The sequence below is a fragment of the Cryptomeria japonica genome, chromosome 2 (assembly GCF_030272615.1).
Source record: "Cryptomeria japonica chromosome 2, Sugi_1.0, whole genome shotgun sequence".
Lineage (NCBI taxonomy): Eukaryota > Viridiplantae > Streptophyta > Pinopsida > Cupressales > Cupressaceae > Cryptomeria > Cryptomeria japonica.
The window spans coordinates 643,709,711-643,781,799 of record NC_081406.1 but is presented as its reverse complement, the minus strand read 5'-3'; the positions used below and the strand labels follow the sequence as shown (position 1 = coordinate 643,781,799).

The following is a 72,089-nucleotide window of genomic DNA, read 5'->3' as shown; positions in this document are numbered from 1 at the left end:
ATCCCGTCTATTATGGCTCCAAAACGACAGTATGGATTGACACGTCTATGTTGCGTGTTAAATATAATGGTTGTTTAAGCAAAGATATTTTATGTAAGTTCAAGCTTAGTTTTTAACAATAAATTATTTTTGTTGTATAGGGGAGAGGACTTAGTAGTTGTGCATTCTAATTTTGCATTTCTTAAAATTCTACGTGTAAATTTCAAATCACTTCCAATTTTTTACAGCAACTTATTTGGCAAGTCCCTTGCTTATAACTAAGGTTTCAAAGCCACATCGTCAAATATGAAGCCACATTAGCATGCTTTTTGTCAAGGTGTCCAAAACAATCCAAAAAAAAGGTAAGACCAATAGTCGTGCAAAAGGGGCCTCAATACTTATGCATTTGATGTGGCATCACATGATTGATTACTTTCTACAACTAATGATATATTTCATTCAATTATTGGTACAACTAGTCCCTGTTCTACGTGAACCCAAAAACAAGAGTCCCGAGTCAAGAATGCAAACTTTGTGCTTGGCTTCTTATTTCTTCCAATGCGAGTTTGTTCTTTTTCATTCATCCATTTTTCTAGGACTATGTGACGGTGTGGTCTAATCCCCTGTGACAGATAGCTGTCCTTACCCTTCTGTTTTCCATAGCAGTATGCAATATCCAGAGGCTCCACAAGTCTTGTGTATGCGGTGCCAGCATTGATCCATTTATTTTGGATTTGGGTGTCAATGGGCAACTCATGCTTCTCCACCATCTCAACAATCGAATCCAGAGATATCCTGACATTCTTCTGGTCGTTTTGGTGTTTGAAATAATCATAATAACCGATGCCTTTTACCTTACAAAGCCCTTTATACCTTTCCAACTCTGCCATGGCACTTTGTTTCATGCTCAATGTGACATTTAGTTCTTCAATGTTCATCTCAAAAGTGCCTTTCTTCTCTTCCGCCCTTCTGAGGGCATGAAATGCATCATCATTCTGCTTAAAAATCAAGTCATTAATGTAAGTGTCCAATAAAAGAAGATAAACTTGAGCAAAAGAAGTGCTGAAAACCAAGCAGCTACAAAATCTAGTCAAATTAAAGACAAATGATGAAAACTAACAAAATACATTTTAATAGAGGTCAGCAATATAGTGGGTCTTAATTACGAGCTGTTTAAACCCTACATATTAAATAATATATATTAATTTTAGAGAATGTCATTAATTCAGAACGTTCAACACTTTTTAAGTCTAAAAGTTAAAGCTTAGTGTGTGTGATTTAAGTCATTTGATCGATCTATTTATAGCATATTCTTTTATTGACAAGCAGATCCTAATCAAAGCCGAATTACCAAATAAATTCTACCTTCAAATAAAGGGTAAAATGAAAAATCTCAAACAAGCATTCAATCTACCTACATAAACCATCATGAGGCTCCAAATTCTAGTAAGACAAACACAAGGGTGAAGCGTTATTTCGCGTTACAATGGCGAAACGGGTTTTGTTGTTGTGAATGACCATTTTCTAAGCCATCCAAGCCATTAAAAATCCTTTGTAGGAAGTCTCACAAAAATGTCAAAGCTTTTTTCCTACCTACTTCGAGGAGTTATGATTATTAATGAAAAACAGGTGGACTTAAGTCTAACATTAATTTATTCATCTTGGTCTGTTGTTATTCTCAATATTTTCTTTTCTTGTTTTTATTTGATAATGGATCATGTAGTATGATGGGAAACGTTAACGAGAAAAATCTACACACAATTGAATCTAGAAATTTACTTATGATCTTCATAGACTGTGGAAACTACATAAATTTAGGGGAAGAGCACCAGTAACCGTCATAGCTAACTTCACGCACCCACAGATTCTAAACGGTAGATCGAATTTTCATTTATTTTTTTTTGTCTTCGTATGCGACTTAACTACTTAAAGCTATCAATTTGGCTTCTGCGTAGTAACGATGCACGTTGTGGAATCAATTATACGCACAAAGGTCAAAAAGTACACATTTCAAAGTGTTGCCTGATACCTAACTAAAGATGTTCTAGTAACCGTCCACTCAAAATGCCAGTACTTGTGGACAAATGTCCCAATAGTTTTGCACAAATGTTCCAATAGTGGTTAACAAATGGGCCAATTATGAACAAAAAATGACAAAAAATGACAAAAAATGATAGACTATTGATACAAAACAAATTTATCAATGGTGTTTTCACTATGACAGCTATTGGGGGGTCACTATGACAATAAGATGGCGGCTATTGGAACTATGACGACCATTTGTATTCTTCCCCTAATTAAGAGAAATAAAAAAATTAATTAATTATATTTTTATAAAAAAAAAAATCACTATAAACAATTATAATATATTAGTTATTAATTTATAATATGGATTGTTTTATGTGAGATGACATTTTATAATAAATTTAAATATTTTATTTTTAGTCATTCTCAATTCTAGTAACATAAATCAAGATTCAACAAAACAACAATAACTTTGTGTTTATGAGGTTTAAATGGTAAAGATTGTTTTGTAATCTCATTTTTCTATGTGATTTCTTATGTGTTGTTTATGTTTAAATTTAAGCAATTAGAGTGTTCCATGCAACTTTTTAATTATGGCAAAAAGATAAATTGAAGCTGCTCTTTAGGAATAAAAAATAAGTTGTGGAAAATAGTGATATTGTCAAAAATTTGATGTGGTTCCACAAATTTCTTTCCCTCTTTTTTAACATTTGGTTCTTTTTTTTTTTCAAATTTTTAAAATAAAGAATGTAGGCACTAAAAATTGTCCTAGGTCTTTGATGACACTTTTCACTAACCTTTTTCGTCTAAACTGATTAAATAATTTTTATTATTTAATTAGTACTAATTTTTTTCTTTAATTTCCTATAATTAAATAATTCTTAATTATTTAATTATTGTTCTTCTAAACCATTAATTAAATAATCTTCATTAATTAATTAATATTCATCATTATCTCTTTCTAATCAATTAATCTTTGATCTTAATCGACTGATCCTAACTATTCCTCTTCCATTTTAGAATTCGAACCATGCCAACCTTCATTTTCTTATGAGGCTAGACAAACATATCAACTTTCATATTCCAATCAAATCATTTCTCCTCCAATTCAGTCGATATTAGAGTCATAGCAGCCTTCATGTTCTTATGAGACTCAACCTTCACAAGTAATCTATTCTTCCTACAAGTCAACTTACACATGGCTCAAAATTGTCCAATCTCCACGTTCCAATCATCCCAACCTCCAACACAAAATTTGCAACTCACACATCCTTTCCACAAACCTCAACAAGCTAGTATGTAAGACCAATTCAACCAAGTCCAAAATCCAATACCATTCAATCAAAACCAAATTTCAAACATGTCAGATCAATTCAACCAAGTCCCAAATCAAATACCATTCAACCAAAACCCAATTCAAAATCAAAACGTAACACCAAACCACTTTCAAACAAATCCAAAATCAAAACCCAAACATGTCAAAACTTCACAATGATTCGAATGCCTCTTCTAAGAAAGATATCTCTTTTATATGTATCTCTTAAAGATAATTCTAAGTGATTCTTCCAAGAAAGATAAAAAATGTGCACCTATGTCTAACAATGGCTCACCATCCCCTCATAAACAAATTGATTCTCTAGTGGCCTTTATTCCTACACCTTTTGAAGCTTCGCAAGAACCTTCCATATCATCATCATCAAACGATACACCCAAGGATGAAATTCCCCAAGGGCTATCCGTAATTGATTTCCATGCTAATCCAATTCATGATTAACATCAATGCCATGCTTCAAAATGCTAGACCCAATGACACCATGTGCTTCATTTCCTATCAAACCTATTACAAAGGATCTCATTCAAAATCCATCTCCCTCATATCAAAACATTGATTCCTTCTCAGAATCCCCCATGCATATCCAAATTCTAACCCCATGTCAAGAGAATAATTTAGAGCACAAAGAAATGAGTCCTAAAAACATATCAAGATCAAGATCTACCAAGAACAAACAAGCCATCCATCTGTTGACCAGGATCCCATCTTCCCAGACACTCATGACGATCCCCTCTTGTCCATTCAATCCAAGAACACAACACCTTTTCAAGTCTGGTTGGCATTTCACTCCCTAAGAAAGATCAAAATATCCCCTCTATTCTTTCCAATGATCCCATTCAAATCCAAGAGCAGAAAATATTTAAAGAGGAATATAATGATCTTCCTCCTTGTCAAGATCAAAGTATCCTTTTAGATTCATGTCCATCACAAGACCCTATCATCCCTTTAAATCCTCCAAAATATTCTACCATTTCTTCATCTCCATGTCCTAATCCTCCATATACACTCCAAGGTCTCATTTCTTTTGATGATCCCATTATTCCTCTCATTCCATCTCATAAAGAGCCCAGGTCATTGATCTTGATCCCCCTCATGATCCTGATCCCCCTCATGATTCTAACATATCTATGCAAGATGTTCACGAATCTCCTACATGTACAATGGGTTCCTCCACTTTGGTCCAGTCTAATCCACTTCATGATCCCATCATTTCTTTCATATCATATCCACCTCATAATAGACCTGCATATTCCTCCCAAAGCAAAGAGTATCGTATAGGTCAAAATATTTACAAAGGCAAAGGGGTAGACCTTCACAAGAAAGAACCCCTTCATATCAAAGAAAATTTAATGGTGATGGCCTTAGTGAGATTTCTCAAGATGTTGGTATCCTTACCAAACCTAAATCCAAACATATGCCTAACCCTTCATCCCTTCCCATCCATTTTAGGTCCTTATATCTCTTCATCCCTTATGCAGGGTCAGCAAAGGAATACATCTTTGAGCACCTTCCATTCATACAAAATGCCTCCATTTTTTTCCTATCCATCCACACATTCTTTTCCTTTTCCAAGCAATTTTTATGGCAAGTATAAAAGTGATAGATCCAACAATCCACATGTATTCAAGGATCAACATGTCCAGTTTAATTGACATGTCAAAACAAAGAAAAATATGATCTGAAAAGAAAAATAAATACCCAAAAGGCCACATTGGCCCATTTCTCAAAAAGAAAAGTCAAACCCTATATGGGTTCCTAAATCCCTTGTGCAAGCAATTCATTCTAAGGAACTACAAAATAATGAAAAATAAAAAATCACGTTGATCCCTTGAAGCAACTCCTTGAAGCATAACAGTCTAAAGAAGAATCTAGATTGGCATCCAAAATTATATTCCTCCATCCAAACCTTCCAAGTCTATTCCTCCATCACCTCCTTTATCTATTTTGGGTCCTTATGTCCCAAAATACCTAGCTATTCCTCCATCCAAATCTCAAAATCTGAAATCCATTTTTCCTCCATCAATCCACCACCCTTCAAGGTGTGTGCCAATGCTGATCTTGTTAGCATTTTCCTCCGCTCATGAACAATTCTTCCAATATTCCATCCATTAACCAATGCTTATTTTCCATCCTTCCGTCCCTCTGATCCAATCTTTTGCATAAATCATTACCTTAGCCCCATCTCATTTCCATGTCATTATCATGCCAACGTCGTTAAGCATACTTTCAATAGTCATGGTCCATTTTTCAAGGCTTATATCCACACAACAAGATTCTTGAGTCCTTCTTCCATCCCCTATCATGTGTCCATTTTCTGCTAAAAATTCAAAAATGTAAAAAAATGTTTAAAAAAAAAAGAAAAAAAGAAGAGTAAAGAAAAAAAATTCGTCCTCTAGTGAAAACCTGGAAAACAGGTGCCTTGGGCAAGTACCATGATGAAAATATGTCAAACACCTGTCATGAATAGTTCTTCATCTTCTTGCATTTCACAATTGGGGGAAGGTTTTGTCCATTTTATCCCATCCTATCGTACCCCTGTCATACCCTCTATTATCCTATCTATACCCATATCCCCTTTCCCACCTTTGATCTTGACAAGGCTGAGGATCTTCATGAATGTCATGCATCCTGTTCGCAGCTTTCAATCTATCACAGTTTTTGGTCTTTATCTATTGGCTTATTACAACCTTTCATCCATATTCCTTTGCTGATTGCAACCTTCTATCACCATCCCTTAGCCTATCACAACCTTCAGCCCATATCCCTTATCTATTTTTTATTTTGTTTATCCTATCCATATCCTACCACCATCCATACACTGTTTTTTCATCCCTTGATCTTTGATTTGACATAAGGATGTAAAATGTAAAACATGGTTTTCAAAAACTCTTGACATGTCCCTCATGCCATTCCACTACTTTACATTGTCATATCCAGTCCCTTATCCCATCGCACGATAGCCTTTAAAATTGAATCTGCCTTGACTCCATACCAAATGGCCTCTGTCTTCCCTCTATCCACCAACATTTCAACAAGCTAATTTATACATTCATCATATTCCTTGCCTTGATAGACACTAGGGGCAAAAATCACTAAAAATCAAATAATGTCCTGAAAAAATCAGTAAAAAGCAAATAAAGTCTTGAAAAAATTAATAAAAATCAAATAAGTCTTGAAAAAACCAAAAATATTCATAAAATGTCTTGAAATAATCCAAATACACTCGAAAAACATCCAAAAATAATCCAAAAAATTCGAAAAATGTCTTGAAAAAAGCACAAAAAATAAAAAAGTTCAAAAAAACCTAAAAATTGGAAAATATTAAAATTAAAAAATAATAGTTTTCATTTCATTAATAAATTGTCCCTTTTGTACATAGAAAAACATTTGAGTGGACATCAAACAAAAATTACAAAAAGCACTGCACTTAATGAATCACATATCAACATATGAACTTTTCAATCAACCAAGCATTCAAACTTGATTAAAATTTTCATATCAATTAAACAACATTAACATTATTGGTCCTTTGTCAATTATCACGGGTCTTATATAGGGTGTGGTATACTCGCAACCAGGCCGTGTCTTGTCGTAGATGGGGAAATGCATTCCTTGAAATCAGGTAGCATGATCATCTTATCATCAAACAAACATTATCACTTTTTACAACAACATCAGAATGGTTGTTTAACTTGTTTGAATTTGTAAGTCTTATCTTTCATTGATTTATCTTTTTATTTGACCATGTTCCTATGCTACTCAAGGATGTCATTGAGTGATTTAGATAGATTTGGATGGCTCATGGTCATTTTTTGCTTTGCCTTCTGTTTGTGGGATGTTTCTAAAATTATGGGGCAAGTATGTTTTGGGTGTTTGTGTTGGCATGTTCACATTGTGGTTGTTGCACTTACCTCGACTTTTGACACACCAAATGTCTTATCATGGTCAAACCATTCCTTGTTTGCGACATGTTTGTTTTACGCAAAGGGATTGCATTATTGCCCTGGCCTTCAATGCCATGATGCGCCACATCCATTTTGCCATATCAAATAAAGGCTCTCACTTACATTTTTGCATTTGTGAAAGCAAGATTTCATCACACTAATCATTCTTCACTTCTCACTTGCATTTCTTCTGGCTAACATAAAAAAAATTCTATCCCATTCTATCTATTCATCAAGTCAATCAAGTTCATGCTATCTATTCTATCTGCTCAATCGAGAATTTATTCATTTGATATCAGTCAACCCTTTGCTACAATCAATTAACATTCTTCACTTCTTACTAACCCTTTTTCTCTTTTCTCATATTTCCTCTTTCACCTAACATTCTTCTCTTCTTTCGAGAGATGATTAATTTCTTTCATACAAAGAAAATATTAAATATTCATGAGATCACCAACTTTACAAATAAACTAGACTAGCACGTGCACACACACACACACACACACACACACATGAGCGTGTGTGTGTACAACATGTAAGACATTGAATGAATTAGATTTAAGGTCAGGGTTAGGGTTAGAGATAAAATTGGGGTTAGCAGTAGGTTAGCGTTTGATAAGTTAACCCTAACGGAATGTTAATTGAACTCTAACACTAATCTAAACCCTAACCTATCTTTAATACAAATCCTAACCCTAATACTAATTCTAACATGTAAGACATTAAATGAATTAGGGTTAGGGTTAGGGTTAGGGTTAGGGTTAGGGTTAAAGATAAGGTTAAATATAAAGTTAGGGTTAAGGGTAGGGTTATAGATAGATTAGGGTTAAGGTTGGTCTTAAAGTTAGGGTTTGGGTTATAGATAGGGTTAAGATTAGGACAAGATTAGGGTTTGAGATAGAATTAGAGTTAGCAATAAGATTAGGGTTAGTGTTAGAGATGGAATTAGAGTTAGAGATACAATTATGGTTAGAAACCTTATAAACAAATATAATATATTATTAAATAGTTCATAATATAGATTATCTTATGTGAGATAAAATTTTATGATGAATATAAATATTTTATTTTAGCTTCTCATTTCTAATAACATAAATCAAGACTCAACAAAACAAGAAGAACCTTGTATTATAAGATCTAAATGGTCGATTGCTTTAAATGTTTAAATTTAGACAGCTAGATTATTCCATACAAATTTTTAATTTTTAATTTTTAATGTAGCTTTACTCTTTGTACAGAGCAACTTTTTGTACAGGAAGGAAGGTGTCTTCCAGCATCAGGGGCACGTAGATTTTTGTTTCAGTGAAAATGGGTATATGTCTTTCAAATTGAAAAAGCGCTTATAGAAAATGGTTTGGAGAGGAAGATCTTTTGGAGCATGAAGGAAACGTAAATTACAAGCAAAGAGGAATGACCCTGAGAATGTCACGTTAATTCCGATGTACTTGCCACATAAGATCGCATATTTTTGTGCATCTACCTCTTTTTAGTCTATGTTTGGATGTGCAATGTGCACACTGCAAATGTTCCTTTGATCATTAAGGGGATTAAATAGGGATTTTTCATATCATATGAAACAAAGGTTTCCCAATTAGCGGTTTGAAAACATTTTGAGAGATGTATAGTCATTACCAGATTAATTGGCCTCTTTTTCTTTTCATCATTATTCTCGAGAGACCAATATTGATATGGAGGATGATGTCATATCTATGGAGGAAGGACTCTCCTCTAAATCGAATGTCATGCAAATCAGATAAACCTTCTCCACTCATTCTAAAGTATGTTGTGTGTTAAGTATGGACACGTCTATTCGGTCGAAGCTATTTTGGCTCTAAAATAGATCTTTCGTACAACGTGTTAGCGATAGGTTAGTCAATCGCAGCCGTTAATTGCAAAATCGACGGTGTAAAACGTGCGACTAACACGCGTGTCAGTCAATTCGTACTGCCGTTTTGGATCCAGAATAGACGCATCCCATCTATTCTGGCTCCAAAACGGCAATACAGATTGACGCGTCTATGTTGTGTGTTAATTATAATGGTTGTTTAAGTAAAGGTATTTTATGTAAGTTCAAGCTTAGTTTTTGACAATAAATTATTTTTGATGTATAGGGGAGAGGACTTAGTAGTTGTGCATTCTAATTTTGCATTTCTTAAAATTATACGTGTAAATTTCAAATCACTCCCAATTTTTTACAACAACTTATTTGGCAAGTCCCCTGCTTATAACTAAGGGTTCAAGACCACATCGTCAAATATGAAGCCATATTAGCATGCTTTTTGCCAAGGTGTCCAAAACAATCCAAAAAAAGGTAAGACCAATAGTCATGCAAAAGAGGCCTCAATACTTATGCATTTGATGTGGCATCACATGATCGGTTGCTTTCTACAACTAATGGTGCATTTCATTCAGTTATTGGTAGTCATCATCAACAATAACAACTTAAAAGTCACAACTTTGGTGCAATGTTGTCAAAAAAAATGGACATTAAATCAACAAGTATGAGTATCAAATCAACAAATATGGGTATTAAATCAACAACTTCTATCACAACAATTGAAACACGTTCAACTACTGGATCCTTTCCCCTAATGAACCAACAATTTTATTGCATTATGAGGAAGTGTGAAACATCTTCATTTGGGTCCATCATAGACCTACAACTAGGTAAGTCTTTTGAATGGTCCTATAACAATGACAATAGTGAAAAAAATCTTAACAAAGATTGTTTACGGTATATTTCAAAGTATAGAGTTAATCCTTATATCTCCTTCATGTTGTTTTTCCAACCAAAACAACCTTCTAGACCTACTCAAGGATAAGAATCTATTAAGATCTCTAGTGGTTTTCTAGATTAAGGAGGAATTTTGTGGTGGTATAGACACAGTTATAAGGGAACAAAGGTTTTTTTATAAGTAGTCTCTTTTAATGACAAGCAAAGACATTTAGGGTTAAATGTCTATGTAGTATCTTTGATATATTTTCAACTTCTTCTTAAAGAAGTGACGAGGATGCAAAATAGTCTAATATATGGAAGTGAAGATTATACCCCTAGGATTAATTTGAAGCATTTTAAGGCTGTTTTTTCTATTTTTATTTTTTTATTTTATAGAAAACCTATGTAGAACAAGCCCACATAACTTTTTAAGGAGCCTTTTAGAATGTTTGGGGTACTTCTAAGAAAAGAAGGTAACAACAATTTGCTAACAAGTTAGGAATAAAGGTCAACTAAGTAGTGAAATTAAACTAAAAGATTTTGATGGTTTCAAGTTATTTAATGTTGAGAGGCATTTTATCATGACAGTGAGGGGTGGTGTGTAATGGCATGAGCATGTTAATGCGTGTTAACAAAATATTGTCTTATCTTAAATTTGACAATGATTTACATGTCAAATATTAATATTAATTATAGAAATAATATGTTCAAAATAAACACCACATAAAATACAAGATATGTCTTCATCAAAATTATAAGTTTTAGATAGATGTATAGATAAAAAATTAAAAAACATACTTAAAAAAAATAATCTACCTTGTCAACTAAAAACAAAAAAGGGGGTGGGGGGGTAGGCATGTTAGCCCTCCCCCCAACCGAATTGTAGGGGAGCAGTAGATTAATGACGTTCCCCCACTCCTTAATCCTCTCCTAGTCTTCATAGCCACCTGTCCAGTTGGGGGCTGCGCGGGCCAACAGGTCAGATCAATTACAATGTATATAGATCATCTTTTAAAAATATATTAATAAATATTAATAATAATTAATTTAGTTGATTTTTTTTTTCTTCGGACATGTAGTGTTGTGGTTAAAACAGTTCGTTGGTGAAGCGGCCACCAAGGTTCAAGTCCCTGTTGGACCATTGAGCTCGCAAGGCCTTGTGCCTTCGTTGGGTCATTGAACTTGTGGATTTCAACAAGTGAAATGTGGGGATGAGGTCCCCCATTTGTGGCCTCATCGATTCATAGCTCCCGGTTAATGTATTTTATATATCTTTAATTTTTAATGAATTTTGTAAATAGCGATAAGAAGTTTAAAATTTGTATTAGAGAAAAATAAACAATGTAGATTCATCAAAATTAAAATGTTTTTGATAATAAAAGCAACGAAAAACGAGGGGGTTGGCCCATAGGTACAATTAAGAGAACAGTGGCAGGACCATTGTTCACATAAAATCAACAAAGTAGCAGCCTTTTGCCTCTATCAAAAACAAAAACCATACTACGAGAGTTTATCAGCGATAAAAAACTACCAGTCAGAGTATAATTCATATGCCACGCAGGGCTATAGTTCTTCTATGTAGTAAATAGAATTTAAAGTAAAATAAAATAATATTAAGGTGAATTAAATAGCTCTAATTTCAATTTCTTGACATTTCTTTAGATAGATGTATTTAAGATATCTATATTAGTTATATATGTTTTACTTAATTTTTTGTTATAATAGGTTGTCATTGTTGTGGGCTAGTCATATAGTTTTTACTTATAATAAGTAGTAGTTGTTAGTTGGACAATTTTTCTTTGGTTTCAAATATAAACTTATATAAGTCTTTGCTATCAATAACTTAACTCATTTCGTAATATTTTAGCTTTTATACAAAGGGTGAGGACCCAACCCCTTAGTTTATATATTTTTTAAAAGTCTTAAAATATATTTATAATTATATTTTTATGTTTAAAATGGTATACATATTTATGTTTATTTATATAATCTTAAAGTTCATATTTTTAGTTCAATAAAATAGCCCTACATAAATATATAAATTAAATGCAAACAAGAAAATAATAAATAAATGAAACTTGACAAAGAGAATTAGGATACTTAGCTTCATTTAACATTAGAAGATATTCTATCATAATTTGTGCTCAATCATTCAATTATGTTATTTAGTATTAGTAATAAGATACTTAGCTTCATTTAACATTAGAAGATATTCTATCATAATTTGTGCTCAATCATTCAATTATGTCATTTAACATTAGGATACTTAGCTTCATTTAACATTAGAAGATATTCTATCATAATTTGTGCTCAATCATTCAATTATGTTATTTAGTATTAGTAATAAGATTTGTAGGATTCTGCAATAGATTGATAAATGATTTGAACCGTGTATGTCTTTTAATGTTGGAGCATCTCGAGGTGTAAGAGAAATCTTGCATTACTCAAAACTTATTTTAATTTTATTTGTATTTGTTTAGACAAACCTTGTAAAATGTCCTAAAATGAGAAAATTTAAAGATTAAAAAATTGTGCACTTTTGCATGTATGGACCTAAAATTTTGAGAGATGTAGAATTGAAAACTGCTAATTGTATGGATTTTTTAAAGTAAAGATACAACACATAATTGAAGATATTAATGATTTAAGATTCATGTAGTTCTATATGATTTCTTCAAATTGGATTTTGAGGCTTCACGTGATGTTTTAGGACCTAAAAAGTTGGAAAAAAATCATTTGGCTTTGTAGAGCTCATTGAACACTTTATTTTAACAAAACATAGGCTCAATGAAGACATCAAGTAAAAATTTGTGACCTTTGAATTTTTTACTACTTTTTTTTAGGGGAATAATTAAAAAAAACAAAACTCATAGAGGTGCCAAAACCCATTTTAGGTCATGTTTTTGGCATCTGCTAAGGTAGGGAAAGAGGAGAGGAGATTGGTAGGTCATCAAAAAAGAAAAAAGGGCAGAAATCACTTCAATTTTGGAAGCTACATAGAAGTAGAAGACTCTACAAACAAGGGTAATGAAGTTGTAATGTGTTGCATGTCTTGTTGTATGTTGGATGTCATATTTCTATTATGTAATCAATGATATTTTCAATAAAGAAATCAATATTTGTATGTGTGAAATTTGTATTAGTTTCTTCATCGTGTTGTTTTAGCTAATCCCTATAGATGGTATTAAAGAAGGTTGTGTCTATGTGTGCAGATAGATCGTGTGATGCCCCTCCCTTGGTCAGACTCGATTTAATCTATTTTGACTCTGGATGACCTTTGTTGTAGATATATGCTTTAAGGATCGATGATGTTTTTCATGATGATTTTCACGTTGTGATCTATGATGTGATTATTTGATGTTGTTTATGCTTTGACAATTAGATGATTAATGAGATGAATTATATATGTGATGTTAGGATTTAGTCATTATATTTATCAATGTTTAATTGCTCTAATATACATTGTGTTTTATCCTTGATGTTCCTGGGTGAAAGGGAAAAGCGTTGCACTTCTCTTTATGGGCAAGCTATGTCACTTCCATTCCCTTTTCACGATATGTTATTTTATAGATTATATGTATATGTTCGACAATTTGCTTAAATAAAGAAATTAAGAAATCTTACTGCACATATATTATTCCATGGCTATGTACATTGAATCATGTACCTTGTAAAGGATAATGTTATCTTATTTATAGAAGTTTCATTTGATCTTGTATGTATGGTTATGTTATTTTGAGTACCGTCGTTGTTGCGCCCTAAGGACTCTTGTTAGATAGTATATGCCCATTTTATCTTTATCTTGTATCATCATGATACTCATTGCATTTGTATGGTTTAATTACTACCCAGAAGCCAGATCAATAGCTATAAGTAGTTAAGTCGCATACGAAGACAACTAAAAAAAATAATAATCAAAATCCGATGTACCGTTTAGGATCTTTGGGTGGGCGAAGTTAGCTATGACGGCTACTGGTGCTCCTCCCCTATAGAGATCTCATCTATATATAAGATTTCTTGAAATCGACATTACTTTTGTTCGTCGTTAAAAATCTTGAGTAGGTTAATTTTTTTTTGAAAAAAATGGATTATACCTAGGTTATATAAAGCAATCCAAATTTGAGATATACCTAGATTATATAAAGAGGGACCCCATCTATGCATAGGATTTCTTGGAATCAAGATTACTTTTGTGCGTCATTTGAGAAAATCTTGAATAGGCTTTTTTTTTTTGAAAAAATAAGTTGTACCTAGATTATATAAATAGGGACCCCATCTGTACATAGGAACCTTGAATATTAATTTATTGGTTGTGTCAGAAATATTTACATGTAACTATTTTTTAAATTTATTTAGTTAATTTATTATAGAAAATTAAAATTTGTTTCGTTTAAAATGTTATTTTTTTATAATAAACTAATGTTTTCTATATTTTAAAAATAATTGTTTCATTTCTTTATTTTAAAAGATTAAGTTTGTCTAATTTTTAAGAGTTAATATAAGGTGATGTTTTTATAGTTAACTAAATTAAATCTCGATGATATCTTATAATATAACGTAAACGTATAGAGTGTTGGGTGTGTAATTCAAAACTCTTCTAATCATTGCCCTACAAACTAAAACTGGTTCAAATAATGAGTCTGATCGTGTGGTTTTAGTTTTTATTCTATGTTTGGTTGTGCAATGTGGGAATGTCCTTTTGATCATTGAAGGAGACTAAATAGTGATCTTTTATTCCATATAAAATAAAAGTTTCTTCCCATTAGCAGCTTGAAAACATTTTGAGAGAAGCATGGCCATTTTCAAGGCAAGATTCAAAGATTGCACAAGTTGCCAAAGGACTCATTGTCTTCCGATAGGTATAGGGAAATAATGAATTAAATGAACAAGATCTCTTAATCATCAAACTATCCTTGAACCATTGTGTCAAGCGAACAATATCATGGCAAACATATCACACATCACTTGATGTCTCAAAATATTGTCATAGTGGAGATATGATTATCAAAGCTCATAATAGATTGAAACTTGCACATTTGCATCTTCACATGCAGTTGAATATCATTCACATCCAATTCACAACAATCCACCACACAATTCTCACATATGCACTTTTATTTATACAAGTTTATACATTGAAACCCTCACCTAGGTCAACCACATAAATAATATACATGAATTACATAAAGTTGACCACCTAGACCAAAAACACACAATGCAATCCACTTTGGGAGATAAAGGGGACCCAAATAAATCTCAACACATCTTCCTAAGTTAGTTCCAATAAACCATACATGCTAACACTTCCTCCAAAGTTGACATTAAACATAACTGAACCAAGGGAAACTTCAAGCAAGGTTAGCAGGTTAGTTTGAATCCAAATAAGCATAAAAAGCCGAATAAAAGAAATAACTAACTAACTTATACCTTGCAAGAGAGAAGTCTCTCTTGTTCCTCCGATTTGGATCCTAGTTGAAGCCAAGCATGCACCTCTACTTAATTTGTTTGGATTGGTCCAATGGTGGGATGTGGATGGCTCTCCAAATTGCACAACAAGGGATTAGCTTGGATGGGTGATGAGTGCTCAAAGATGGATTGTGGATGCAAATAGGACTATGATGTGGATACTCTTGATGAACTCAAACTAGTAGCATGAATTTAATTGGATTGTGGATGATCAAGTGAAGGGATGGAGACCCCAATTTATAGATTTGGATAGAGGAAAATGGACGGTCAAGATTGAAGAGGAATGGAGAGCTAGGATTTGAGGAGAGGAGATCACATGGATCAATGGAAAATGACATGACAAGAGGGGTGGAGACCAAGAGATTTTCCATAAAGGCAATTCTTGTCTCCACCCTCCTCAAGGTACATGGGGAAGAGTTCCCAATGCACCTAGGAGGAATAAAAGGAATTAAAAATTCCTAGGGGGATGCACATGGAATTAAAAATTCCTTGTCAAGGCGAGAAGTATGAGAGAATGTGGGATATTGAAAATCTCACATTCACCCAAAAGGGGAGCATTTAAGGTGGAAGGTGAGAGGGGGACAAAGAGGATTTAGCCATAAATGGCTATAGTTGACATTTTGTGCCTAATCCTGCGGATTAGGCATTAGCAAGGGATTAGGGGGACTATCTACAAGAATTAGGTGAGGATTAGGAGCAAGTGGGATTTGTAGGAGGATTTCACAAGGAAAGAGAATGAGTGGAGGTAATTAAAAATTAAATAATAGTGCTAAGTAGGATCAAGAGAGTTTCTAGAAGAATTAATTAGACTAATGATGGATTAGGAGAAGGTGATTTATAGGAATCACAAGGATTAATTAATTAATTGAGATCAATTAATTAAAAGGGAGGATTAGGAAGAATTAATTTTGAATGCCTTAGAAGGAGAAAGAAAGATTGATTTATTGAATAAATCACTCATTGGACTATAGTGACAATATTAATTAGATTAAATTTAATTAATATTGAGAGGAATAAAAATTAACATAATTAAATTAATTAATTATGTAGGAAAGTTAAAATAAGTAATTTAAGTGTCTACATTTTGCCCCTCTTTTACGCAACGACAAAATTTGGCGATGGGTAAAAGATAGGAGGAAGAGGATGCCTCGGTGTAAAGTGCGGCCAGTGTATGCCCCCTCGAGAATTTTGTCGAATTTTTTTTGAAAAAATTAGCGGGAAATTCTCGAAAAGAAGAAAGAGGGAAAATAATGGACAAATGAGAGAGAAAGGAAAAATTGATTAAAGAAGTAGGAGAAGAGATAGAAGGGGAGGGACAAAGGAGCAGGCCCACAAGGGGGGCCCATATAAGCCACTCAGGGCCCAATGAAGGGTCATTGTCACAAATAAGCATTGGAGCAAATCAAAGCTTATAATGCAGAAGGAGAGATGGACCGCATTCCGACACACAAGCATCATGCAAAGAGGGTTTGTCGTCATGAGAGACCCACCCAGTACAACCCACCAATATGTACCTTGAGCCCACTTTATGATTTGATAGGTTTAGGGTAGAATCTAGGGCTAGAATTAGGCCAAAGGTTTAGCGGGACAAACATGCTAATCATTGTTTCGATGTGCGCACCCCTAGGTTAGCGTGAGCATTGGTGAATAGTGCCAGCACATGCGGGGATTAGGGGTTTGAGGGGGTTTTGGGGTGCGCATACGCGCGTGGCGCGACGCCCGCTCTGGTCTAGGTTAGGGTTTAGATCTGGGGGGTGGGGAAAAAGGGGTGTGTGGCGCGAGTGCCCATGTTGATTGGGGTTAGGTCTTAGGTTGGGATTTTTAGCACGTCCGACTGTGGCATAGCGCGAGCACTGGATGAATCAGCGCGAGCGCCAAGGAAGGTGGAAAATGAAGAATTTTGATGAGTATAGGTGTAGGAAGTGGCTTAGGGGGAGGGGTAGCATGAATGCTTCGAGAATAGGATTAGGAAAAATGACTATGGATAATGAAATGGTTTGCATGAATGCAGGAGGATTTAGGGCCATTGACATCGAGAGAGCACTGGCCGGTGACTATGAGGCTTTACAAACGGTTAGGGGTAGACGAGCTGGAGATATTGAGCGTCATAGGATTGGATTTTGTCGGCCAATGACCAAGGATCAGAGCGCACACTGCCATGATGACTGCGCTGGTAGAGAGGTGGAATAGCAAGACCTGTACCTTCCATCTGCCTATAGGTTAGGCCACTATGACACTTTTGGATGTATGGAGGATCTTGAAGATCCCCATTCGCGACGTGATTCCCGAGTACAGGCTGGATGTTGTATACTTCTATCTTTGGGATGTTTGCGAGTGGGAGGCATTGCCTATGATGGATGGGACATAGATGCATTCAGGGAGAGCGATGGAGATCCGACATATTCCTCGCTTGGTTCTTGTGATTTGTGGATTTCTTAGTAGATGAGTGATGCTTGACCTGGGAGGGCATGTATTTCCTATTGGATGGAGCAAGTGTGTATATTATATGGTACATGATTGCGCAGAGTATGCCTGGGGAGCAGCTATGCTTGCTCAGTTATATCATGATATGCATCTCTTTGTGTACAAAGATTATGCGAGTCTATCAGCAAGGGTTACCTTACTTCACGTATGGGCATGGGAGCACATTGCAGTGACTCAACCGCTTGGGGTACGAGATAGACGACCTTGATGGCCTTACACAGATCAATACAAGGGCCTGCTTCACTACACATAGATAGGGGCTATATGGTTTTGGCGCCACATTTTTTATGAGCTAGTGCAGTTTACATGGTGGCCATTTTTGGACAGCGAGCAGTGGAGGGGAGACCTTTAGCTGCATTGGGTGGGTGTTGAGATGTGGCTTTTTGGGAGGTCGGTATATGTTATGGAGTACTATGCACCATATAGGGTGGCCTGACAGTTCAGAGAGGTACAAGATATAGTGGGAGATATACCATTATATCCGCGGGTTACACGAGAGGTGGGCTTGTGGGGGCAGACTGTGAGTTCATTGGAGGGGAGGACCAATTTTCTGACTGCAGCCTACTTGGTTTGGGATGAGCGAAGGGGTGCGGGGCAGGATCCAGGCACCATAGGGGGATACAAGAGTTAGTGGGAGGCACACCTACTAGTGTAGTTGACCATTCCAGGGGTGTTGGAGGATGATGAGGTGCAATCGTCGTGGATGAGATAGTCAGAGGGGAGGAGGATGTTCCTGGGGATAGGGCTTTGGTGGGAGAAGGTAGGGGTGTCGTGAGGCAGAGGAGGGGGGTAGTACGAGGGAGAGGGCCGCAAGAGGCCATTCAAGCATAGATACAAGTGGCTGCAACAATGATAGGGTAGGTAGAAGGGGAGGGGGAGAGTGGAGAAGATGAGGTAGTGTCGATGGATATTCCTGATGTACAGGCACAGGACACTAGAGTGGAGGGTGGTGGCAGAGTTTCTCAGGTAGATTTTGATAGGCTTATGCAGGAGAGGGATACTGCCAGAGCGAGAGTACACTCACTGGAGGATGAGCTGCAAGTGGAGAGGGCGAGAGGGGACAATCTACAGGCAGAGGTGGGGAGGTTACAACAGGAGATTGATGATTTGATAGAGCCTATAGATGGCTCGGATTGAGGTGGATGATTTACGGAGGAAGGGAGAGGATGCAAAGAGGATGATGGATGAGGCGAGGATAGGGACCACCATTGGGGAGATACAAAGCACATTACAGTAGCAAGATAAGGAGTTGGAGAGTCTGCAGGTGAGGGTGCAGAGGGTAGAGGCAGATGTTACTCGCCTGCGAGGGGAGAGGGACTCAACATGACAGATGTACTCTGATACGATGCAGCAACAGGAGAGGGAGAAGAGGGTAGGATGAGAGGTTGCGTACTATAGAGGATTATATCATGGGGTGGTCTCAGCAGAGCAAAGAGAAGCATCGTAAACAAAGATTGTACGTTCTCACAGGACCCACAACCAACGTCCGACGTGGAGTTAGTAGACATGAGGATCGGTGGGTATGAGACCACCTAGGATAGGGGGGGCAGAGGGATCCAAAGGAGGAGGAGGGGATGAGGACGGGAATGGAGAGACAGGAGGGGAGAGTTAGCTCCATATGACATTATGTATTATTTTTTGACCCTTCGGGATGGCCATTGTACTATGACTGTTATATTCATTTTTTTTGAAAGGCATATATATATGATATATGATTTTTGGTGGTGCTTATGCATGCATGTACTTTATTATGGACATTATGATGGATATTATTTATTATTTTATGATGTGATGCATTGATGATGATTATGGATGGTTTGTGTTGACCTATTTGTGATGTAGGATGGATGCTTACATATGCCTATACTTATGATATGTTACTGACACTTTGGTGGGTGCAGGATGGATACTTATATATGCATGTGTTTAGGGTATATTACTGACACTTTGATGGATGCAAGATGTTTATTTATGTGGATGCATATGTTTTGGGATATATTTTTGGACAATGTATTATTTTTGGATTTTCTGATGATTTTGAGAATACATAATGTGATTTAATGGATTAATCTATAATGAATGGGACATAATTTGGATGAATATGTGCATTATAAAATAAAAATAAATAATGCAACAAAATTTGAAAATGCAAACAAAATGATGGACACATAGAATAAAAATGAATAATGCAACAAAAAATGCAAACTAAATGATGTGCAATACTAAACATGAGTAATGTGACAAAATTTGAAAATGCAAACTAAATGATGCGTAATACTAAAAATAGGTAATGCGACAAAATTTGAAAATGCAAACTACATGATGTGCAATACTAAAAATGAGGAATGCGACAAAATTTGAAAATGCAAACTAAATGATAGGCACACTGTACAAAATAGAGATGGTTAATGCAACACACAAAATATTATTGTGCTAGATAAGAATGAATAATGCACCTACATGGATAATGCAAAATTTGTTTGGGAATATGCCAATCATAATACAATGACCTTAGGTAGGATAGAAGAACATGGGGGGGGGATAAATTGAGGTCTCCAAAATGTGAAAAGGGAGAGGTGATCGAAAAAATGAGATGATATGAGATGGGTAGGGGGATTTTTTGTGCCTAAAATGTGGAGAGCCAACCTAGTTTGATATTGCCGAGGGTAGTCTACACCACTGATGTCATGAAAAACCCAAGGTGTGGGCTGACTCTCAGACAAACATGTATGCCTTGCACACAATCATGTAAGTGTTGATGAACACTAATGCAAGGTTGTCGGTATGTACAATGAAACCTTCAAACACGTCATACCGCAAAAACATGCCCCAGAATGCCCCTTTTCCACAAAATACCAAGATATAGGTTGATCCTGGTAGCCATGGGTGGGAACAATAGTAGGACAAAGTGATGAAAATCAAAGCAAACAAACAAAATCATACAAACAAAATGCACCAGGACAACTGACATCTCTTGCCAAGAGTAGGACTTAGGGTCTGTAGATATACTACCGGATAGGGGAAGGATGCATCCTAATGGGCAGGAGTGACTGATGGATGTGAATAGGCAATAGAGCAGATGACATAGACACCTGAGTGCAGATATGACATTTGATTGCTGATACTTGATGGAGTACATGTGGGAAAGTGTTTGAATAACGTGCAAGTCAAGAAGAAGCTTGAGACTAGGAATTAAGCTCAGTTTGGTGGTATGAAAACTCAGTTTGACGGGTGGAAAGCTCAATTTAATGGGCTGATCCTTATTCATGATTTAGGAAAATGCTCATCATCATGTGGGTGATCATTCTATCGAGTGTGGCTGAGTGGAATAAGGGGACGATGTTCATGCTGGGATGAAGGGGAGAACTGACAGTAGGCGGGGTGATGAATGTGGTTGTGATTATGGATATCTGGTGAGTGAGTGGTGGAGATAGAGTTTGACTTGATAGACGATGGATCCAGATTATTTACCTTGACGCTTGTGAACATGTTTTCACCAAAGTACTTTCCCATAGCACCACAAAGTGGTTTTCATTGATGGACGAATTTATTTTTTCTTACTTTTTGCCTTTTTTCTTTCTTTTTTTTTTGTATTTTTCTTGAATTTTTTATTTTTGAGATTTTAAGACAATTGGCGACCTTCTGAGGACTAGGAATAGAATCTCTTCAGGTGCATGATGTTCATAGGATCATCCAAGGGATATCCTTCAGGAGTATCCAACTGATATACCCCTAATCCATACTTTGTTGTGATTACATAAGGTCCAAGCCAATTGGGCTCGAACTTGCCTTTCTTCTCTCTTTCTTGGAGGTTTCTCTAATTTTCCATTAGGACAAGATCACCAACTTCAAATTCCCAGGTTCTGATTTTCTTGTTGTAACTCAAGCGTAAGCGATTCTTATATACCCGGAGATGGTTTAAGGCCTTGAGGAGCTTTTAATCCAACAATTCTAACTCTTGCAGCCTAACAACTCTATATTCCTCATCTGGGAGGATATTCTGCAGCGACACCCTTAGGGAGGGGATCTTGATCTCAAGAGGGAGGACAACTTCAGAGCCAAAGATGAGGGAATATGGAGTGGCACCAGTGGGTGTGTGGATGGAGGTATAGTAGGCCCACAGAGCAGGATGGAGTTGGAGGTGCCAATCACGACCAACTTCATTGACTGTCTTTTTAAGAATTTTGATTAAGGTCTTATTAGAGGCCTCAACTTGACCGTTACCTTGCGTGTAATAGGGAGTGGAGAAGCGGTGTTGGATATCAAACTTTTGACAAAGCTCTTTAATATCTTGATTTTTGAAAGGTTTGCCATTATCTGTGATAATAACCTTGGGCATTCCATATCGAAAAATTAAATAGTTCAGAACGAATTTAGAGATATGTTTACCAGTGGTGAAGGTAAGAGGAATTGCCTCCACCCACTTGGTGAAGTATTTAGTGGTGGTAATGATGAGTTTATGACCATTGGAGGATGCAGGGTGGATTTTCCCAATGAGATTGAGCCCCCACTATGAGAAGGGTCGGGTAATGATAAAAGGTTGCAGATCTTGTGATGGAGCATGTATCTTGTCGCCATGCTTCTAGTAAGGGATACATTTCTTTACATAATTATATGAATTTACTTCTATTGTAGGCTAGTAGTATCCCATTCACAAGAGTTATTTTAGCCAAAGTGAGACCACTTGAGTGTGCCCCATAGACACCTTCATGCACTGCACGTAGTGCCCATTCAACCTCTTGTTTGTCTAGACACCTTAGGAGGGAACCATCAAAATGCCTTCTGAATAGGGTGTCTCCAAGGATATTATAATAGGCACATCGATGGATAAAGGTTTGTTGTTGGGTTTTGGTGAGGTGTGGGGAAATGGTGTTATCTCTTAGGTAAGTGAAGGTCTCCCGATACCAAGGAGATTCAGGGTCAACGAGTACACACACCATTTCAGACTCCGGTAGGTCATATGTTAGTATGAAGAGTTTCTCGACCAAAAAATCACACTTCTGACTATGTGCCGACATCTAAAGGAGGGAACTAATAATGGCCATTGCATCTGCAGCTCTGTTGTTGGTACGTGGAATCTGATCAAACTTGATTGATGTAAAATGCTCCTTGAGGTGCTCAACCATACTATGATAAGGAAGAAGCTTGTCATCTTTTGTTTGATACTCATCATTGACTTGTTTAATGACAAGTTGGGAATCACCATAGACATGTAATTCCAATATCTTCCATTGAATAGCCAAACGGAGTCTAGTTATTAGTGCTTCATATTCTGCAATGTTTTTTAGTGCATGCAAAGGCTATCTTGTATGATTTAGGGATGCAATCTCCTTGGGGTGTGATCAATAGTATGTCTGCCCCTGATTCGTTCTAGGTGCATGAACCATCAAAGTATAACTGTCATGTGGAAGATGTAGTGATAGTCATTATAAATTCATCTGGAAATTCTATGAGGATAGGGTGATCACCTGGAAGTGGAGCATCAACCAGTTGTTCTGCTATTAATTGTCCTTTGATTGCTTTCCTATCCACATATTCGATGTCGAATTTACTTAATAACATGACCCATTTAGCAGTTCTGCCAGTGAGAGAAACCTTTGATAAGAGGTACATGAGAGGGTCAATCTTAGCAATCAATTTTGTTTTATTGTTAAGCATGTAGTGCCGAAGCTTTTGTGTGCTGAAGACAAGTGCTAAGCATGCTCTTTCAATAGGGGTATAGTTGATCTCATACCCTACTAATGTGTGACTGATATAGTATATATCATTCTCTTTCAATAGGGGTATAGTTGATCTCATAACCTACTAATGTGCGACTGATATAGTATATAGCATTCTCTTTTCCTTGATCATCTATTTGTGCCAGTATTAATTCCCCCAATGCCATTGCAGTAGTTGATATGTACAAAAGAAGTGGTTGTCTTGGAATGGGAGGCATGAGAACCGGAGGTGATGCAAGATATTCCTTGAGTTTCTCGAAAGCCTTTTGACATAGGCAATTTCATTTGAATTTGATATCCTTGCGTAATAGATGTGCAAATGGGTGACATTTGTCCACAAGCTGTGAGATGAAGCGTCGGATGGATTGGAGCTTTCCTTGGAGACTACGTAACTATCTAAGGGTCTTTGGGGGAGGCATTTCCATGATAGCTTTCACGTTTGTAGGATCAACCTCTATGCCTTTGCAAGAAACAATGAAACCTAAAAGTTTCCCACATGTGACACCAAAGATGCATTTCTTGGGATTTAGGCGCAGTTTATATTTTTCCAATCTCTTGAAAATTTTCCTTAGGATAGGGATGTGCTGATGTATTGTTTTGGATTTTCCTAGAAGATCATCCATGTAATCCTCCATTATTTTGTTCAAAAGGTCATGGAAAATTGTTGTCATTGCTCGTTGGTATGTAGCTCCAACGTTCTTGAGACCAAAATGCATGACTTGATAACAAAAGGTGCCCCATGGCATTGTGAATGCTGTTTTGTGTTGGTCTTCCTCTATGATCCTAATCTGATTGTATCCAGAAAACCCATCCAAAAGTAATAACATTTTATGTCCCACTGTGAGGTCTACAATCATGTCTATGTTGGGGAGCGAGAAATCATCCTTAGGGTAGGCTTTATTCAAATCTCAAAAAATCCATACAAATACAGATGCCCCCAACATGTTTGCCGATGGGTACAACATTGTATATGCAATTAGGATAGTCTATTGGTTTTATGAATCCAGTGTCCAACATATTCTGAAGTTCTGCTTTGACAAGGAGTGCAATGTGTGGATGCATGTTGCGTAATTTCTGCTTCACTGGTTTTGCATCTGGATGAACAACAAGATTGTGAACTACCAAGTTGGGATCTAGGCCTGGCATGTCAGCATATGACTAGGCAAAAATGATCTTTGGTTTTGTGAGAAAATTGATAAAGTTTTGTTTCTCTTGCTCCGACAAGGACTTAGCAGTGAGCACGTTCTTTGGGGTGTCTTCAGTGCCGACATTGATAGTGTACGTTTCTTCTATCAATACAGTTGACCTATCTTGTTGTGGAGGCACAATGATAGGGAGGTCGATTCCCTCATCCTCAAGTGCCTGATCCAGGTTTTCACTTTTGGATACACCCTTTGTTTTTACTTTTTCCTCATCCAAAGGTGCCTCAAAAAGATTTTCACCTAAGGAATCATGATTTTTAAATTTTTTTTTTGCAACTAAGGGCATTGACCTGACTACCAAAATATCCTTTCTCATGTAATTGAATCCCATGAACTCTATTGCAGTCTTTTAAGTTGTGTGTAGTCAGGAGAGCCATGAGAGCATTATCGTCGACACAGATGTATAAAGTGAGTTTGTCTCGTTGGTCCTAATCTATAAGCTCAGGGTGAATGGGTTGCAGCTCATACGGGGTGGAAGGGATTACGAGGGTGATGGTGTTGACATGGGTGTCAAAGAAGATGTCATCTTCATAGTCAAAAGGCATTTCATGGAATTTCTCTTCATTAGAGTCTTCGACCTCCAAGGAGGGACTTGAAGGGGTACCAGTGATAGCGATCTTAGGTATTTGAGTATAACCCAAGCCCCTGTTATACTTGTATGAGATGGGATTTATCGGTGCTTTGATTCCTTTCTCTTCCAGCCCCAGGCCACGTCCTTTATAACCCATCTTATCCACTATGGCTGATGCTTTTGGATACATCTCCTTGGGAATCTTTGTTGGTTCTTCATCTTCTTCACGATACAACCACGAAGAAACATCCGTCTCAAGACTCTCCTAATCAAGTGGGGCCCATTGTTTGAAGGTGGTATCCTTATATTGTATGACGGGTTTCTGGTCTTTTTGTATTTCTTTGGGCTTGCCAAATGACTTAGGAGACAAGGGGAGATTGCCTATTAATAAGACATCCTCAAGTTTGTATTCTCTGCAGTCATTGTCTAGGATCTTGACTTTGGGCTTTGTTTGAGATGAGGTGGAGACGACTTTGCGTTAGATGGAGGAGATGGAGTGTGTCTATTTAACAGGCAATGGTATGGATGTTTTCCTTCTAAGAGCTTGCAATATTGGAAAGGTTGTGGTTCACCTGTGATAGTGATATCTCTACCATTGAAGGGAAATTTAATGCATTGATGGTAAGTGGAAGGAACGGCTTGAAGGGAATGAATCGACGGGCGATCGAGGAGAATGTTATATGGGAGATCAAGATCCAGAACTTGGCAAGGGGTATCAATTGTAACAGGGCTTGAAGAGGTAAAGTTATCATTCTTTTGGAAACCCTTTCTGCATCATCATAGGCTTTGATTGTGATTCGTCGTAACATATCAACTAGGTCCTCAGAAAGGCCCAATTTCTTTATTAACTTATATGTACAAAGATTGAGTCTGGATCCACTGTCTATCAAGATGCATTTAACCTTATGTTTCTGGATAAGGGCTACAATATGCAATGGTTTATTATGATCATCATCTGCAGGAGTGTCATTGGAGTGAAAACAAGGTGTTTCTAGGCAGTGAGGTTTCCAATGAGGGCTTGGAATTGGGCAGCATTGATGTTGTCGGGGACACGTACTCGAGGAGGGCTTGTTCCAAAATTTCCTTGTGGATAGGGGAGGTCTTGAAGAGCTGTAAAATGGAGATCTGTGAGGGGGTCTTCCCAAGATGGTCAAGGAGGTCATATCAATGGTTGGATGACATGGAGGGGGGTCTCCTTGGATAGTTACCCTCCCACAACAGTGTTTGACACAATGGATCACTGAGAGGGGGTGAATCAGTGATTTAAACACTTTTTCTTCAACAAGGATATATCGGTACAATATAAAACAAACTGAGTGTTGACCGGTAGCCCAAACAGTGCAAACTAAGTGTCTGAAAGGATTTTCTATAACATCAACATAACTCATACACAAGAATGCATCACATAACACCAGATATACGAGGAAAACCCAATGTGGGAAAAAAATCATTGAGAATAGTTACTGGAGATCTTGTGCTCCAATCCAGCCTCACAATGTAAAAGAACTGATTACAATTTTAGGGCACCAACCCCTGATTTATGAGCACCGACTCAAAGGGGCACCAACCCCTGAATAATTTATAGGCTACAACCTAAAGGAGCTACAACCCCTGCATTAAGCACCTACTCAGTGAAAACAATATGAAGATTCAAATACAAAAATAACTTCCTTGTTGCAAATGAAGTTTTGCAACCCTTCAATACACTACTCTACCAGTTTGAATCTTACCGGTCTGTGAAACCTCCACACTCACTGCAACACTGCCTTTATGCTAGTCCTTACTCTATTAAAACTTCCCTTCCTCTATCTGTTGGATTCACTTCACACCTGCTCACACTATGATAGGTTATGTCTTTGTCAGTTTGTTCTCTGTCGGTTCACACACCTTGTTGGTTTCTCCTTCAACACATAGTCACTTGAGATTTTTCTTGTTTTTCCCTTAAACAATCTTTTCTATCTCTCTTTCATTCACCAACATAATCGCATATCATCCTGCAACAACAGTCTCATTGATTTAGACTTGTATATTTAAAAACAAGTTTTCCCGCCAAAAATGAATTCAAACTTCAAGCGGTTAGGGTTTCTTTCCTTTGACTAATTCTGCATGAAATATGATTTGATCTGCCTTGGATCGTTCACTTGCTTTTGGGGAGATGCATCTGTACACGTTTTTATTCATCCAATACATGTTTTCTAAAAATAACAAACTTTACCTTGCTTTATGGCCTTGATCTTTGTCGACCTCATCTCATCCAGCTGTTTCTAACTGAAGGTCAATCTGCAATTGGATTTCGTGTCTCAATCACCATGCCAACAACTACCTAATCATTCTCTGTCGTCCATTCATCCTCGAGCCACAACAGTCAGATAATATCCCATGATTTTTGGATTTATCATTTAATGACCACCAACTACACAGACAACCATGTCGATGAATATTTTATCACCCTCTGCATGTTTGCCACCTCAGCTCCCCATGGCACACATTGACATACTTTCAACTCACTGACAAAGAGTCAGTTCAACCTTGAACATCCCTTCCGATACAAACCCTTATACCAGAGCAAACCTTTATCAGTATGCCTAATACACAAGACAACTACTGTTATTGACATCATATCATACTGATAGGTCATCTTGCCCTCCAGTATGGCTTCATGCCATTCATTCAGTTTAGCTCACAGGGTGTTGTTGTGATTCATCTAACATTCCGCCTCTTCATCACAAACAAACAACCAACCATCATACTGGTTTATGCCTTATCGGTTAATAATCAAGCATGCCAACTAACTCCTGCATCTCACCTTATACCAGTGATATCATCTGTCAACACATAACCATACTTCTCTTCTTTATGTCTGTTCAATCTTCTTCATACCAGGTTGACACACCCTACCAATGACTTGCAATATTGATTGACATCAATGACAACTCAATGCCAACAGACGGGTAGCTACATTGCAGTCATTCTGAGATTGGGAAGCAGAAGGTGTGGTGACTTGAATGACTATCTTAGCAGGGTTAGGTCTGCTTGCAAGTTGAGGAGGGGCGGGATCACCTTGAACAGTGTGCTGGCTATCATTGGCATATGATGAACCGACATGTTGATATGATGATAATATATGTTGTCATTGATGTCAATAAATGTAAGCGAACCGGTATGCAGATTGAAAGAAGCTGGTGAACCGGTATGAAGAGGTATGCAGATATGTAGTGAACCCGTGTCAGGGTTTCACTAAGTGTGACTACCGGTTGGTAGTCTAAGCTCTATGGTTATCGGTTTGGTGATCCATCTTGTGTGATGCAACCAATGATACTCTGTGATAAGTTAGCTAAGAGATGTGAATGGGATCGAGGTGCCATGTCAGCCTTGAGCGCGTGAAGGATTTCCTTGAGGATCTTGCATGAGAAGATCGACTGCATTTGAAGTCTACCTCGGGAATGATCATTCTTCTTGGAGGTATGAGAAGAGAGTGTGATGGGTTACTGATTCCCATGTGCGGTGAAGAATGAACAATGCAAATTGTCTTGTGATCTGTTTGAAATTGTAATACTCTATGCAATGTGTTTGGACAATCAGGAATGGACCGCCTGTGTTGTAAACCTAAGATGCTTAGTGTTTAGGGTTAATGCTATCGACCTAACTGTTGTTTATAAGGTCAATGATGTTTGTTATTGTAAAGTTGTTGGCAAATGTTATGTGTGTATCCAAGTGATGAGATACTTGCGAGACCAATGAGTGGAAAACTACAGTGTGATTGCAGAGTAGAGGAAATGAAAAGGATCTTCCTTGGCATGTAGTGTTGTTATCAGATCAAAAGTTTTACCTGTTGTCTTCTAACCATTTCAACAGTTTGAAAATCCCTTTAGCGGGTAGCTTTAATAGGCTTATTGTAAAACCTGTATCTAGGTGACTCAAGATCATTGAGTTCTTCAAATCCTCTAGCGAGGTAACCTTTAACAGGGTATATAGCCATCCCTTAACCGGGTGATCTCTAACAGGATCGGTTCCTAGCAGAACCTTATTGTAAAGTCTTTAACCTGACTAGGCTCCTAACAATGAGAGCTTCAAAAGAGTTCAAAACAAGCTTGTGGGTAATCATCCCCATCGTGGTTTTTCCCATTTGGGTTTCCATGTGAAAAATCTGTGTGTTATGTGTTATGCATTTTTCATGTGATGTTTATGAAGTATATGGTTAATAGGTTATGGTATTTTTACTATACCACATCCATGTATTTATGGGTGAAGTTGATGTCAAGTATTTATCGTATCTGAAGTGTTCAGACTTATCAATTTATGGTGTCTGGTGTCTTACTGTGTTTAACCGGTATTGCCATGGTTAAGTTCAGTAATGGTGATAACCAGTTGGTATTGTTTTAGCTAGATAAGTTGTTGGGAGAGTTTTTATCTATATTGATTCACCCCCCCCCCCTCAGTACCAGTTGGGGTATCTATTGTTCATGATGAAGAGGGAAGGTCCTAAGTTCAATAGAGATAACTTTAAGATATGGAAGGACAGAATGAAGATTTACATCAAGAGTATGGGTGCTCAACACTGGAGCTATGTTGAGAATGCCTATGTTAATCCCAATAGCACTCTAACTGATGATCAAAAGAGAGAAATCTAGGAAAATGGGCAAGTCATGGAAGCCCTTATCAGAAGCCTGTCAGACATTGAGTTTATTGATGTACAAGACAAGGACACACCTAAGGATGTATGGGATGCACTAGAAAACATCTATGGTGGTGATGAGCATGTAAAGCAAGCTAAGGAAGAAAGCCTTAGAGGTAAATTTGAGGATATGAGGATGGTTGAAGGTGAGACCATTCAACAATATGGTATTAGGATTAAGACTGTGGTTGGTGATATTAAAAGTGCTGGTGGAACTATTGATGATACCATTGTTGTTAGTAAAGTCCTTAGATCATTGTTACCAATCTATGCAATCAGAGTTGTTGCTATCCAGGAACTAAGGTCTATTGATAAGACCAAGGTATCCTTAGATTCTATCATTGCAAAATTAATTGCATATGAGTTGAATATCTATGATGGTAGTGTTCAAAAGACTGAGTCAACCTTTAAAGCATCTATTGTACCATCCATAAAAGGAAAAGAAACTAGTACCAGTTATGAATCCAGACAATGCAAAGATATGGATGATGAAGAGATTCTAATGGAGTTCAAAGCTCTTATTTCTAAAAGACTTCCGAAGGGAAGTGGAAAGTATAGAGGTAAACTTCCTTTGAAATGTTTTTCCTACAACAAGATAGGGCATATAGCTGTTAATTGTCCTAACAATGACAATAAGGATAAACTAGAGAGGTTTAGAAAGTATAAAGGAGGAAACAAAAGAAATTGTCTAGTTGTTGTGGATGAAGGTGTCATTGATGAAGAATCAGAAGATGAAGAAAATGAAGACATAGTGTTTGTAGCAGTAAAGGAAGAAGTATCTGACAAGAAAGCTCTCATCTCTCGTATTGACAACTCTAATGAGTGGATACTTGATAGTGGTTGTTCTCACCACATGACTGGGGACCGGAGAAAGTTTCTGTCTCTGGAAGAATATGATGGAGGTGTTGTCAGATTTGACAACGATGCACCATGCTTGGTGAAAGGTAAAGGATCCATCTCACTGAATGGAAAGAGTAGTGTAGATGATGTCTACTGGGTAGAAGGTCTTAAGCATAACCTGTTGAGTGTTGCTCAGCTGAATGACAAAGGATTAGTTCTGAAATTGAAAGGTGGAATTTTCAGTATAATTGGAAAGAGTGGTGAAGTTATTGCAACTGGTAAACAGACCATAGGTAACCTATTTCAGTTGAATGCCAAGATAAGTCGGTGTCTAATGGATAAGTTTGATGATAGTTGGATATGGCATAGGAGACTCTGTCATATGAACTTTGATAACATGGTTAAAGATGGTAAGATCAAGGTGGTAAGAGGATTAACTTTGCTGAACAAACCTGAGAATTATTTGTGCAGAGAATGTCAACATGGGAAGATGGCTTCCTCAACTTTTAAAGGTAAGTCTTTCTCAACTAAAAATTTACTTGATCTTGTGCATACTGATTTGTGTGGTCCTATGAAAACTAGAAGTATTCAGGGAGATAGGTATTTTATGATTCTTACTGATGACTGCTCAAGAATGATGTGGGTCACATTCTTGAAAGACAAGTCTAAAGCATTTGGAAAGTTCAAAGCTTTTAGAGCATTAATAGAGAAAGAAAGTGGTAAAAAGATAAAATGCCTGAGAACTGATCAAGGAGGAGAATTCACTTCTGATGAATTCAATAAGTACTGTGAAGATAACGGTATCAAGAGGCAGTTGTCTACCCCAAGGACACCTCAACATAATGGCATATGAAAAAGAAATAACAAGATTGTATTTGAAGCGGCTAGAACAATGTTGATCCAAGGAAAAGTTGCTCACACTTTTTGGAGAGAAGCGGTGAGCACTGCAGTCTATACTATGAACCAGGTACTCATCAAGAAAAGAAAAGAAAAAACCCCTTATGAGTATTGGACTGGGAAAACTCCCACTGTGAGTTACTTTAAAGTATTTGGTAGTAAGTGCTATATCAAGAGAGGTGAGCATTTGAGCAAATTTGATGCAAAATGTGATGAAGGAATATTTCTAGGATATTCCACTAAGAGAAAAGCTCTCAAGTACTACAACAATAGAACTCAGAAAATTGTTGAAAGTATCAATGTCAGGGTTGATGAATCCCCTGAGGAACTTGAGGAAACTTGTAGCGAAGAAGTGGAAGATGAACCGGGTGTAGCCTTCTGGGAACTAGTTAAGAAAGAAACTTGTAAAGATCTTTGTGTTCCTGTACTGGTAGAAGCTGCAATGAGAGAAGAAGAAGAATTTAGTGAAGAAGAAGAAGAAAAGCTAGCAGATCATGATAGAGTCATTCCTAGATATGTGAAGCTACATCATGATCCGAAGAAAATCATAGGAGACAAAGATGCATGAATACTCACTAGAAGAAAAGTGAAAGAAAACTCTTGCATGATTTATGAATTTGAACCCAAGACTTCAAGAGAAGCTCTTACAAATGAAGACTGGATTAAAGCAATGGAAGAGGAGCTAGACCAGATAGAAAAGAATGGAAAATGGTCTTTGGTGCCCAGACCGGAACATAAAAATGTCATTGGTACCAAATGGGTCTTCAGGAATAAGCTAAATGAAGAAGGCACAGTTGTAAGGAACAAGGCTAGGCTTGTATGTAAGGGATACTCTCAACATGAAGGAGAAGACTATGGAGAAACCTTTGCTCCTATGACTAGACTAGAAGGTGTTCAAATGCTACTTGCATTTGCAACATTTAAGGGATTTAAGGTTTATCAGATGGATGTGAAATCTTCTTTTCTGAATGGAATCCTAGAAGAGGAAGTGTATATAGAGCAACCAGAAGGGTTTGCCTTATCAAAAGATAGTGACATGGTGTGTAGATTACACAAAGCCCTGTATGGACTAAAATAGGCACCTAGGGCATGGTATGAAAGACTACACTCACATCTTGTGAAGATTGGATTTCAAAGAACAAGTGAAGATAGCAACATCTACTTGAAATCAGAAGGTGATCAGATTCTAACCTATGAAGTGTTTGTGGATGACATAATCTTTGGAGGCGATGATAAATTGTCATGCATTTGCAGATGAAATGAAGAAAGAATTTGAGATGTCTTTGATAGGAGAAATAAAGTTCTTCATTGGTTTACAGATTCAACAAATGAAAGAGGGTATCTTTATTACCCAGTCCAAGTATGTCAAAGAGGTATTGAAGACTTTTGGCATGGAGGAAAGCAAACCGGTTGGTACATTGATGGTGACTAGCTGTAAACTGACTAAGGAAGATGATTCAGCACTGGTGAATGAAAAATAGTACCGGTCAATGATCGGTAAGCTGCACTATGTGGTGCATAGCAAACCAATTTTTGCTCATGCAGTGGGCATAGTAGCTCATTTTCAGAAATGTCCAAGAGAATCCCACTTGGTAGCGGTCAAAAGGATTCTTAGATATCTGAAAGGAACAGTTGATTATGGATTGTGGTATCCATATAATGATGACTATAATCTCAAGGTATATACTGATGCCGATTGGGGAGGTAATGTGGACGACCAAAAGAGTACAACCGGTGGAGCACTCTTTCTCAGTGGAAGATTAGTATCATGGACGATTAGTATCACGGACAAGTAAGAAGCAGAGTTGTACTTCTCAATCTATAGCTGAAGCAGAATATGTGGTAGCATTTATGAACTGCACTCAAGCAATTTGGATGAAGCATGTATTGGAAGGTTTCAAGGTACCTGTATCTGAACTGGTGAATATATTTTGTGATAATACATGTGCAATAAATATTTCCAAGAATTCGGTATTGCACGCTATAACTAAGCATATTGAGCTTAAATATCACTTCTTGATAGAGAAAGTTCAGAATAAGGAGGTTGTACTACAACATGTTTCCAGTAAGGAGCAGCTAGCAAACATATTCACTAAGCCCTTACCAAAGACTACATTTACCTATTTGAGAGGTAAATTAGGGATTTTGCCCCTTCATGAAATCAATTAAAGATGTGTGCTCCGTATCAGTAAAGTACTATAGTGACAAATCTTTCAGGATTGATGTGTTGAAGGATGCTACTCCTTAGGGGGAGCAACATAGTAGATTTTGGAAGCTTGTGCCTCCACTTTGGCATTGTTGTCAAAGGGGGAGAAGGTATCTGATGTATGGGGAGAAGGTATCTAATGTATGGGGAGAAGGTATCTAATGTATGAGGAGAAGATATCTAATAATGCAGATACACTGATCTATGAGGTTTTCAATTGCAATGCTACACTGAGTATTGCCATCAATGCCAAAGGGGGAGATTGTTGGCTATCATTGGCATATGATGAACTGACATGTTGATATGATGATAATATATGTTGTCATTGACATCAATAAATGTAAGCAAACCAGTATGCAGATTGAAAGAAGTTGGTGAGCTAGTATGAAGAGGTATGAAGAGATGTAGTGAACCGGCGTCAGGGTTTCACTAAGTGTGACTACCAGTTGGTAGTCTCAACTCTATGGTTATCGGTTTGGTGATCCAACTTGTGCGATGCAACCGATGATACTCTATGATGAGTTAGCTAAGAGATGTGAATGAGATCGAGGTGCCATGTCAGCCTTGTGCACGTGAAAGATTTCCTTGAGGATCTTGCATGAGAAGATTGACTGCGTTTAAAGTCTACCGTGGGAATGAACATTCTTCTTGGCGGTATGAGAAGAGAGTGTGATGGGTTACTGATTCCCATGTGCGGTGAAGAATGAATGATGCAGATTGTCTTGTGATCTATTTGAAATCTTTATACTCTATGCAATGTGTCTGGACGATCAAGATTGGACTGCTTGTGTTGTAAACCTAAGATGCTTAGGGTTTAGGGTTTATCCTACCAACCTAACTATTGTCTATAAGTTCGATGATGTTTGTTATTGTAAAGTTGTTGGAAAATGTTATGTGTGTATCCAAGTGATGAGATACTTGCCAGACCAATGAGTGGAAAACTGCAGAGTGTGATTGCAAAGTAGAGGAAATGAAAAGGATCTTCCTTGGCATGTAGTGTTGTTATCAGATCAAAAGTTTTACCTGTTGTCTTCTAACCATTTCAACAGTTGGAAAATCCCTTTACCGGGTAGATTTAATAGGCTTATTGTAAAATCTATATCCAGGTGACTCAGGATCATAGAGTTCTTCAAATCCTCTAGCGAGGTAACCTTTAACAGGTTTTCAACCTTTAACAAGGTATATAACCATCCCTTAACCGGGTGATCTCTAACAGGATCGGTTGCTAGCAGAACCTTATTGTAAAGTCTTTAACCGGACTAGGCTCCTAATAGGGCGAGCTTCAAAAGAGTTCAAAACAAGCTTGTGAGTAATCATCCCCACCGTGGTTTTTCCCATTTGGGTTTCCATGTGAAAAATCTATGTGTTATGTGTTATGCATTTTTTATGTGATGTTTATGAAGTATATGGTTAATAGGTTATGTCATTTTTACTACACCACATGCATTTATTTATGGGTGAAGTTGATGTCAAGTATTGATCATATCTGAAGTGTCCAGACTTATCAATTTATGGTGTCTAGTGTCTTACTATGTTTAACTGGTATTGCCATGGTTAAGTTCAGTAATGGTGATAACCAGTTGGTAATGTTTTAGCTAGATAAGTTGTTGGGAGAGTTTTTATCTGTACTGATTCACCCCCCCTCTCAGTACTAGTTGGGTATCTTTTGTTCATCATTATTCATCACAATGATCCTAGGTTTGCTTTGGGAGGGGGGAGGATTAGTTCCCTGGACAGTGATGACGTTGACATGGTTATCTGCAGGCTCAATGCGACTCAACAAAAAGTCAAAGCCAGTTATATGATTGGTATAATCATAGTTCACAACATTAGATGTTGAGCCCTTGCCATTGTCATGCTTCGGGAAAGGTTCCTCGTACATCTTGAGTTTTTCATTATTGTTACGAGGTTTTGTTGTTGCTACCTCAATATCACCCTTATCAATGAGATCTTGTATGTAGTTCTTCAGTTTCATACATTTTAGTGTAGCATGCCCATTGATACGATGATAGTCACAATACTCACTCTCATTATACCACCTAGGTTTAGGTTGATTAGGATCAAATGGGCAAGTTATTGGAAAGACGATCGCACCCGCCTGGACAATCTTTTGGAACACAACCTCAATGGGCCTAGCAAGGGGAGTATAGTGTCTTGGAGCTTGATTGTTAGATCAGGGTGGTCGCCCCTGAACTGAGACATTGTTGGGAGGCCTCTGAGATTGATTTTGATTGTTTTTATGAGTATTGAATTGACGATTAGTGGTGGTGGACTTTGGAGGGGCAGCCACGGTCTGAACCTGCTTTGCATCAGTGACAGCATTGTTGACTACGTTCTTGTTCTTACACCAAAAATTTGGTTTGTCATTGTGATAAGAGGAAGTATTCTGACTTGATTTTTGATAATGCTTTAGGGTACCTTCCTCTAACAAGACACATTCAAGGGCTAGGCCCTTGTCAGTCAACTTCTGGAAAGACTTTATGCACTGAGATGTCAAGGGTTTTCATAGCTCGGGCACCGGATTTTTCTAAAATAATTCAATTTGGTGTTGTTCTAGCATATCCCATTGGCTTTTCTTGATAAGGTGTCGCCACCTCTATGGGAAGTTAGCGAAAGTTTACCTAGGCCTTTGTTTCATGTTACAAAGGTTCATCATGGAAACATCATTGACAATGTTGTAAGCATAGTGGGCCACAAACGTTTCTACTAAGTCTGGGAAGGAGGTGATAGAACCTTGGGGCAAGGATGAGAACCATGCAAGAGCGTCTCCCGTGAGACTGTTAGGGAAGAGCCTACGAAGATATAAATCATTATAGGAGAATTCTTGGCATAAGATATGAAACTAATAGACATGGTCTCGGGGGTCTCCTTGACCCTCATACTTCGTGAGCTTAGGCATCTCAAACCCTGGTGGGTAAGGTGCAGCTGATATTGAAGGATCATAAGGACAAGGACAAAATTCCTCGAACGAATAAGGTTTTCTTTTGTTAGTCCCTTCCTTCATATTTTTGATGATGTTTTTCATGTCCTAGATTTTCTTGATTATATTATGTTGCGGGTATTGGACATGATGGACCATGTTTACCCCGAGTATCTGGTGAGTTGTGGGAGGTATACCACCACCACTAATATATTGATATGATGAAAAAGCGGGAATGTGAGATGTGATGACCGATGTAATGGGGACTTGACTGACAATTGGTCATGATCTGTGAATTTTTGTGACCAGAGGAAGGGAAGCGTTGATGAAATTAGTGGCATTGTTGAGAGGAATGGAGGATTGTGGAATAGAGACATGTGGTCAGATAGAAGAAGATGGCATAGAAGCATGTTGGATAATAGACGTGATCGGATTGGATAATGGTATAGATGTCAAGAAGGAAGAGGGTGGGATGGAAACCATGGGGATAAATACTACGGGTGCTATTGATTGGGGTTGAATGATAGGCGGGGGCACGATTGATTGGAGTTGAATGATAGGCGGTGGCGTGATTGATTGGGGTTGAATGTTTTGGCATTTGAACTGAACCGGTAATGATTGTTTGCTTGATGCGATTGATAGATGTCTGATTTGTAAAATGATGATATTCTTGAGTGATGACTTAGTTTTATGTTGTCATCGATGGAAACTACATTTTTATAGTCATCGAAGTCTAGTAGTCCAACCAATAAGGTATAACCAGTAGCAGAGACAATCTATCACATAATTAGTAATTAGGACTGTAACCGGTAAATTGCAGACAGTGTTATATTCTGACAACCGGTACAGGAAATTAATGAAGAGTTGGATGATGCGGTTTTGTAGCAATGATGAAGACTAGTAGATTGACTTATGTTCGTGACCGCATGAGCTAATTCGATCAGATGAACGAGATTTGATTGACCGAGTAGATATTCTGATGGACACTTAACTGGTAGTGATGAAAATCACTTAGATCGGTAAACCAACACAAGATTTGATCTGATATGTCGGTGGACAACTTATGCAAGGTGTGCAATGCAATTTTGTTTAGATTCATTGAACCTAGGAAATTGTTCACAGGTTATAGCCGACTAAATGTTGTTTATAAGATGTGTGATGAGGTATGAAGTCAGTCAAGTGCATGAATGAATGTATGTGAGAAATCATTGGCAAATTTTGTATTTATGATTGTGCGATGATCAGAGGAGTTCTAATATGAAGTATTGGTGATTTTTAAATGTTCTAAAGCGGATCTTATCGGACACTAAAGGTGTTAAATAGAGATCATTTGAACTTGTTGTCTCCCTATTAGTTGCAGCAAGGAAATCCTCTCACAAGGTCACTCCTACCAAGGTGTGGTAGGATCCTCACAGGTTCGAAGGTTAAATCCTCTAACCAGGTAATACATTATCTTGTGTTTGAAAATATCAGTAACTTGGGTAGCTCCTAATAGGGCTAGTCCTAATAGACCTTATTGTATAGCTCTTAACTGGGCTAAGACACTTTTAACCGGGTGTGCACCTAACAGGGTAATTGTAAGACCTTAACCAGTCAGATCTTTATACTGCAGATAGTTGATCCTTGTGGGTATTAACTCCCACCATGGTTTTTCCCTTTTGGGTTTCCATGTATAAATCCCTTGTGTTATGTGGTTTCTATTTTATTGGGTGATTGCATATGTGGTCTTATTTCTTATATGCCTATTGAGTTTTAAGTTGGTGAAATTGATAATCAGATTTGTATTGTTCTTACTTGCACTGATTCACCCCCCCTCTTACTTCCTTATAATTTTATCAATTGGTATCAGAGCCTAACTTCCTTAAGGATTGACCGCTTGGAAGGGATTCCTAAGGTAGATATGGGGGAAGGATTGAGCTATAGAGAGATGGATAGGGAACTTGGAGAAACTAAGGAAGAGCTAGAAACATTGAGAGGAAAATATAAATACTCACTTGCCTAAAGGAAAGAACTTGTTGAACAACTGCTGGAAGTCTCAGAAAGATGCTCTTTAGCTGAGGCTAACATTGATGCATTGGTTGATGAGGTTGTGAAGATGAATGAAGAAAAGGATAATGTGAGGAGAGAGGTTGAGAAGATAAGATTAAAGAAAAATAACAAGAGTTTTCAAGCTGAATTAGGAAATTGACACTCTGTATGCTTATTGGCATGAAGAGAAAGAAGAAAAAGAAGAAATCAAAACTGACCTTGATATGAGAATTCCTCTAAGAGAGACCCTTATGAAAAGGAATGAAGATCTTACAAAAGAATTTGTAGATTCAAATGAGAAACTTGCTAAGTTCCACAGAGGCACTACCATGCTTGATGAGCAGATCCAATCTTAGAGGATGAAAGGTGATACAATCAGATTGGGATACTCTACATTTGAAGAAGGTGAATCTTCCAGTACCAAGGACAACATGAATGAAGGTAAACCTACTCCTAAGACTCACAAATCCACCGATAAGAAACCTTAAAGATCTGTATGTTTTAATTGTCACAAACCAGGACATACTACTAATGTTTGTAGAAGCGGATATGATGTTTGTACTAGTTATAGACCTAATAGTTATCAAATATATGTGCCTAGAATATTTGAAGGTCATTGCTATACTTGCAACATGTATGGGCATAGATCTATTGAATGCGGGTATGGAGTGAATAATCCAACACCTCACCTAAATCAAAGATCTGGTGGTGATTGGAGAAGGAATTTCAATGACCGGAGAAGCACAAACTTGAAGAGACCATATACTAACCGGTCTAGCCCCTATGAGTTGGAGGGAAGAATGAATGTGGTTTGCACAATCTATAATAACTTTGGTCATGTGGAGATGAACTGCAGAAGAAGAGCAGGTAGAGGAAATGCAAGACCTTGGAGAACATCTGGTATGGCCCACTATCACTGTCACAAATAAGGACACGTTGCTAAGTTTTGCAAAGCACAGAGGAATCAACCGGTAAATCATTCTGTAGACCGAAAAGGAAAGAAGAAAGTTGATAATGAAGAAACCAGATCTAAGATGAATAGAATCTGGAAGAAGAAGAGTGATGACAAACCATCCGAGGAATCAAATTCTTCACCTAGTGTGGAGAACCCATCACCGGTAAACTGAATTGTTTCTACAACTTGGGGAAGAGCTTATTGTCAAATCTTCAGATGAACCCCTGGATGAAATACTGTAAGTTAAATTTGTATATTCATATACATTTTGATGTTTAGATGTGTTTTTGAATCATAACTGGTAAATATCATTTAGTTTTAAGAACTGGTAATATGTTTTAGTCTGTTTAAAGGAGTTTTAGGGTTTTGTCGGTTAATGCATTTAATGCGGTAGCTAAAGTACAAATAAAAGGAACATTTTTAATTTCATTTCTCACATTGCGATCTTGAGAGCACTTGGTGAGTGAATAGAGAAGAGAAAAGATTGTGTGAACAACATTCAACTTATTTGGCAGCAATCTGAAGTGATCAGAAAAGATTTTGTGAATCGGTGATCGGTGTTGAAGACCTTGTCGGTGTGTGTGAAACACTTGAGTAGTAGTAGTAGGAAAAGGTATTTGTCTGAAAATCTCACTCTTTGTTTTGATAATCTGCATATTTGGATATGGATACACCTCACCTAGTTGATGTGACCAAGAGGCCACGACTGGAATTCAAACGACATCCTTTTAAATATGAAGAAACAGACCCTGTTGATGCCCTATCCAGAGTACCTTCTAGAGTCTTGCATGTTGAAGATGTCTAATCATTCTATCACTGTAAGTGGGAGGACATGGGTTTACCAGTTATTCTTGAGCAGTATAGGTCATTGTGTGATGACAAGGGCATCCTGAAGGAACAATATAAGAGAGTTGCCGACAAAGGGTTCCATCATGCAATCAATTTAATTGATGATTTTGATAATGAGTTGGTTAGATTTATATTGAGCCAGATCCATTATCAATTTATGTGGTTGGAACGACCGCATAAAATCACTAAGGAAGCTATCCATGCAGTAAGTGGATTTTGCTCAACTAGTGAAGTACTTTTGCTTAGATCGGTGCCTAAGAATGACATGGAGAAGATAACTAGATCTAAATGGGATGGCTGAGTGATGACAGTGAACAATATAAATGATCCAACTGTGAAGTATGCTTCAATGGTCATTAGTTATAGGATCTATTATTCCAGCAGGATAAACAATATACCTGCGGTTGCCATTTACACTACCTACCAGATGGTGAAAGAGAATGTTGATTATGATTTGGTAGAAGCACTATGAAGCCAACTGATGGTCAAATTAGAAGCAGTAAAGAAAGATAAGAAATTGAGATTTAAATTTGGTCAACTAATTTTGGGATTATTCTTTTACTTTCAAAACTATTTTCCCAGTAAAGGTGATCTGCAATGGATTTCCAGTACCCTTGCATTACTCCAGATGAAGAGCAACATTAGAATGCTTAAGGATAAATTTGATAACATTTCATCGGGTTATTTTAAAGGAGTTCAAAAAGAAAATGCATGCTAGAGAGCAAGTACTAACAGAAGTTGTGAACCGGTATGAAGATACTATCTGCTTCATGGTAGACACTGACACCTGTATGATGGAAGCAGTTATTCCTAGGACCACATGGGTAATGCCCATGGGATATGATGTAGACAAAGATCTACTCATTGCATATGTTGAACATCTACTAGGGCAACCGGTAGATACCACTGCAGAAAGATTTGGGACATATAAAGAGAAGTCACTACAAGTGCACTTTGAGTTGCAGAGACTGGTGATAGCCAAGATGGTAAGGAAAGAGGTTGAAGCCTTTGCTGAGTAGGCATGATTTTCAAAAGAGCAGATAGCAACAACAAGGGCAAAACATGCATCAGAGCAAGGTCGTGCATCCAATGTACCAACCAATACCCCTACTGGTAAGACAAGAGAAACAAAAGGTAAATTTGCATAAAAGAAGAAGCAAGAAGAGACAAAAGACAAACCAGTTGAATCTCAAAGAGACAAACCATCAAAAATTTAGTTCCGAAGAAAGTAGAAGATAGTGGATCCACCTACTGCATTGGTACAAACCAGAAAGAGGAAGAAGGAAAAAGCCCACAAACTAGGAGATGAAGAAACAACTGAATCAGATGAAGACAAGAAAGCACTTTGAGTTAGTGCTAAGAAGCCCAAGATAACCGGTAAGGGAAAACCTCCCAAGAAACCATTGACACTTGTATATTCTTTTAATAGGATGGTTAAAATAATAAAGGATTACAGAATATATAAGGGATTAAACACATTATTTATTCATTTAATTGAAAGTCAAAAAAGGGAGATTGAAGATGCAGTCATCTTCAGTATGAAGAAATTTAGTAGATCCCTCATTGAGTTACAAGAGCAGATTCCCAATTCTTTATATAATTTAATAGATGCAAGGTGGTAGGTTGCTATCACCCAAGACAAATAATTTATTGATTATATCTTTAAGCACCTGCAATCGGAAGCCAGTGAAGAGGAGATTGAAGCAATAAGGGTTAAAGCAAAAGCTTGTTTTAGATATAAAAAGAGATTAACAAGAATGTTAATAGGAGAGACTGAATCAATCCAGAATGAGACTAAGATTGTGATAAAAAAGGCTTTAGGTCTCATCCCGGATGAAGAAGAGGAAAATGATGAACAAGTTGAGAAAGATAGTTCCGTAAGGTTAAAGGCAGAAGAGCTTCCTAAGGGTGTTAAGATCACAAATTTTGAACCAGATAACACGTATATGTAAGATGATCCTATTGACACTGAACCGGTAGTTATAGAAGATGATGATGATACCGGTGATGCTGACAATAATGCCACTGATAATGTTAATAACATTCAAGATGTTGATGTACAAGATGTGGACATAGAGATGACTCATCAACAACAAAAACAAGAACAGGTTGAAGAGAAAGTAGAAGATAAGAGCTCTAATGAGCAACCAGTGAGTACACAACCTAAAAATACTCAAACACCACTGATAAATGTAAATGTAAATGTTGATGACAATCAAAAGGAGAAAATAGATGAAAAGAAGGATGAAGAAGCACCAACACATGAGAAAATTATTGAAATTCAACTGCCACAGATCAAGGACAACACAGAAGAAGATAAGACAGAGAAAGAGAAATCTGAGAAAAAGGAGGAAGAGAAGAAAACAGAGTAAGAGAAAACAAGAGACAAAAAGACAACATCTAAAGCCACTCCTGAGTCCAAGAAGAAAATCATTACTGATGATGATGATGACTCTGTGAGTATCAAAGGTCCTATTGAGATGGACAATTTGAGTTCCTATCAATTGATGGAGATTGCATAGGCAATGCAATCCAGAGCTCAAAAGAAGAGAATGAAGGAACAACAGAGAGAGGCAGAGACTATCAGAACAATAGTTGATATCTTGTCTAGTCTCCTACCGAAGAGTGATATTGAAATTTTTGTTACTCCTATTGACAAACTTGGACAATTGGTTATCGATGTTGGACATAAACTTGAGACTTTTGAAGATGCATCATATATATCAGTTGAAAAGGATTATAAGAAGAAAAGGACAAAACAACTGATGTCTAAGATAGATAAAGGTAAGGTATCCCTCATGGTTCATAAAGACCTTTTGAAGACCGGACTGGAAAGCAGAGGAAAGATTTTGGCTACTGTTTCAAAATTTTTGCTATTTTGTGCTGACTTAAGGAAGAAAAGAAATGATGTTGAGGAGCTTGAAGTGTTAAGTGAAGGATTCAAACCAGTGAATGAATCAACAATACTTTTTGGTAGATTTGTTGTAGATTTACAACATAAACTTGAGGTGAATGAACATGAGCAGGTTAAAAGGATAAGATCTTTGCAGGAGCTCCAGACTCAATTAATTCCCAAGCTTGAAATTCTACAACGAGCATACAAGGAGTCGGAGGCAATCTTAGCTACACCTGAGATAAGTACAGTTGACACCATGGATGAGTTAGCAACACAAATCAAGACACATGTAGAGATTACCGACACACTATTAGAGACATGGGATAATGATCTAAAACAGTTGAAGTCTAATTTCAGTGATGCATTTTCCAAAATTGCATTGTAATAGACTATAACTTTTATCTTTATATATATGTAGTTTTCAATGCAAATTTTGATGTACAATGTATATATGTTCCATGTATTTTACTTCTTTATTTGGCATTGTTGTCAAAGGGAGAGTAGTAGTTTAAGAGTCAAAATTTTGTATGTAATGTTAAGGGGGAGTAATAATTGCTAAGGGGGAGTATGGAGTATGAGTCTATGCCATTAAGACAGTTTTTGTTTTGCACACTTAGTTGACACAATTTTCCTCAGTATTGTCATCAATGCCAAAGTGGGAGAATGTTGGCATTTGAACTGAACCGGTAATGATTGTTTGCTTGATGCAACCAATACATGTCTGATTTGTAAAATGATGAGATTCTTGAGTGATGACTTAGTTTTATGTTGTCATTGATGGCAACTATGTTTTTACAATCATCAGAGTCTAGTAGTCCAACCAGTAAGGTATAATGGGTAGCAAAGACAGTCTATCACAAAATCAGTAATTAGGACTTTAACTGGTAAATTGCAGACAATGTTATATTTTGACAATCGATATAGGAAATTCATGAATAGTTGGATGATGTGGTTTTGCAGCAATGGTGAAGACTGGTAGATTGACTTATGTTCGTGACCACATGAGCTAATTTGATCAGATGAACAAGATTTGATTGATAGAGCAAATATTCTAATGGACACTTAACCAGTAGTGATGAAAATCACTTAGATTGGTAAATCAACACATGATTTGATTTGTTATGTCGGTGGACGACTTATGCAAGGCGTGCAATGCTAGTTTGTCTAGATTCATTGAACCTAGGAAATTGTTCCAAGCTTATAGCCGACTAAATGTTGTTTATAAGATGTGTGATGAGTGTATGAATGAATGTATGTGAGAAATCATCAGCGAATTTTGTATTTCTGATTGTACGATGATCAGAGGAGTTCTGATATGAATTATTGGTGATGTTTTAATGTTCTAAAGCAGATCTTATCAGACACTAAAGGTGTTAAATAAAGATCATTTGAACTTGTTGTCTCCCTAACAGTTGCAGCAAGAAAATCCTCGAAGGTCACTCCTAACAGGGTGTGGTAGGATCCTCACAGGTTCGAAGGTTAAATCCTCTAACCAGGTAGCACATTAGCTTGTGTTTGCAAATCCCAGTAACTTGGGTAGCTCCTAACAAGGCTGGTCCTAACAGACCTTATTGTATAGCTCTTAACTAGGCTAAGACATTTTTAACCGGGTGTGCCCCTAACAGGGTAATCGTAAGACCTTAATCGGTTAGATCTTTATATTGCAGATAGTTGATCCTTGTGGGTATTAACTCCCACTGTGGTTTTTCCCTTTTGGGTTTCCACATATAAATCCCTTATGTTATGTGGTTTCTATTTTATTGGGTGATTGCATATGTGGTCTTATTTCTTATATGCTTATTGAGTTTTAAGTTGGTGAAATTGATAATCGAATTTTTATTGTTCTTACTTGCACTGATTCACCCCCCCCTCTCAGTGCCTTATAATTTTATCAAAATGATAGGTGTAACAATGTGAGTAGGAGGAAATTATCCTTGTGGTTGTTGATCGAGAATGGATCTATCAAAATCAGGGGGAAGCTGAGCTCCATTTTCAATAAGAGTCTTTAGAAGACCACTAGGATTATGTCAGATGAATTTCTCCATCATTTCTTGATTGTAAGAATCCTCTAGGAATTTTTGCACTTCCGGGGAGAGGTCATCTTGATCAACTATGTTAGGGTCCCCTTGTGGTTGTAAATATTAGATATCGGGTTGTACACTTTGCATAGGATCTTGCATAGGGTCTTGATATAGGACACTAATGTATGACATGTCATATTATTGTTCGACCATCTTCTTCTTTTGGGATCGAGTTGTGACCATGCAAGAATAATCTTAGGAAAATTTATTGGAAGAAATTTTTTGATGAAAGAACTTAGCTAGGATTTTGGATTTTGATGGAGTTGGGTAGAATGATTGATGGGGTTCTTGGATTAGCACAAGAGTTTGATTAAGATTGCACCTTAGTCCTTGGATGAGGATTTTAGGTGGGGGATGTTGGTGAAACCACAAGCAAGGTGACAACCAAGCTAGGTAAAATTTAGACCTTAGGATAATGATCAAAGTCTCTCTTCTACTAAGGATTGACTAATGATCCCAAGCAAAGTAAAGATGCAGGATAAGAGTCTTGATCAAATCAAAAGATGAGGGAAAGGTACTTGGGGGAGATTCTTTCCCAAGCATAAAATCAAAATGATTAATTGATTAAAGATGAGGTCTAAATAGAACTTCACAAGGTATAAAACCTTAGAGAGGTTGATTTGATTGAAGGATGATTCATTAAAGATGATTGATTAAGAATTGATTTGATTGAAGATTATTGATTAAGGATTGATTTGATGTGCTAAGTTCTTAGAAAGTGTTAGTGATGAAAGATCAAAGGAGGGTTATAATGATGACTAGATGAACTTGATGACCTAATTATTCTTGGAATGGAAATGACTCAATAAGTGATAGGTTCAGATGGCAAATTGTATGAAGGTATGCGAACACCCCGACTTTGATGATAGTTGGTATTGAAAGATAATCCCGATCCTTGGTGTAGGGCACAGACTCTTAGTTCCTCACTGGCATCAAACTCATTGCTATCACCATGATTATAATCGTGATATCCGTGTAAAAAGGTCCTATGTTTGAGCAAGAGTTTGCGGTTGGTATACCAAAAATTTCAACGTCTAATGAGTTGGGATTGGGTGAGCTTATTTTTCTTGATTGGACCATGGATTGACTTCTTGGGATGCTTGTACAACTTAGGCTTATGAAACATGAGGTGAAAATGTGATGGACTAAATTTGGACTTCGACTATGCAAGGTGTGAAAATTTGGACTTGAGAATGTTTGACAAATGTGGAAAAATGAGGGTATTGTTTCTCACTCTATTCTTGGCAAGAAAGTATCAAACATAGCAAACACATTGGCCAAATGTGACTTAAAGACAATCATTCACCTTTACAACATTTCCTAAGGTTGGCAAGGACAATATTCATGGATCTCACTTGGTTTCCCAGCTACGCTTACACAGAGCGGATACTTAGATGCTTGACCCCACTGGATCCACCCTCGACACTCACTTCTCCAAGGCAACCAAGCATCAGTTCCCATAAAAAATCCCCATGGCGAACTTCGTATCTCTACTAAGAGCCGTAAAAATGTGAGCGCCTTCGGAGGTTCGACCTCTTGCACCAATGACTAGAGGGTTTTTGGCTTCTAAACACAAGAGTTATTAGTTAGGGCATCTATTTGTGTGGCCATACATGTGACACTTTACGCTAGCCATAATTACAAAAGGCTCCCAACCTATAGGGGTTATGCCCTATAGGGTTTATGGGGAGACATAGTGTCGGTATGGACTAATCAGCACACGTTGCTTGCGACTTTCATCACAAACACATTTATTTATAGTGGTTCGGAAGATCTTGTCTTTAGCCTGTTACCACTTGGTTCACTCCCCTCTCACCAATGCCTATGTGAAGTGCCAAACAAATTGGGAAGGCAGGCCCTCTAAAGGTAAAAACATGCAATCAAAGTAAAATAAAACACAGTAAACATGATGTTCATTGATCCTTAAGAAAATGAAATGTGTTGCTAATCTAAAGAAGACACTTGTAAATTTTTTAAATCCCAAAACGAAATGTGTGCTAATCTAAAAATGCACAAAAGATAACTAGACTAGTAAGAAAAATGAGTCTTCTCCCAACGTCCTCTAAACAAACAGTCAATAGCTTATGTTTTTTATCTTGGACCAATCATACAGATCCACAAAACTCAAAATTTAATTAGAACACAAAAATTTATATATGCACAACGGACACAGTGATATATTGAAGCACCTGTGCAGGTGCTGAAACGCCTGCATACGCACTGAACCAGTGTCTGAATGCTAAAATGGAAAATATAGAAAACAAAACATAAATTCTCAAAAAATAGAGATTATACCTGAAAATGGTTGCGCTGAAGTAGAAACGCCCACGCTGAACTGTGAGCGCATGCGTCGTAACAAACAAATTAGCAAAAAAATTGAAATCTGCGAAAATTCAAATTTAATTTTTTTGACAAACAACGAGAAACAAAAGCGCTAAACCAGACTGCAGGCCCCGAAACGCCTATGCACGCACTAATTCTATAGTAATGTAAACAAGACAAAATTATAAAAAGAAAGATATTTTTTGTTTTTGGATTTTTATTTTAATTGATTTTTTTTTCAGATTTTTCTCTTTTTTTTTAAATTTTTTTTTTAGATTTTAAGTGCCTAAAAACATAAAGTATGAAAAAATTTACTAAATCAGACACACTAAAGGTTAATTGGACGCACTAAAATACAACTTGCAGAAAAGGGCGGGTTAGTAAATTTTGAATTTGAACCGCACGTACTGATTTGTAGATTCTCACATTGATCCGAGACTTGCGACTAAAAATCATGAAAACCTGCAAAAACGGTTAGATTTTCGAGATGTGGGTCCCATCGGGCATTCCAAAATGAACCAAGGAAAAATTCAAGCAAGGTTAGCAGGTTAGTTTGAATCCAAATAAGCATAAAAATCTGAATAAAAGCAATAACTAACTAACTTATACCTTGCAAGAGAGAAGTCTCTCTTGTTCCTCCGATTTGGACCCTAGTTGAAGCCAAGCATGCGCCTCTACTTAACTTATTTGGATTGGTCCAATGGTGGGATGTGGATGGCTTTCCAAATTGCATAACAAGGGATTAGCATGGATGAGTGCTCAAAGATGGATCGTGGATACAAATAAGACTATGATGTGGATACTCTTGATGAACTCAAACTAGCAGCATGAAGTTACTTGGATTGTGGATGATCAAGTGAAGGAATGGAAACTCCAATTTATAGAATTGGATAGAGGAAAATGGATGGTCAAGATTGAAGAGGAATGGAGGGCTAGGATTTGAGGAGAGTAGATCACATGGATCAACAAACAATGACATGACAAGGGGAGGTGGAGACCAAGAGATTTTCCATAAAGGCATTTCTTGTCTCCACCCTCCTCAACGTACATGGGGAAGAGTTCCCAATGCACCTAGGAGGAATAAATTGAATGAAAAATTCCTTGGGGGATGCACATGGAATTAAAAATTCATAAGATATTATGTGCATGGGGATTGGAAAAGAGAAAAGGAATTTAAAATTCCTTGGGAAGACGAGAAGCATGGGAGAATGTGAGATTTTGAAAATCTCACATTCACCCAAAAGAGGAGCATTTAAGGTGGAAGGTGAGAGGGGGACAAAGAGGATTTAGCCATAAATGGCTATAGTTGACTTTTGGGCCTAATGCTGGGGATAAGGCATTAGCAAGGGATTAGGGGGACTACTTAGAAGAATTAGGCGAGGATTAGGAGGAAGTGGGATTTGTAGGAGGATTTGACAAGGAGAGAGAATGAGTGGAGGTAATTAAAAATTGAAGAATAATGTTAAGTAGGATTAAGAGAGTTTCTAGAAGAATTAATTATACTAATGATGGATTAGGAAAAGGTGATTTGTAGGAATCACAAGGATTAATTAATTAATTGAGACTAATTAATTAAAAGGGAGTATTAAGAAGAATTAATTTTGAATGCCTTAGAAGAAGAAAGGAAGATTGATTTATTGAATAAATCACTCATTGGGCTATAATGACAATATTAATTAGAATAAATTTAATTAATATTGAGAAGAATAAAAAATAACATAATTAAATAAATTAATGATGTAGGAAAGTTAAATTAATTAAAATAATTAATTTAAGTGTCTACAATAACACGTAGAAAAATAATGAAGCACGTTAATTCGTCGATCCAAAATCATCACCCAATGCAAATTACTCAATGTAGATCTACAAAACACGGTGAGACCCATATCAACAATCTAACTCAATATCCAAAGCATATCCGAACTAAAAGAGCATGATCCATATAAGATAAAGCAACTGACTCAGCTAGAGACCAACACAACTGACAAAGATGAACACGGAACATCATAGATTCACTTGTCAATCAAACCAACACTATAACTTAGAATTGGAACACTACATGAACCATATGAACTTCTCATCCAATCCACAACACATGAATCAACACAATAGAGCAATGCAAAGCATTCTCTTGACCAAACCTTACAGACAACCTCATTGTCAACAAACTGCCACAATCAACTTCATCATTTGAGTAATTGAGGACCTGAAAACATGATAGTGAAACATATATAGAATGTAGACATTATATCCAAAACCACAAGTCATCATCATGAAGAACTAAAAAAATGTAGAGCATTCTTCCATAAAGATGTTAAATACTCTTTCTTGCATATTGTAACTTCCACTATTGTAGCCTTCTAGAAACACCTCATATGATGTGTACTTAATCAACATCATCACCAGACAACATCACAACTTCCAAACACTCATTTCCAAACCATATACAACATCTTCACAACTGAACAAGTTTGACATCAATGACAACAAAACTCAAGTTTCCACTAAGCATCACTCCACATCCTTTGTATTAAAATACGAGATCTACCTCAGTTGTTAGACTGTTTCCTTATAAACCTTGCTCTAATACTAATTGTTGAACATGCTCGGATACTAAGAGGGGGGTGAATCATCATTAATTAAAACCATTCATAAACCTTTAACCTATTAAATCAAATCTATAGAAGTAAAGAATAGAAACAAAACATACACCACAAGAACACTGATATTTTTCTGTGGAAAACACAAGGAGAGAAAAACAACGATGAGGATCAACTCACACCATATGAAAATAAGTATTACAAAGGTCTTTTAGGCTCATTGCCAAGGAAACCCATTGTTCCTTGAATAGACTTGCAGGCTAAAGCACACTATCTTAAGGCAAGGTACAATGGACTTGCAAAATAAATATCACTTCTCCAAGGCAAGATACAATATGATCAGAAGGAGAAACATAATATGAATTGCTCTAGAAGAAGTGTATGATATATGTTGACACTACAACCCTCTTTGTAGCCCAATTTATCTGTCACGCAGATTTCACATGCTTCATAATCATCTAATATATCACTAAACTATTTCACACATTACAATGCTTCATACACAATCTTACTTCTTCACAAATGAATTATCCTTCCATATGTATCCTCTGCAATATCTTAAAACATTAATTAGGTTGGCTCAAATAGGACTTAATAAAATGAAATGTGTGACCCAACATAGGTCAGCCTCAAACACATTCACCATCAACAAGTTTTTGGATAAACCCAAAACTTAACTGGACTCAAAACATGTCATAACACATCCTTCGGTAGCATCATAAATTGTACACCTTTATTAGTGTGTCCAATTCCATACTCTCCTAGCACCTATTTTAGTATTTCCTTTTCCTTTATACATTATGAGACCTTTATTGTGATTAATTAATATTTAAATTAATACCATGGGTCTTATTCCACCTTATTACATTATCACACTCTTATTTGGGCCCTTAATTTGAGGTGTGCCCTTTAATTCTTCAATATCTTGATTTATCCTTAATCCTACCCTAATTTCAACTTTCAAAACATATATCTATACATTATAGTTTGAGCCACCAATCTAGAATCAGCATCAGAACCCTATATCTTTCATTCCCTTAAAGTCAAAAAAAATATTCCCGTGACCAAGATGACCTACCACCATGGTCCCACACTTTTCTCCCCGAATTTCAAGAACATAATTTGGTGGCCTAATATAATTCAAATTTCACTTTGTGTGAATAAATCATAAATCTAAGTTAGCCTAAAGGTGATTTTAATTATGAAATCCCTTTATAAGTCATCTTTCTCAATTCATTTTCATCACTACATCTTATGCTAACAATATCATCCAATTCAAGAGAAATTTGTCTTCCTCAAGTGAAAATATGAGTCGAGGAGATACAAACTACATCAAGGCATCTTCCATTTATATTTCATCTATACTTTCATGATCGTTTTTATGTGATTTATCATGTTATTGCAACACATTGAGGACTTATCCAAAGATCATGACATCACCTATTGAAGATATAATCATCTACATTCAATCATTTCAATTCTAGATCCAGCCTTACCCTCAAAAGGTAAGCTTTTGAACTTGATTTGAATTTAATTATAGGGTTAATTCCAAACCCAAGGTTTGACCTAAGGAAAATACCTATCTACAACCCACTTTCTTTCCTCTTTTGTGTAGCTACAAGTACCTAATTGAGCCAGAAGACCTTAGATAGCATCAGGAGTTCGGTATAGAACCAACCCCAGAATTTGGACCTGATTTTTTGGGACCAGTGGTCACCCCTATCCCAGGACCGGGGCACTAGGGCACCCTAGTCCTCAAAATTCTACATCAATTTTCAAGGGTGGATTCCAAACAATCTCAAGTTCCAGATATTCTAACAGCAACTCATACTCAGAAGACCAAGGCACTGGGGCACCCTTGTGTGCTAGACCAACATTAAATTTCATTCATAGGTGCACAGTCAAATTACCTATCTATTTCTATATTTATTGTGAAGTTTTTGTTTCACTATCTGTTAGTATACTCAATCTAGGTTGCTTGTTCATGCATGAACCTCCTTACTCTAGATTTGATATTCTATTTACATCCTTTCAATTAAATACAAGACATTCCTCCTATGATCACCAGTCATGGGGGCAATCCTTCTTCTTCAATCAACCCTCTTCCTTCATTCAATCCGACTTCTTCATTCATTCCTTCAATGAGTGTTCCTATTATATCTCCACAAATAAACATGACACAAGGGGGCAATTCATTTAACCCTTCCATTCCTCCTTGTAGTGTTCCTCCTTTCCAATCATCTCCTATGACTAACTATCATAGTGTCCCACCACCTTACTCTCTACCTTCTTTCAATAACATAACACATCCATCACAATCTAACACGTCTAATATGAACTCTTCGACTGAAGCGACCATTAACAATCTTGCACAAACTGTCTCTTCTTTACAACAACAAATTGCCTCTATGAATCAATCTAAGTTTAGTATGCCCACATTTGATGTTGCGAGTCCACTTTCTCTTGACATTGTTCGAGCTATCCCCCCTAAACATGTTGAAATTCCGCATTTGGAGCTTTATAATGGTAAGGGTGATCCTCTAACACATATTAAGACCTTTCAAACAATATGTACTGATTTTGCTTATGACCAAAGGTTGCTTGCAAAACTGTTTACTAGAACATTAAGAGATAAAGCCCTACAATGGTATTGCTCGTTGCCTTCTTATTCTATTACTTCTTTCGAACAACTTGCAAATGATTTTATTCAACAATTTCAAAACAATATAAGTCCTAAAGTTACTTTGATTGATTTAATGCATTGTAAACAAGGTGTTAAAGAAAAAGTGACTGATTTCATTGGTAGATATAAGCATTTGTATGCTCAAATTTCTTTTCCAGTGCCTGACAATGATATTCAAAGAATCTTTATTTCTAATTTACAAAAAGATATTAGAGAAAAACTTCTGTTTTCTGAGTTTACTTCTTTCCAACAGTTGTGCGCAACTCTTCACAATTATCAACTGACTGTGAGTCAAATGGAACAAGCAAATCCTATGGCTCCGAGTGATAAGGGTGATAGTAGTCAACAACCATTTGGGAAGTTTAAACCGAACAGAGAGTCCATTAAATTCAATGAAAACATCATCAACAACAATGTGAATGCGGCATCAGGTGTGCCTCCTATTTCTAAGTTTTTCAAGAAAGAAAGAAAGTTTACTCCTTTGAATGAATCATTGCATAGTATTATGAATAAGTTATTGGAACAAAATGTGCTTACTCTTCCTCCTATAAAGCAAATAGATCCTGCAAAGATCAATTCACCCTATTTTGATAACAAATCTTTTTGTCAATTTCATCGTCATCCTGGGCATGATACTGAGAAATGTTTTGCTTTAAAAGGTAAAATTCAAGATTTGATTGATAATAATACTATCTCTGTTTCTGGTGTGAATGATAAAGGCAACACATCTGTAGCTCCTCCTAACCAAAATATTCAGATCTTTACTGATCCATTACCTTCTCATACCTCTAATGCGATTGATACTAATGATTCCTCTGTCTCACCTGATGATCTTGTGTCTATGGCTCCGAATGTGAATAACTTTGTAGAGCAGTAGAAAATCCCTAAAGAACCTTCCATCACCTTTGATTCTAGTGAAACTATCAGGGCACCTGATGGTCCTTTATATATAGTTGCAAAAGTCAAGAATACACCTTGCCGTGGAGTGCTTATTGATCCTTCTTGTATGGTTAATATCATTACTGAAGAATTTCTTTTTACTTTGCAATTGAATCAAGTGATCTATGATGAAACAAATGTGGTTGTGAAACTGTTTGATGCATTTTCTTCTCTTGCAATTGGTTCTCTTACATTACCTATTGAGGTCCATAACAAATCCCTTGATGTGGACTTTGCTATTATTCCATCATCCGAACAATTTCGTGTGAAGCTAGGCTATCCTTGGCTATCTTCCATGAAAGCTATTGCTTCTCCTATTCATAAGTGTCTGAAATTTCCCCATAATGGTGAAGTTGTTACTGTCAATCATAGTCTCTTTAAACCAACTGAAATAACTTCTAGCGTTCCTATTGATTATTTTTGGCCTAAACAATTCCAATCTCTTCCTCCGCAAAGTGATCATGTTTTCAAATCTTATCAAAAGTGGAAGAAAGATATGATCCTATCTCTAAGTGAACCTAGAACACCCAAACTTGACATTCCTATCGTTCTTGAGAAGGAAGTTCTTCCTTTGAAAGATAAAACTAATGTCTTTCCTCAAGAAGATCCCCAACCCATTCCTATGAATGTGACTATGCCTATATCTAATAAACTTCCTAAAAGTAGACCTATACCTCCTCGTCATGAGGGACTTGGTCTCCTTCCTAAACCAAGTATTCCTCCCTTATATGGAGCAGTTCCTCCTCCTTCCTCTTATGGAGAGAAGAGACCTTCCTCTTCTCCTATTATTCAACCTAAGAGACCACAACCTAAACACCCAAGTGATAAGGATGAGAACATTCCTCCTCCTCAATCTTCTCAACTTCCTACTAAGACTAGATAGAATCATTCTGCACGTGAACGCCGACAAAAGCGTCGTCTTAGAGCTCAGGCAGCTGCTTCTCAAACTTTGCAATCCCCAAAAACACCTTCAGCCAGTATTATTCCATTTTCCCCTCAGCCGACGATTGAGCTGAAATCTCCTAAACATAAGATGCATGATGGTCTTGATCCTGTGCGAGTTAAAGATCCTATTTTTATAAATCTTGATGATGATATAGATGAAAATGTTATGCATGATGAAAATGTTACTTCTGTTCATTCTGATAGTGAATATGAATATGTTGATGTTGATAACCATTTATCTAACGAATTTTCTAAAGCACTTATCCTAGCTCCTAGACAAGAACAACGTGGCTCGGAACATGAACATAGCCCTTGTTTGGATCTTGTGATAGCTCCATCTGCTGTGTTGGATGTTCCTCCTCTAGCGTGTTTCCTGCTTTCCCGAAATATTGATCAGCAAGATCGAGGGGTAGATGACGTGCTAGACTAGTTGCATTAGCATAGCAGACTCTCTCCTCCTCTCTTGATCTCTTTTGTTACTTCTTCTATGTGTTATTCTCATTCTTCTATTTGTTGTCCTTAGTGTTGTCTACTTGAGGACGATGCAAAGCATTGAGATCTCTTTTGGTCTCTCTCATGTTGACTCAAAAGACACATGTGTTCCCTTCTTCTAGGTGACCTTCCTTGATTGGGTAATGAAGAACAATTATGCATACATACATATGATATACATGAATTATCATACAGCATACTGACCCCGAGGAAAGCGAAGTCACCTTGTGCTTTGTGTTTTGTGTCTATTATCCTTGGGCTTATCTCACACTTGGGGGCTAAATCCTTGTGATAACGTGCTCCCTTCTCATTTCTTATATGTATCACTACCTTAAAGCAATCACCCCCGGTGAGGCGTGTGCGATCGCTTTAACGTAGGGGGGCATACATCCCGTTCATATCTTTTCAAGATACTTGAAAATTTCTTGACAAATTTAGCTTTGCCTTGAAAATTTTTGATATCTTTCTTGCATGACTCATAGTGAGGGAACCTTACTACTGACAGTCATGGTTCTCCCTCGTGATCTTCCCTTTTACTTTGTCAATCGAAGTCATAAGATCCTTAGTCCACTGGGGGCTTGGTGTATCTTGCCTCCTTGACGTGGTGAAAGTTTTTCAATGTTGTTTCCTTGTACTTTACCGGAAGTATGAGCGTACGCTTATACTCCTGCTAAAGTGGGGGCTAAATGTAGCATCCTAAAATTGTGACACTTGCAATTTCGACTACATTTGGGTCTTCACGATGGCGACGCAACGTTGAACCTGAATGGAGACCCCGAAATCTGTTTATAACACCAAAAACTGCATTTTTCTGCACCCTGGCCTGATCCCTCCTTGCACCCTGCTGTCCCGGGAGGTGGGACCATGGCGCCCAGCGCCCTGGTCCTTCAGGACTAGGGCACCCAGCGCCCTGGTCCCCCAGGACCATGGCGCCCAGCGCCCTGGTCCCTGGCCCTATTTTGGGCCCGGTCTCTTGTGGGCATCGGGTCTTTAAGTTTGCAAATTGGAAAATAATGTTTCCTGGTCGGCCTAAGGTCAGGAAAATCAGTCTATCAGCCCTAATTGACAAGTATATAAACTACATTTCCCCTCCCATTTGAGGAGGTAGAAAAAAAGAGAGAGGAAATAAGCAAGAACAAGACGCGGAAGCAATATTCAAACATTCAAACATTCAAGCATTCAAGCATTCCTTCAAGCAATTGAGCATTCTAAGTCTCCATTCAAGGCTAAGTGTTGCATTCAAGACAAGGATTCAACCATTGAAGAGGAGATCACATACAACATACAACATACTACATACATTACACCTTCGCATGTAAGAATACAAACATTCTTACAACAAGGTATCCGTACTTGTTTACATTACAAACATTTACATTTACAACATTCTCATTTCTTGGTTAATTCCAAAACCGGGGTTTGACCTAAAGGCAAACCCCTCATCCCTAACCCCCCAATCGTCCTCTCTTTTCTGTGTGTAGGTTGTAGGTACGCGGCTGTAATTGAAGATCTGGAATCCTTGTGCAGAGACGAACAGATCCACCTTCGTTTCGCGGATTTTTTGGAGGACCGTGTGCACGCCGGGCGCCATCGTCCCGTCAAATTTCGCTCAAATTTGCAGAACAACACCATCTCAACATTTTACTACTAATTCCAGGTCCGTAGCTTCATCCCATATCCCTATCTCTGTTTATAAGCGAATCTTTCCTACTTTATATGCATTCCTAGTTCAATCTTTCTACATTCTTTACAAAAGAGGGTATCCTTGATGTCACAACCCTTGAAACTCATTTAGAATCCAATCTTGCATTGTGTGGGATTGGATCTTGTGGGTTTCAACCCCTCTTTTGAATGTAAAGTCTCCCCTAAGTGAAAACCATCAACCCTAGTGACTCTCCCTTCTCTCTCCTTGGAGTTGGGGAGGGGAGAACAACTAGGGTTCGATTTTTCCGCTTTACAATATGAAAGTTAGGTCATTTAATATTTTACAAAGCATAACTTGTGAAACCCTTAATATATATCCATTACACCTTCAAAGACAATAAGATAGGCAAGGATCAACTGCAATTGAAGGAACATAACTAGTCAACTTAAATATCAACACCGTTGTCAAATTTGTTAACTATTTTCCTTAACATTGGCAGGGAGAAACTAAAATCACCATGCAGATCATCATGAAAGATATTTAGACCATAAACAACCTTTCTATAAATATTATTTGAAGAAATCAATCATCAAGTGCTAGCACAGAAGAATCAATCCATTGAATTGGTAAGCATAGTGTAAACCAGACAGACTATGTGACATCAACATAAGGAATATTGAGTAGTAGAGCACCAACACACCTAAAACTTACATTTCTAAAGAAATAAACCATCCTTAACATATTCTTGAAACCATACGGTCATACCAATCACTACAGAAGAATGTGGAGCATTCTAGTGATTCTACTGAGTTATATTCCACTATCAAACTGTGTCTAGAGATAAGAACTTTGTAACCTTTTCTGTACTAATGTGAATGTCATGAAAAATTGTAGGAAGACACCTTATATATCTTTAGGTTAACACTCGAACCACACATCCAAACCACATAGTGCAGTAGGATGAGGACCAAATTAGTAGTCCATAGTCATAAGGAAATACATTGTTCAATACTTGGACACATTTCTACAACAACCAAGTATGAATTTAATCTCAAGAATCAACCAACTGACTTCTTGGAAATATAGATATCAACCAAAGTGACCTCATCTTATAACCAAAACATAAATTATGTGTATCAATACATACCATGTATCCAAACTAATATGCTACCATGAATACACCTGATGGCTTAGGATGGTCTCCAATTTATGAAAATTTGGAGAAGCCAATGGATGGATAGGATTAAGATATGAGATCAATGGATAATATTGGTTGATATCCATGGGAAGATGAGATCAAGACAAGTATCCTCATTTGGTTAGAGGAGATGGAGGGAAAGTAATTGAGGAAAAAATCAAGAGTGGACATTCTCCTTGGGAAGATTATGTGGATAAGATGGAAGGGGTACTTTAGAGTGCTCTTGAGGCACAGGCAAGTCCCTTGATCCATGTGACATGACACCAAGGACATGTCACGTGCCTTTGTACAACTTGGAGGATGTGAGGGATTTGAAGGGGTTTCTGTTGACTAGGATTTGATTATATGCAAGTAAGGGATTAAGGAGTTAATGGATTTTAACCCACTTAATAAAAAGTGTAGAAAATAGACTTTCAAATAAATGAAATTATTTAATTTTTGGGATGAGGATGAGGGACTTAGGTAAGCAAATAATTAGATTTATTTACCTAAAATAGATTATAAAAGAGGAATGATCAAACAAGAGCTGTGATGTAGCTAGAGTCCCTGCCTTTTGTATGAAAAAAATGAGATTTTTTATATGTTTAAAACCTTTTACCAAAATAGGATATATGTTCTATGTTTTCAAAAATTGGCTAATACAAGGCAATAACTAATTACAATGTAGGAAATAGTGATTTTTTGGTAGATCACTCTTCAATGATTCACTAATCCTCATCATTTTTTTTTATATTGGCACTATTTTTTGGTCATGCAATGAAAGTATCATACTACTAAACATGCTTCTCTTCCCTATCCTACTTTATTAGTTTTCTGCATTGTTAATGCATAAGAAGAGATGCTACACATCATTAATCTATATTAGTATCTTCTATATGACCTTCCCTAATTGTTATACTTAAAGTGCACTAGTATGATAATTGGCACATGGTGATGTTGATCACTATCTGAAGAGGCATTTGAGAACAACTAGTAAATCCATGCAACTAGAAGAACATATTGTATTCCTCCAAGAAACCCAAAAGCACGTGAATATACTTTGTAGGGTTGAATAGAAGGTGTGGCAAATGATTAACAAGGTTGTCATCATCTTTGGTGACTTTGTAAATCTCTTTCCCATTTCATTCTTAAGAAAAATGTCCAAGACCTAGACATAAAGATTATCATTGTTCTCCATGCATATTGGTTGCTCAAACCTACACATGGAGATTATCATTATTTTCCATACATAATGGTTGCTACATTGCATATATCATATATGCCAATTGTATTATGGTTGTTTATTTTAGTGATCTTTGAGCCAAGAGTCATGCCTAAAAGTCAAATTATAGTGAACTGTAGGGTTCCCAAGTAGAAATCAAGGGCATACGTGACTAAGGGTAGTGAGGATATTTTTCTAGCAAAACAAGGTAGTTTTCTAAATAAATGATGATTCTCTCAATATTTTGTTTTTGGTAAAAGCATAATAATATATTAAATTAATAGAAATGAAAAAGGTCCACAATTACATTGAGAGACATGAAATATGCTTGCAACATTGGAATAAAAGAAAGCAACTCTTATACCAAATAAATTATTTGTAACTAAAACTAAAAAATCCATGCATATTTTACAATGTTTTTTACATTTTATAATCCAAATCCTAGGGGAGGACTCTAGATATTGGTAATATATATGTGTAATAAGTAGGAAAATTGTTGGACACAAAGTCAAGTATGAATATGATTAGGGAGAGAGACCAAAATAGGACAGAGACCTGAAACAATAAATCGTATAAATTCATGTGTTTTGTACATGTCACTCTCCCCACCTTTAGATAAAGAACTACTTTGGTTCTAGCTATGTCTAAGAGATGGTTAGTGGTCAAGGTGCTAACTATAGACAAGATATGTGAACTAAAAGGACAATTGTTTGAGAAACATGTTGAATTTTTTTTTTTGTTGAATATGCTTTAGAAACTTTTGAAAACAATTACAAACTAGCATCCTACAATGAAATAAGAAACTAAAAACAAACAATTTCCTTTCAGCTAAACTATTTTGTAACTTAACAAAATTATCAAATAGAAGAACAAAGTATCACTTAGATAAGTTAAAATTTGATAGAAATATTGCCAACTCTAAAGAACAAAAGAAAAAAGGTAGAAAAACATAGGAGCACAAAAAATATTAAATAGAATGCAATGTTAACTCTTGTAGTGTAGCCAAGTTGTAGTTTAATGGCTTCACTATAGTAGTCTGACTTGTATGCCTTTAAAGACTTGAACTCGCTTCTCGCCCTCATTCAAAGATTTTTTTTTTTAGCAATGTCAATCAAGTGTTACAAAATGTGAAAGGGTTGAAGGCAAGCATAAGGATCTTAAATCAATTAAATAATTTTCTGATTGTGTATCAAGCTAGATGGTTATCTGAGATTCATCTTGTGACATTATTTCATGCTTAGGACTCTAGAGGTTTTTGAAACCTTCATTTAATTTCATAGTACTATATTGTGAAGGGTATGTTGTTGCTGGCACTTCCTTGTATTTTAGAGGAAATATAAATATAAATTCAACTTCAAATATAATCTTACTCATGAGCATCATGATGGAATAGATTAGACTATATGCCTAACATATAGCCAAGGCTTATAGGCACTAGAATGCATAGATAGTTGCCTTGTGGAGATAGGATTTAGCATGTAAAATTTGGTGAGAGTGACATTAAGCGAGTAGCACCGTTGGACTCTAACTTTTGGTGTATTATTCTTCTCCATGCTTATAATTTAGATAAAAATTTATATACTCATAATAATAACTTAATATACATAAGTAAAATTTATTATTATTTTAATTATATCTATATAATATTAGTTATGGTTCACCGTTAAATTATTCTAAATATAATATTAAACTTAACGTTCAATTTAATTCTTAACTATTATATTATTTCAATTTATCTTTAAATTTGTTAGTTTTATTAAAAATAATTATGATAATAAGAATAATTCTAACTTATTTTACTTTAAAAAATAAAAATAAAAACTTTGCATTAACCAATGCAATTTTTTTTTATCAATTATGAAATTTTATTGATACATATCACTTTTAACATTTATAATTTATATATTATATTTATTATATTATAATATAATAATTATTTTAATTTTAAAATTAAGAATAATGTTTTAAAAATTTAAATATGAAAAATATTTTTTTAATAATATATACAATATTGTAAACTTCATACATGCAAACTCATACATATTTTATATAAAGTAGAATATTGAAGTTAATAATAATTTTAAAGAGACTATAATAACAACATTATTGAAAATAATAATAATATAATTTAAAAAATAGAAAAAAATCTAAACAAATTTATTTATAATTTAAATAAATAAATATTACAATATAAAAAAATTTAATCAAATATTTGTTATATAATATAATAATATGCATACTATGTCCACACTTGAAAAAAAAATATGTGTGAGGCAATAATACATGGCCAATGGAAACTGAAAATTGCAAACAAAAAATGGGTGGGTAAACGAGAAAAGGGCAAAGAATACAAAGTTTATAAATGATTTTAATTTATGCTTCTTCTAATTGGCTAAACATTTTTCTTTATTTTTATTAATAAAAACTTATTAAACTGCCTACTTAAATTCAATAGGCCATAGAAAATTATAAATAAATAAAAACAAAGGGCAATGGAAAACATAAGTCCATACCTTAAAAGCGGGGACTAATAATTTAGGTCAATAATAGATGCAAGTTGAAAGTGATAAATAGTGGATGTATATTGATTTTATTAATTAAATAATAAAATATCATTCAATTAATACCTTTTAATTGATTTTATTGATTTTTGTGAATTTAGGGTCATGCCAAGCAAATTGTTTGAGATTGTTGTCTATTCGAAATTTACCTTCAAATGCTATGGCACAATTTATTTGAAAAAGAAAATATTATAGACTAAGTATACGCAAAATTACAATCCTTTAGCTTTCATGATCTAAAAAGAATACCCTTCATGAGACATAGTTTTTCTTTGTATTTTAGGGGGCAATGCATGAAAATAGCCACATGACTATGAGTGTCATATTTGATTCCTTAGTATGAGAGAAAACATATTTTAAATAGTAATACAAGTGGAAGTAATTACAAATATGGTGCCATATCCTATCATCCAACCATCAATAGGTGATCTTTGTGGTGGTTTTAGCTTGATGGCACCTAGATCGCATTTAAAATCCAAACTTGATTACACCCATTTGATTATGTTCTTCATCATCACAAACCTTCCTTTTGTGCCATGAATAGCTATTACATTTATCATGCCATCAATCCATAGTGAATAGATTACCAATTATGTGAAGTCTCATGCATGAATGACTCCTTCCTCTCACAATAATGTGGATGCTTATATAGTGTACTCTTGGCTTTCTCTAGAGCATTCTTTGATTATTCACCATTTGTTGTCACCTACTTGGTTGACTTAAGGAGAATCGATTCTTCTTCTTCTTCTTCTTCATATCTAGTCCATCTTGTTTGTCTTTTAAATCTTTAGTGCGTTCTTCAATAGCTTTTTGAATTTTCTATACCTTGAATTCCCAAAGGGTCTTTATTATCTATAATATCAAGTAAAGTGACTTTTTTCTTCCTATACCAAAGCTTCATGAACATCCTTTGCACGTTAATATTTATAATTCCCAAAGAGATTTTGAATAAAAAACGTATTTATCCATGAAGAGCTTGAATTTGACTATCTTTAATTTTCTTTACTTGTACCAATTTATATAATTTCTTCTTACACTTCTTGTCCATGTGTTGTCACTAGATGGAGACTTGAAAGATGACCAATGTCCAACTTCCAAATAAACCATTTTTAAAAAGAACTCGAAATAAAAATACAATTAATAAAAATAATAATCAAAAGATTTCATAAAAAATTATATCAACTAAAAACTAATCTAATTAAATGTATGGAATTTCCAGTGATCGATCAGTCTGATCTGCTATACTTTTTACTTTTCTCTTTTGTAATTTACATCTTATAATAGATCATGAAACGTCACCCAAAATATTGATTGAAAAACAAACACACTCAAATCCAAAAAATGATCAATACAGCTAATTTAATTATATACTTAATTATATACTGAAATATTCAACATTCTAACTTCACTTCTTTTCTAAATTACACTCTAGAAGTGAAATGCTCTGCAACCTATGTCAATGGAACACTATGATTAATGAACACTATAATGAACGCTATGATTGATGAACACTATAATGAACGCTATGATTAATGAACACTATAATGAATACTATTACTTTTACAAACATTGAAATACCCATTCTTAAAAGCCAATTATATGACACAACATCAGAAGTTGGCCTGTGCAATTCATGGCGACAAAAGAGTACAATACATTTCTAATATTGTACTCTGGTATTCCAACAAACCTCTTTTACTAATTTAAGAGTGAGTAAGAAGAAAGCTCATTGCCTCCTTCCACCCCCTGTTAAGAATCTTTGCCAATTTACAACTCCAGGACACCACTTTGCTTTGCTTTGTAGCCAAGAATGTTTCTCACCTGCACCCACTAACCAACCGTATAAACAAACCCCACTAACCCACTATGATTATCTCATCAGAAACTAAGTAGCCATTTCTCCCAATCCCATGGATTCAAATTCTGATCAGATAATTTTAGCATTTAATTTGCTGTTTTTCTGGTTTCTTGTGTCTGTAAGTACCACAGATGGTACAGGGTGCAAGACCCAGTTCAGTTTAAATGGAATGGGAGAAAAAACTTACCAAAAATGTGTGGATTTTCAAGCTCAAGGAGCCTCCATTGCTTGGACATTCTTTCCTCACAACAAGACCTTGGACATAGTTTTCAGTGGTCAGATGATATCCCCCTCAGGATGGATAGGATGGGGAATCAATCCTGTGGCTCCCAATACAATGGTGGGTACAAGAGCCTTAATAGCCTTCAGAGGCCCCTCTGGATCCAGCATTGTACTGCCTTATTTTTTGGACAATGCTGTCAAAACCCAACAGGCTGCCCTTGTTCCAAACCAGACAAATACAGATTTTGTTGTTCTTAAAAGCTCTGTATTTTTGAGCTCATCCTCTTCTTCTGCAAGGATCTTTGCCACCCTCAAATTGGGTTCTAACCCTACTTCTCTGAACCATGTTTGGAATAGGGGAATGTCTGTACAGGGCTATTCACCAGGGATTCATGGGACCAGTGTTGAAGATCTCAAGTGCACAAAGACTATTGAAATGGTCTCTGGGTCTGTGAGAGCCACACCAGGTATCAATAACATGCTTTCTATTAGTTTTTTAAGATTTCAAAGTTGGCTAGGTATTCTTTTCTATGAGTATGAAGATAAAGATTAAGATTAGAGTATTTCATCTTTCATCTCCTTAGACTCTTCTGATAATGTTGAATTTTCATACATTCTGATGATGGATCATGGATTGTGATTTGAAATCTCTTACATCCTGATGATAGATCATGTAGAGTGTGATAGAAAACATTGAGGATCAAAAATCTTACACACAATCAAATCCAGAAGCTTGCATACAAGATTAAGATAGTTTTTTATTATCATTATATTAATTTCCCTTATTTTGTTCTTTTTCCTCTGTGCAGATAATCCTATTTCTACAGGCCAAAGACTGAGGATCATACATGGGATTCTTAACAGTATTTCATGGGGATTTCTCCTCTTCCTTGGAGTCATAACTGCTCGCTATCTTGGGAAATTTGAAACTCTAAATCCAGCTTGGTTTTATATTCATGTAGGACTGCAAATGACAGGATATGGCATTGGAGTAGCAGGATGGGCCATTGGATTAAAGCTCGGCAAAATGTCCCAAGGAGTTTCACATAATTTCCATCGTAATCTTGGGATTGTAATATTCACATTGGGCACTCTGCAAATATTTGCTCTGCTCTTCCGTCCAAAGAAGGCCCACAAGCTCAGAAAATATTGGAAATCATACCACCATTTTGTTGGGTATGCCTGTCTGATCATAAGTATTGTGAATGTATTTGAGGGGATTAATCTCATGGGCTTGTCAACTGTTAAGCTGCTCTACAGCTTGGCCATTTCATCTCTCATTGGGCTTTGTGTTGTACTAGAAGTGAACAGTTGGATTATGTTTTTTAAGAGCAAGAGAGAAGAGGAGGATGCCAAAATCAGTATGTAGCCTGCACATGGATTCAGGAAGCTTTGAATCCAAGGGTTTTTTTAACTTGGTTAAGCGATCCAAACATGAGAACCTGGACAAATGAAAATCCTTATGCGTTATTGTAATCTACTAATTTTGCACTTCCCTAGTCATCACAAATAAAACCTTGTAAATTTAGAGTTTATTACCTTAAAGAGTGTGATCTTCAGCCTGTAAGCACACATTTTATGTTTTATATTATTGGAGCTTCGAGCCACAACTTTGGGTGAGGTATGCTTTTATTTAGAATGCAATTTTTTTTCTGGGTAAGTTTTGTATGTTTATTTGATTGATGAAGAGGAAAATTGTAGAATGATGTTTATTTGATCGACAAAGAGGAAGTATGAGAAAATGAATTGTATTTTTTCATAATTCCTCTTCCCCATGAATCTCTGGGTGTGATTCCAAACGTTCATAAAGTATATATAGTTTTAACCAAAAAAATTGCATTCTAATTCATGGACTATGGAAAATTAATTATGTCATTCTTAATTTTTAATATTATTTTTAACTGAAGTAAAATGTGAATAATTTAAAATCTTCATTTTGCTTTACATTAATTTGTATGAAGGTCTCTAGTAAATAATCTTAGTATGTGATTTTGTTTAATTTGATGTATTCATAAATCTTGGATTCTATTTGTCACTTCAAAAACATATTTTCTTTTTGTTTAAATTAGTTTCAATTTTCAAATTAGTATGTTATCTGGTTATATTAAGACCACTCTAACAACCTTAATTTTGGATCCAAACAACTAGCGTAACCTTAATCCTCTCACTTGCAAATTTAAACTCATTATGACATCAAATTATCAACCTAATATTATTGTTTCAATGACTAATGTTGATATGCTTTATGTTCCTTCGAATGTCTTAGATTATTAGAAACCCATTGTTTGATACATTTACTAGTGATAGAAATGGATATCATAGAGCTAATTTACATGTTAAACAAAAAAAATATTTATATGTTATGCAAAAATGATGATGATAATTAGTTTCTAATGTAATCATTTAGTGAAAATTAATTAATGGAGTTTTATTATGGGTCAATTTACATTAGAATTTTTATACTTCATTCATAGATCTTGTATATGATTTCTTGGAACATTTCACTTTTAGTCCTAATCAATGTTTGTAGGGTGATGCTAATATTTCAAAATCAAGTAGCTACACTATTACAATATTAAATTTTTGTATCAATTCCTCTATGGGCTATTGTATTTCTTATTATATAGCACTATCTATTATATTTGTTATCATGTGGCTTCATATACTTATTCTACTATCCAACCTAATCAACCACATGAGCATGATGAGGTTATACATTGTGTTAATCTTATTGAACATGATCATTGATGTGGTGCATTTGAGCATGAGTTATCCTCGTCACCCTAAAACAAAGTAGAAGAAAAATCGACTTGCACAAACCTCATGCATACATAAAACTGTAGATTCAACCCTTGCAAAAATATTGGATCTTGCACATTTGACACTTTTGAGTAGATGAAGAGCATGCATAGATGAAAGTCTCGCACATAAGTTGAAACTTGCACAATGGAGAAAATTGTGTTATAGCATGTTCCCTTGGCCTTTGATATTTGGTGGAATCATCACAGTCACATGAAGGAAAAGATGAAGAATCATCCATGTGTTGATTTAGATGAATAATTGAAGGAAGATGAGGCTTCATGAACAAATATTTGGCTTCCAAAGAAGATGATCTATTCAAGTTCCTTAACTACATGTAAAGTTTTCATTTATTGGATTTAATTTCAATGTGGGTGGTAGCAAGAGCGAAAATATACATTATAAATCTCAAGAGAACTAGATTTATTGCATCTTATATGTATGAGCAATCATTTGGTGTTAATATCTTATTTGGAAATCTTTGTAATCTATCGATTTTGAAGACTATAATAAGAGATAATATGTTGCACCGATTTCTATCATTTGATTTAATTAAATAATATTGCCAAAATATAAATACTATGTGGTCTTAAGGCATCATTAGGACTCTTAATCGTGACTATATCATTTGGTATCCAAGCAAATTCAATCCACAAAGTAAACTTTATTTTCCTTGCTAGTGTAGTTAGAAAGTAGTGAAAAAAATCTTCCAATGTGGAGGTTGTTATGTAGAAATTTTGGTGAGTGTAACTCTATAGTAAAGTTTATTTGAACAAATGAAATGGAAAATAAAGGGAGTCCTCTTAGATGAGGCAAGATAAATTGAACACCAAGAACATGGTAGATTTAATAAAATTGATGTGAGATCTCCAAACAAGGTTGGAAACTATAGAGAATGCTTGGAAAAGAGAAGAAGATGCATATTTGACTAATCATAAGGAACCTAAAGTGCATGTGGAAATTTGATCAAGGGTCAATTGTCCAGATTCATAGCTAGGATAGGTAGCAAACCATGCATAGATATTCCAAACTACTTAGGAAGTTTATGCCCAAAAGACTTGATAGATTGGATTGTGGAATGGAATAAGTACTTAAAGTATGATTCCATATAAGAGCATAAAAAGGTGTAATTTGTGTGTAATAAATTGACAGGTGTGCATCTTTGAGGTGGAAATTCATCCAAATAGATAGACATAGAAATGGTTAAGGATAAAATTAGACCTTAGAATAGAACGGTTACCAAGGTAAATGCAAAGTTTCTTTCCTACAAGATACTAGATGGGTCTTTTTTAGAATTATGGAACATGAGACAAAAGGATATTACATCAAATAATATACCAAATAATTTAATAGATTGACTATTTGTACAAGTCACATAGAAGGCGGTATAGAGAAAAACTTAAGATATATGAAAGGATTAGATTTTCCATTTAGGATGAGTTCAATCTAAATTCTATGGAGGAATCTTGTTAGTGTGCATTGAAGGTAGAAGAAAGGTTGCCTAGAAGATAAACGAGCGTCACAAGGAAAAAGAGATTCGATGTGTATTAAAAAATTAAAGTAAGAAAATGTGTACGAGGGAGAAACAAGCATATAACATCAACAAGAGCATGCACAAAGAGAAAAGGTCCCTTTCAAGGAGGAGGACGAAAATGAGGTAGGACATCTAGAGCACTTGAGAACCCATACATAGAAATAATTAACATTATAAAAAATAAATATTAGCAATAACGTTGCATAAGTTGAACCAAAAAGTAGTGCATTAGTCAACAATATGTAAGAGAACCACAATGTGGCATAGTTGTCATGATAGAAAAGAGTAAAATTTAAGCTAGTAAAATCAAGAAACATATTAGCATGAAGGTATAACTTAATCAAAATCATGAATAAATATAGAGGTAAGTATTGTAAGATAATGGTTGGCGTTAGTGGTAGTATTAACAATCTTATTTCCAATGAGATGGTAGAGAAACTTCATATGAAGAAGTTTGATCATCAAAATCCATATGTTTCTTGGATGTTGATGGGACATCTATTATTGTTGAATGAATAATGCATGGTTAACTTTTAGATCTAAATGCATACAAAAATGAGTTTCCATTTGATATCATGCCAATGACCATTTACCATGCATTGTTGGGTAGGCCTTGGTCATTTGATAGGAAACATTTGCGTGATAAAAGAGAAAATACTTATACTTTGTGGAAGGATGATAAGAATTATACTCTAAATATTTTAAGAGATAAAGATGTAGAGGTGGAGAGTATATTATTGACAATGTTGATGGTGATAGAATAGTGATTCCTAAAGGAAGCTAATGCTCGTATCTATGTTTTGTGCTCATGTTTAAGCCTAAGCCAAATGTAAGCACAAAAGGTGCAAATGAGGAAATGTCAAGTGAAGTGATTGTTAATAAAGCCACATTTTATAGATAACTTATCATTGTAAATCCTAATTGTCTATCATTAGGTCATAAATATAACAATAGATATTTGGTGTGATTTGTTTGCCCTAGAAGGCAACCCTATATTATAAGGGCATTGTATCACGACTATGTAGTGTGATGTATTTGAAGAGTTTAGCAATTGATTTGCCTCTAGATCTTCGTTGGTGATACTCCTATAAGAAGATTTCTCTACAAGTATATATTGTAATCTGAATAATACATTGGGCATTTTTTGGAGTGTGAGGTTTTTCTCTCGAAAGGGTTTTTGCCATGTAAATCATTGTGTTAGGGTATGCATGTTATTGATGTTTAATTATGTTAAGTTTCTATAACTATTATAAAGATCTATATTTTTTTTTGCATTACCCTCCTCTCAAGGTTAGCGTAGGAAGTTGCTCTACTACTTAACTTACAATTTTAGATGGTTTACCACCTATGTGCAATATAATTCATAAGATGGATTTGATTCCCAAATCCAGTTTTCTAAACAAAGTGACAAATAGGCTAACACTAGAGGAGAATCAAGAGGTGAAGATGCAAGTTGTAGAACCGCTTTCCAAGGGGCCAACCAAATAAATCTTGATCCCATACACAATACCTATCATTCTAATGTCAAAGAGAGGACAAGAGTGAACTATGTGCATTGATAGTAAATACATCAACATAATCAATGTTAAGAATCAATTTACATTGATATGCACGAAAAAATTAATGAATTTCTTAAGTGGAGTACAATTTTTTTCCAATATGGACCTCAAAATTGGATAGAATCAAAGCAAGATCAAGAAAGACAGTGAAGGTATGAGGAATTGCATGAAGAAATTATCAATTATATGTAAATAATGATTAAACGGAGGAATGAAAAACACAGAAATAATAACATAGAGGAGACAATTTTAACGTGGTTCACCCAATGTTGGGCTACGTCCACCACATAGAGAGTCCAGTATTATTATCCAATAAATTGGATCGATTAAAATGAGAAATCCATTGCAACTCAATACCACTGCAAAATTCTATATAAATTCTCTTATATACAACCCTAACCCTTAGCCATTTCAACAAGACTTATGTCGGTTACAAAAATAGAAGTACAATATGTCAACTGGTGTAGGAGCACCTAGCTTTTAACCAGTTTGTTGATGCATTTTCAAATTTTGGTGTGATAATCCATATTTTGGATTAGTGTTTGAATAATGGACTACTTAGAGGTCCACATGTGTGTTTGATATTCATTTGAAGGATGATTGTCACCAAGGTTGTTTGTTTTCCCAAATTTGGCCTATGAGCCCTTGTAAGCCTAAAATGGCATAAATTTGAATTATGATGTAAAAAATATTGTATAGCTTCATTAGGCATTTAGTCATGTCATTTTGATGTTAGGGAGTCATCCTAGGAGGTTTAGTATGAGTAGAAATGCATAAAAGGCAAAAATGCACATTTGAGCAAAAGTTGTCATTGTTGCTTGACAACTTTTTACAACTTTGCATTTTTGAGAAAATCGATGGTTAGGCAACTGATGAAAATTTGGTTATGACCAAAATGGAATATAAAATGCTCATAGAATTATTGTACATGGGTTGGAAAATCCTTGAGCAAGTTTGAATAGAATTTGAAGACAATTTCCAGATTTTTGCCTTATATTTTGTCATTTTGTAGCAGCAGTCCATACCAAATGAATTGAACTCGTTAATGTTATTGAATGAAGGTTTAGTGGATGATATTGTGCTACTCAGGAAGTGTTTGTACTTTCTCTTAGTGTAGGTTTGAAGTGTATTTAAAATTTGTCTCTTATTGCATTGCTCTCGGTCTGAGCAAGGGTACAACAGCCCAGTCATGGATCTTGTGTGTGTGAAAAGTGAACCTGTATCTATAAGCACAACACTTCAATCAAGTCATTACATGCATGGTTAATCATATATAATCAATGAATAATAAACAATAGAAAATCGACCCATTGCCTTCTAAAAGACGCGAGTATAAGATTGCTCTCAGATTATAAGCAATACCAGTGACTAGACAACATCAAGATGAAGGATTTTATCTATATGAACATGATGAATGCTAGATGGATGCAATATTAATCTAACAATATTATTGCAATATTAAACTAAATGATTTAATCAATATGAAACAATTAATATGCAATATATCAATGAGTCTAAAGAAAAAGCAGTATAATAACAATATATTCTCCAGCCTCCTTTTGAATGAGAGATGAACCTGAATTTATAGAAAATTCAGAAAGAAACCAACGGCTAAGATCAATTGATGATGACCGGTCAAGATTTTCCAAGAGGAAGCACAATCCAGGTGAATTGATGTGATTGGATGCTTTTCTCAGTTTTAAAGGAAATTGAACTAAATTTAAGATTAAAATTAGGAAAAAAC

At 36.0% G+C, this 72,089-nt stretch overlaps 2 protein-coding genes across 2 annotated transcripts; both read left to right on the top strand.

The window, feature by feature from the left end:
* Positions 1-42,567: 42,567 nt before the first annotated feature.
* On the top strand, positions 42,568-43,182 carry LOC131054433 (uncharacterized). Its single transcript, XM_057988950.1, has 2 exons — positions 42,568-42,718; positions 42,860-43,182. Exons 1-2 carry the CDS (start codon positions 42,568-42,570, stop codon positions 43,180-43,182), a joined length of 474 nt encoding a protein of 157 aa, XP_057844933.1.
* A 20,901-nt stretch (positions 43,183-64,083) lies between these two features.
* LOC131054962 (cytochrome b561 and DOMON domain-containing protein At2g04850) lies at positions 64,084-66,113 on the top strand. The gene is made up of 2 exons (XM_057989569.2): positions 64,084-64,920; positions 65,263-66,113. The coding sequence occupies exons 1-2, from the start codon at positions 64,284-64,286 to the stop codon at positions 65,820-65,822; spliced, it is 1,197 nt and encodes a 398-aa protein (XP_057845552.2). The 5' UTR covers positions 64,084-64,283; the 3' UTR covers positions 65,823-66,113.
* The last annotated feature ends 5,976 nt before the right edge of the window (positions 66,114-72,089 follow it).

Excerpts from the sequence above, each read along its gene's own strand:
- LOC131054962 (XM_057989569.2), top strand. The coding sequence starts at position 64,284 with ATGGATTCAAATTCTGATCAGATAATTTTAGCATTTAATTTGCTGTTT. Across the intron at positions 64,921-65,262 it reads GTCTGTGAGAGCCACACCAG|ATAATCCTATTTCTACAGGC; the intron begins GTATCAATAACA and ends TCCTCTGTGCAG.
- LOC131054433 (XM_057988950.1), top strand. The coding sequence starts at position 42,568 with ATGTTAATAGGAGAGACTGAATCAATCCAGAATGAGACTAAGATTGTG. Across the intron at positions 42,719-42,859 it reads GGCAGAAGAGCTTCCTAAGG|ATGTTGATGTACAAGATGTG; the intron begins GTGTTAAGATCA and ends ATAACATTCAAG.